Source organism: Schistocerca cancellata, chromosome 9 (assembly GCF_023864275.1).
Source record: "Schistocerca cancellata isolate TAMUIC-IGC-003103 chromosome 9, iqSchCanc2.1, whole genome shotgun sequence".
Classification (NCBI taxonomy): Eukaryota; Metazoa; Arthropoda; class Insecta; order Orthoptera; family Acrididae; genus Schistocerca; species Schistocerca cancellata.
In genome coordinates this window covers 167586254-167647201 of record NC_064634.1, presented here as the reverse complement: position 1 = coordinate 167647201, position 60948 = coordinate 167586254, and the positions used below count along the sequence as shown (strand labels likewise).

Sequence of the window (60948 nt, the reverse complement as noted above, 5' to 3'; positions counted from 1 at the left end):
ACCAATCTTTTATACACTTAACTAATCATGTCATCATGACGCTATAAGAAGTCTGAGCGATCTTCTGGAAGATCATGCGTCACCCAGCTTAAACACCGAGACACATTTTTCTGCAGTTGGAAAAGTGTAATTAAAGTCCATAACATCACCGCTTTCATCTTCAGCTCCAAAATTTTCAAAAGAAATCTAAGATGAGATGAGCTGATTATATTTTTTAAACTATTGAAACTGTCATCCAAATTTAAACCTCAAAAGTCTTCCATACGTAGATTCTCTTCCAGAAACACCACAATATGTTTCCATTCACCAGTTCTCTTCGAAAAACTGTCCGAAAACTGTCCAACACTAACTTTTGAAAGAGGAGGTGGAGATCCAGCAACTTTAGTGTTAACTTCATGAGGCTGCCACAGTAACACAATAATGTATTCGGAATTCGTTCCGACGAAGGAAATACAGAGCAGAACCAAAGACTCCAGATTTTTTTTCGCAATTTTGGGGGAAAAATATTTTTGGGGGAACTTTTGTGGAAACAAAAACCTTGGGTACATTTCTGGGGGAGAAAATTTCGGTGCCAGGGTAATAAGATAAGTATTTTTCATCTGCCTAGCCTTACCACTAACGCCATCGATGACATTTAGTTTAAACGAGACATACTTAAGTTTTATAGATTTCACTACATGTCACTCTCTTTTCAAAGCAATCGAGGCATCTTTCCTTTTATAGGAGACGTCAGGCTCCCCTCAGTGATATCCCTCTGTGACTTCAGTATGACCGTTTGGGTTGTCTATCTTCTAAGGAGACGCCATTTTGATTTCGTCGTCTTAGTTTTTTATGAGTTTTGTGTTATAACGTATGTCCTATGAATATATACTGTTTCAAATGTGGAGGATCTCCCGGAAACTCTTCATTATTGGTCTGATTTGTTATAATTCAGTGTAATTTAATGACAGATCGGCGTTGAAGAGGGTTCAGGAGGTGTAACTAATAAGCATAGGCATTGACTTTGTGTGTTCACGGCAGCGCAGTAGATAGAGTTGTCGAGTTGCGAAGTGACATACTCGTATAGGTTGCGCGCTAATGGCAAATCAATAAAACAATGGAAAAAGCATAGAGGAAGCAAATGTGACGCCCCTAGAGCAGGTTTATCTTGTTCATGGTATGTGTTTTTATTTACAAATTAAAAAAATTAGCTTATGTACTATAATTTTTTGATATGCACGACAATTTCATGGCCCTGAACATTTAATTCTACCTCTTCAACCTGCCAACACTGATAATAAAGAATAGCTTAAAGGAATAGATGGGTTTCAGATATTTGAGGAAAAGTCACCGAAATGATATCATTTGGGGAATTTTTTTTCTGCCATGGAGGAATTTCGAAAACACTATCTGGAAATGCTGAGCAGAACAACACAATAACTGAACATCATTCCGGCATTTCTCCCCCAGAAATGTCCCCAAGGTTTTTGTTTCCACGAAAGTTCCCCCAGATAATATTTTTCCCCCAAGATTGCGAAAAAAAAAATCTGGAGTCGTTGGTTCTGCTCTGTATTTCCTTTGTCGGAATGAATTCCGAATACATTATTGTGGTACTGTAGCAGCCTCATGAAGTTAACAGTCAAGTTGCAGGATCATCCTCTCTTTCAAAGATAGTGTTGGAAAGTTTTCGGACAGTTTTTCGAAGAAGACTGGTGAGTGGAAACATATTGTGGTGTTTCTGTTCCACAAATCCGTCCCCTTGGCTTCCATAGTGAGATCCTGTCATCCTTTGTGGCTGGTAAAGAGCTAATAACGTTGGAGAACTTCCTATGTGGGGGTTCACTTTGGATGTGTTTCTTACAAAATATTTAATATTGTAACTGAGCGTCGCTTGTCATATTACTCCTCCACTGGTTTTGTTAAAGTGACATCGATTTCTGGTCGTAGGTGATGCAACAAAACCAGCGAAGGGTGAAAAGGCAAGGCTAACAAACAAGTAACGCAGATTTTTTCTGTAAAATTATCCAACCTGAACTTATTATGAATATTTACACCGCTCTACCACTCGCACAAGTAGACAGGTTTGCACTGTTAACGACATGGAGTGAAAGAACGATACACTCACCAGAAACTGTGAATCTCTGAAGGCATTATCCCGTCTCTCTAAAGATCTTACATTATTTAGTTCAAAAGCTGTGATTCTGCGCATCTAATGTACAGTTAGTGGGACCAATGCGAATCGAGGATAATTTAAATATTATCACATTTTTATGTACAATCATTATTAGTATATGGGACTTTTTAGTAAATAACTGTTTCATTCGAGAAGCCATTTAACATCTGATGTTGTCGTGTTTACGTAATTATAACTGTATTTGACTAGCAACATACCTGTATTACTGAACGGCTCACCTAGCTGATGGTTCAAGTTTGCAATTGCAGGTTACCTATCTAACGGCTTCCTGGGCCAATAAAAATTCATTTTCAATATTTCATAAAACTGTTTACCCAATTAAAAAATTTAAACTTCTGTCACAATCTGCTCATTAAAGGTATAATCTTATGTTAAAGATTTAACACAGTAAGACAAGTACTACAGTAAGAAACTGCGTATATGGCGTGGGACAAAGTAGTTCACGACGCGCAAATTACCCAGACTATATTCATCCAGTATTAGAGAACGAGAACTCTTCGCAACTTCTGACAACTTTGCACATAATTTCAAACCTCTACGAAAGTGTTTTCGTTGGACGCCCCCACAAAATGATGGAAGGGGAGAAGTTTACCGCTGTTCATGCAGCAAAATTTCAGCATCAGTCAAGACGTTTTAATTTATTACTTCTTTACAACTAACTCTATTCGCAACACGTTTTGCAGACGGTATCCTTGTATACCACTTAGCGTGCCAGCAAATTTGTATAATTTTTTGATGCATAGTTCGGGAGATATGACGTCATAAATACTGGGATGCTTAAAAGACCAGCCAAGTACTCGGACCATACTCATCCAGTGTTTCATAATGAGAACATTTAGCGACTTCCAACAAATCTTAAACATAATTTCTAACCTTTTCTAAATGTTTTCTCTCTTACATGCTTAACGTCAAATATTTTACACATTAAAACTCATTTGTAAAGTAATCAGTAGTTTGAAGTTGTTTTATGCAGCCGCCCGTGGTGCCCGAGCGGTTCTAGGCGTGTCAGCCCGGAGCCGCGCGACTGCTACGGTCGCAGGTTCGAATCCTGCCTCGGGCATGGATGTGTGTGATGCCCTTAGGTTAGTTAGCTTTAAGTAGTTCTAAGTCCTAGGGGACTGATGACCTCAGACGTTAAGTCCCATAGTGCTCAGAGCCATTTGAACCATTTGTTTTATGCAAGGGAGTCCGATTCTTTCCAGAATCTGGTTAAAAAACAACTGTCCTAAGTTCACTAAGCAGGTAGAAATAGAAATGGCGTGTGACGAGGGCCTCCCGTCGGGTTGACCGCTCGCCTGGTGCAAGTCTTTCGATTTGACGCCACTTCGGCGACTTGCGCTTCGATGGGGATGAAATGATGATGATTAGGACCCAGTCCCTGAGCGGAGAAAATTCTCCGACCCAGCAGGGAATCGAACCCGGGCCCTTATGATTGACAGTCTGTCGCGCTGACCACTCAGCTACCGAGGGCGGACGCTAAGCAGGTTATAATGACACTGTAGTAAAGTGTTACTAAGCATCGTTCAAACAGAGCGCTTATGTGGCGTGTAGAGATGGTGCCAACGCGTCCTCATGTCAGGACGGAGGCGACCAGTGAAAGGAAGGTGTGGGATGGCAAATAGCGACGCCTTAACCAGTGGCTTCTATATGCCAGTAATACAAACTGCTTCGTAAGGACAATCCTTCCTTGAGTGTCTGCATTTGCTTGATCGTCATTAGGAGCAGCAGGTGCCCCCATTTGACGTCAACAGCCGGATAATCGCATGCTACAGAATTTTCTACGTAATACGGCCCTCAGTGGTACATGTCTATGCCGCTCCTGTATAATTTTCAGTACCACTCCCCACCTTCCATTAGATCGTCTTCTCGATCTTTTATTGTCTCTTAGAATCCAGTTAAGAATTTTCTTAATCCGTCCACGAGGATATGCTGAAAAGTAAGACATCAGAATTTTTATGCTAAGACTCTTAAAGCTTTTTAAATAAAACAAAATTTATTAACATTCCGTATCCTTGTTTTTAATGTCTACATATCTCTCCCAACGATAAATCGGTTTGCTGGTACCGTTAGCGTAGAATGTCTGTTGACGGAGCCACTACCTTCCCACCTGTGCTTGCGCCGCTTCATCACTCTCAAAAGTGAAGTCCTCTAAGGTGTTCCTTAAGTTCTGGGAACCTATGGAAATCGGATGGGGCCAAGTCGGGACTGTATGGAGGATGGTCGATGACAGTGAACCCAAGGCGTCGGGTTGCTGCAAATGACGCAGCGCTCGAGTGTGGTCTGCCATTATCGTGCTGAAGAAGAGGGTGCTCCATGTATGGAATCCGTGCTTTCAGTTTTCCTGGGGTTTCGCTTTACCTTGCAGAGTTTATGGTGGTGCCCTTACGCATGCGTCCAAAATGCACTTCACCTCGAACGTCCTAGAATACTGTGAGCATGGCTTTGCCTCCTGATGGTATGGTCTTGAACTTTTTTGGCGTCGGTGATCTTATTTAGCGAAACTTCATTGGTGCTCTCTTTTTTCGAGATTAAAATGGTGATTGAGATGAGAATAAAAAATTCGGTGACATTACTTTTCAGCACACACTCGTGCTATCCATTTACTCGGCTGATGTCCCGCGCACTTCCTTATCAGTTTCTTTGCAATCACAATGACGTCTTCCTTTACAGTTTGTCCCCTTATTCCTTTATTTGTTTTGCTGTCTCTCCCAGTGACTCCCAGATTTCAGCTCAGTTCATTGCTGACCTACCAGGCAGACAAGAAAAAACAGTAGTTTGCGGACATTTTAGTGTGGTCTTCTTAAAAGTTTCTGACAGAAAAAACGAACAGTAATCACCAACCGGCTGCTTCAATATGATTTCAGCAGTGACTTTTCCAACTCAGGTGCAGCAAGATTGAAGGACATTGATTGTTGCCATTTTTACAGGCAACAATCCATGAAGTTTCGAGACTGCAGCTGGGTGATATAGAATTTTTGCCACGATGTTTCGACTGACGAGCATTCGGCCATCTTCAGGCCAGTTTTTGGCACTGGAGATTGCTAGTTGGCGACGTTAAATTTATACCAAAGCATTGTCGCTGGGACGTATGAGCAAAATCAGCCGCTACATGATCTACTTCTGTCGAGTTTTGCGCCCTCTTCGAATATTGCTTCACCTACGGTGCATACATAATTGTGATACTACATACGCGCTCTCTGTCGGGATGCGGACTTGCGGAGTTAAATTTTGGGTATCAAAATAATAAATTAGCTGTCGCTAGACGCCTCATTAGCCGTAAAATGTTTCCTGAGTTCCATGCCAGAATGCCTCAGTAATTCTTCACAGCCTTCTTCGGAAAGGCACCAAGCACAATCTTCCTAGCCAGTCGCAGAAAGGCACTAAGTGCTCTTCCAATGAGAGATCTGGAAGTCAGTTCACTAGCTACCACTCACAAGTTAAAAGTTGTACCCACCAATGAGATTCGTATTATGGAAACGAGAATTGAGTATCGGTCTGATTTGTTCGTAGAAAAGAATGGCATTTGCTCGTTTGACGTTTCCTCTTTTCATATACTGTATGCAAGGTGTCTTTCCTAGGAGTTGTCAGGCGCATTTTCTCTGATGTTTCAGCAGATATTTGCAATTTAGTTTTTGCAAACAAATACTGCTGATCACGTCTTATATTCGATGCCCAGCGTGGAGAGAAAGCATCGGTTTGTTTCTAGTTACAAACAAAATGATTTTTAAACTGGAATTTTACGTGCCAATTCGACAGAGTGGTCCCTAATTAGTCTAGTGCGATACCTGTTTTATGGATGTGTGTTAACAGGGACGGTAAGACAGGAAGAACAGCCAGTATACCAGCAGCGACGGCACCGCCCTGGTCCACGCTGCTGGAGTTCTGATTACTCTTCGTATTTTACTGTACCTTGGCGGCCGTTCTACTATGGTTACTCTTTAAGCTATACGTCTAGCATCTAGAAGCATCAGCCTACGACAGGTCTGGGAGATGGTCTCCCAGGATTTGTGTTACCATGTATTAAGCTATCAGGCATAATCCAACTGGGAACTAATTACATGTGGGGTCCCACAATGTTCCATTTTAGGACCCTTACTTTTTCTTGTGCATATCAGTGACCTTTAATCAGTAACATTATCAGATGCCAAGTTCGTTTGGTCTGCCGATGATACAAACATTGCAATAAATAGCAAATCAAGTGTAGTCTTAGAAAGATCCCCTAATAAAATATTTGTGGACATTAATCACTGGTTCCTAGCCAATTATTTGTCACTAAACTTTGAAAAAACACACTACATGCAGTTCAGAACTTGTAAGGGATGTCCCACGAGTATATGCTTAACACACGGTGACAAGCAGATAGAATAAGTGGACAGTGTTAAATTCTTGGGATTACAGCTTGATAATAAATTCAACTGGGAGGAGCACACCACAGAACTGCTGAAGCGTCTTAACAAGTCTCTGTTTGCAATGGAAAAGCTGGCATACTATGCTTACTTTCATTACATAATGTCATTTGGGATTATTTTTTGGGGTAAATCATCAAGCCAAGCTAAAGTTTTCCGGGTAAAAAAACGTGCAGTAAGAGTTATATGTGGTGTGAACTCAAGAATATTCTGCAGAAGCCTGTTTAGGGAGCTAGGGATACTAACTACTGCTTCCCAATATATTTATTCCTTAATGAAATTTGTCATTAAAATATATACCACTTTATCAAACTAACAGCTCAGTTCATGGAATCAATACTAGAAATGAGAATAATCTTCACAAGGATTTAAAGTCACTTACTCTTGTACAAAAAGTTGTGCATAATTCAGGAACACACATTTTCAATAACTTGCCAGCAGCCATAAAAAGCTTAACAACCAATGAAATTCAGTTTAAGAGAAGCCTAAATGATTTATTGGTGGCCAACTCCTTCTACTCCATTGTTGAATTTCTCAGTAGGACCAACTGATTTGTATAGCTTCTGCACCATTTCAGTGCAGTAACGTGTTCATTGTAAATAAGTGTGTGTGTGTGTGTGTAAGTACAATCTAACTTCTGCACCATTTCAGTGCAGTAATGTGTTCATTACAAATAAGTATTTTAGTAGTACTATTACATGTTTATTACCTCATAAATAAAAAAAACCTTTTTTATTTTAAATTCAGTGCATTAGTGTTTGTAAAATGATTCTTTCATATAGTGTTCATTTAAAAATGACGATCATTCCACTTGGGACCTGTGGAAGGTACATGAGGTTATTTGTTTCAGTTGTAAATATTTGTTATGTATTTTTTTTTTTCTGACATGTTCCTCATCCTGGAGGACCTCCTCACTATGGATCAATTGGAATGAAAGTAAGTCTAATCTATGGCCTCCTCTAAACAGTGCCCTTACGTGATAGGCGAAAACGCGCCTGTAGCCAACATAACTGAGAAGGTGGGTGCTAACAGATCCTGTGACGCAGATTGATGTGGGGCTCGGCGGTTTGAACGCTAGGTTGCAGAACCTGTTTGGGCCCCAACTCTCCAAAGTATGTGGCGAACTGATGTCCCTGCGCGACCGCATGCTGCTAGTCATATTTGAACCTCATAGCTCCAAATTTTAAGATAGCCTACCACCTTGGGGAATTTTAATATTAATTAAACAGTGAAAAGGAAAAACATTCAGCCCCCTCCACTCAATAGTACGCGCGGCGGCATGATATCGATATGGTTTGTAGGTCGGAGAAAATTAGTGTCGAAATTCAAATTGAATGATTCAATTAATAAAATTTTTAACGAATGGCTGTGCACACCGCTATTTAATCATCACATTGGCGACGCTGGTTTAGTATGCGCTCTAGCTAAAGTGCCCTCTGCTGGCATTAGTTTCTTGTATGAATACCAGATGCAATCGGAGTGTTACCAGCACGTACCATGTACTCACATGTTTAACTTGACGACGATTTACATCAGAATATTTTAATCGTATGTATGGCTACTATACGGGACTATAAAAATTTTATAGTTTTATATTTTATGGACCTCTAGGACTTGTTAGATTTAGCGTTAACCAATTGTAGCTCTCGCTTACACAATACTTACTTTTGTAACAGATCCGAAGATCGCAGTAGCCGAAACCGGTAATAAAGTGTAAGAGATCTGTGTGATCAAGACGGACGTGTAAAAATTAAGTGCCAAAAAATGATTGCGGACTCATTTACAGACTTTACAATTAGTCACTTGATACGTCCGTGCTCGGTATGAATCTGCTCGTCATCTCGCCAGCAATGTGAATGTGGAAACGGATTTTCTGTATTAATTTTACGTCACTCTCTCTCCTTCTGGCTGCCACTGGGAACGAAAGTCTTTAAAGTGGCTTCGTTACGTGCTGGATCTGTCCAAGAAAAGTCTGTGGGTTGCATCGTGAACAGAAAGCATGAAAGGTACAATTTTTAAGTAGTTTGGTGACTTGATTACTTGCTTTTTAAGCATACACTGTCGCCTGTGGGGGGGTATTTTTTGCGAGAAGTATTTGTCATCATTCGTTATTCTTGTTCGAATGTCTTTAATTAGTATCATCTCTTAATATTAATCGTCCTTACAGATACTGTATATCGCACTGAATTTATCTTGAATTTATCCACTCTTATGATTTCCTTATTCTCAAGCCACTGAGAACTTCGGCATTCTAGTCTAGGCACAAAATTTCACGATTAAATAAGAAAACGCCTAGTCACAAGCATGGACGAAAAACTGGACTAAGAGCTGCCAACAGGCAGTCAATGAAAAGTAAACATCGGCATTACAATGACAGTGGCGACAGGCGGATAACAGAGTATTGTGAACAATAGTGGTTTAACAATGGCAGCACGTTCAAATGTTTCCGCTCAATACTGAATGTGCCGAACTGCGTCTACTGTTTTGATTCGGTTGCTCCCACAGACTGGTTTCACTGAAAAGAACGAAAGAATAGTATAAGGGGCGTTCAAATGAAACCCGGTCACTAGTGTAAAATAATGGTAATGATTTTATTAACTCAAAAATGTGGTTATACACAGTACACACACTCAAAAATATTCGCCAGAACTATTGGCACATTTATCCCATTGCGACACTAGCCGGTCGATTCAATCCTTGAAGAAGTTAGGCTCGTTTCACACTGGGACACTTGTGACGGTCACCGGTGACGGTCACTGATAGAGATACCTTCGTTTGAATTGGAGCATTCACACCGGGACACTGCACTGAGTCACCGAGTCACGGTGACCCAGCAGTCACTCACCCTCGCCACATGTGACGGACACCGACACTGTGTTCGCTGCGGTCACCGCCGGACATGCATTAGCTTGTATTGGAGTGTTCACACTGGGACACCGATCACAGACACAGCAGTGCAGAGTTGCCAACAGACAGGCAGCCGTTGCTGAGCCCAGTGGTTCTCCACACAGTGCAGCCATGAGTTTAGAGTTCATCAACACAGAAGATTTTATAAGTGAAGTGGAAAGTCGTCCCGTTAGTTGGGATATGAAAAGCGATGACTAAAGTAACAAAGTCATGAAAATGAAAGCGTGGCAAGAAATTATTACGAAGTTTGTGTCTGATTTCGATGAAAAGAGCATAGATGAAAGAAACAAAATTGGTAAGTTCTATATTCTTTTTTCACTTTAATACCGTATTTTTCGGACCACAAGAATAGCGAAATATATTTTCTACCCCTGTACGAGGCTAGGAGGTTAATAACCTACAAGGAGAATGCTAGTAGTTCATCAAATGAAGTTTTTGACATTCGAAAATACTGAAAAAACTTCTTCTCAGATTGTCTCAGATCGTCATAAAGGGTGTAATACAATCCTTTCTCCAGCCGATCACGTAGCAGTGGATGTATGTGTAATGAACGTTTTGTCTTCATTCTCCTCCTCCTCCTCCTCCTCCTCATTACAAGTACTAACAACAGTTCCTCCTCGCTCGAGTCCATTTCACCAACTAATCAGTTGGCAACAGCTGCAGTGTGGGACACCAGTGACCCAGGAGTGTTCGCCACAGTCACCGGTGACCGTCACCGGTGACCGTCACAAGTGTCCCAGTGTGAAACGAGCCTTAGTACGCTACTGTCGGATCCAGGCCTGGACTCAGTCACACACTTCGTCGTCCGTTGCGAATCGATGTCCGCGAATGCCCAGTAACCGATGAATCTCGTCCTCGGTGTCCAAAACTAAAGCACTCACTTCGGCAACAATTTTCGATGTAATGACACGATGAGCCTGTCCAGGACGAGCATCGCCTTCCAGTGACTCGCGCCCCTCAAGGAACCGTTTGCGCCATTCCACAACACTTGAACGACTCAGACTGCACTCACCGTACGCAGCCTTCATCCGTCGATACATTTCACGGCCTCCAACTCCCTCCACCGCCAAAAATCGAATCACTCCTCGTTGTTCCTGCATGTTCGGTAGTGGACGATAACTTGTGTGACCACCTTCTCTTCGGCGTGAAACCACACTGGCGCTGTGCAACATCAAACGGTGCACAAGCGTCAGTCTCTCTACGAATAGATGGCGCCACCATACCCGCAGTTGCGTTGTGCCACCTTACGTGTAAGGCAGAGGTAGATGCACTGACGAGGTTTCATTTGAATAAACCTCATAAAACCGGTACGTAAAGGTACAACCGACTGAATCGGTTGCTCCAATAGACTGGTCCACTCTAAGGAATGAACGAATAATTCAACCGATACATAGAACTACAGCCGAGTGATCGTTTTCGATCAAGCGACGGAATCGACTGTTTCCGTTTGTTTGTTCCCACCATTATTTGGGATGAGTCAGAACGTCGACTTCGCTCGAGACCGCAGCGTCCAAAATGACCACTAACTCTGGTTTCGGCTCTTGCGGAAGAATGGACTGTCTTTCTTTCAGAGACATTCAGAGACCTCACTGAAAGTGTCCCCCAGTAGAATTCAGGACTTTATAAAAGCGAATGGTGAACAAATTCCATATCAATGTCCAATAATACACTCCTGGAAATTGAAATAAGAACACCGTGAATTCATTGTCCCAGGAAGGGGAAACTTTATTGACACATTCCTGGGGTCAGATACATCACATGATCACACTGACAGAACCACAGCCACATAGACACAGGCAACAGAGCATGCACAATGTCGGCACTAGTACAGTGTATATCCACCTTTCGCAGCAATGCAGGCTGCTATTCTCCCATGGAGACGATCGTAGAGATGCTGGGTGTAGTCCTGTGGAACGGCTTGCCATGCCATTTCCACCTGGCGCCTCAGTTGGACCAGCGTTCGTGCTGGACGTGCAGACCGCGTGAGACGACACTTCATCCAGTCCCAAACATGCTCAATGGGGGGGCAGATCCGGAGATCTTGCTGGCCAGGGTAGTTGACTTACACCTTCTAGAGCACGTTGGGTGGCACGGGATACATGCGGACGTGCATTGTCCTGTTGGAACAGCAAGTTCCCTTGCCGGTCTAGGAATGGTAGAACGATGGGTTCGATGACGGTTTGGATGTACCGTGCACTATTCAGTGTCCCCTCGACGATCACCAGTGGTGTACGGCCAGTGTAGGAGATCGCTCCCCACACCATGATGCCGGGTGTTGGCCCTGTGTGCCTCGGTCGTATGCAGTCCTGATTGTGGCGCTCACCTGCACGGCGCCAAACACGCATACGACCATCATTGGCACCAAGGCAGAAGCGACTCTCATCGCTGAAGACGACACGTCTCCATTCGTCCCTCCATTCACGCCTGTCGCGACACCACTGGAGGCGGGCTGCACGATGTTGGGGCGTGAGCGGAAGACGGCCTAACGGTGTGCGGGACCGTAGCCCAGCTTCATGGAGACGGTTGCGAATGGTCCTCGCCGATACCCCAGGAGCAACAGTGTCCCTAATTTGCTGGGAAGTGGCGGTGCGGTCCCCTACGGCACTGCGTAGGATCCTACGGTCTTGGCGTGCATCCGTGCGTCGCTGCGGTCCGGTCCCAGGTCGACGGGCACGTGCACCTTCCGCCGACCACTGGCGACAACATCGATGTACTGTGGAGACCTCACGCCCCACGTGTTGAGCAATTCGGCGGTACGTCCACCCGGCCTCCCGCATGTCCACTATACGCCCTCGCTCAAAGTCCGTCACCTGCACATACGGTTCACGTCCACGCTGTCGCGGCATGCTACCAGTGTTAAAGACTGCGATGGAGCTCCGTATGGCACGGCAAACTGGCTGACACTGACGGCGGCGGTGCACAAATGCTGCGCAGCTAGCGCCATTCGACGGCCAACACCGCGGTTCCTGGTGTGTCCGCTGTGCCGTGCGTGTGATCATTGCTTGTACAGCGCTCTCGCAGTGTCCGGAGCAAGTATGGTGGGTCTGACACACCGGTGTCAATGGGTTCTTTTTTCCATTTCCAGGAGTGTAGTTGCCGCTAATATCCGCTAATAACAACTGTGTCAGTGATTAACACCTCTACCTATCTTTTATTGTTCCAGGTTGAGGAACCAAGCGTCGGAGATGTGTGTGGTGACTGGGAGCTGGATGGTGGACGCTCTGCTGGTGGTCCTGCCTCTAGCGTACTGGCACCGCAGGCGCAACTTTTTCTTCTGGGAGAAGCTGGGAGTGCCTTACTTGAAGCCCACGTCGTTCCTCGGCAACATGGGTGGGATGGCGATCGGAGAGCAACACGCCGGAGATCCCATATACGACTGCTACCTGGAGGCTGCTGATGCGCCCTTCATGGGCATGTTCGCATTCGGCAATCCGCTGCTCATGGTCAAGGACCCGGAACTGTTGTCTCGTGTGCTGGCGACGGATTTTCCAGCATTTAACAGCCGTAACTTCGCTGTCGGAAGTGACTCACTGTTGACAAAGTCTGTCTTGGGTGTAAATGGAGACAGGTGAGAGTAGTTATTATTGTTATTATTATTATTATTATTATTGTAAGCCCCGTGGATCATAATTGCGACAACTCAATATGATGTAGTACGTGTCAGTAGGTTCAGAAATAAGATACATTTTCTCTGTGAATACAAAAGCGCCTAGGTACTGAACATTTGCATGATGAATAAATGCGCGTCAGTTCTACAACTCCTTTATTTGGATAAAACCGCACAGACGACCCAGATTTCAGGATGTAAATTCCGTCTTCAGACGCTGCCAAAACCAAGGGAAACTACAAGGTGTACAACTTTGCTTCCGCCGTTTGCCGAGGTAGTGACACAGCAAGCCATTTCGAAACGTCTGAAGGCTACGGGCATGATTCAGAAAGAAGAAACTTGGGTCCCGTGTGAGCTGAAACCAAGAGACGTTGAACGGCGTTTGTGTGTTTGTGAACAGTTGCTTCAGAGGCAAAAACGGAAGGGACAAACGGCCGCAATACAGCGAGAGGCACGATAAAGTGATTTTGCAGCGCGACAACGCTCGACCCCACGTTGCAAAAGAGGTTAAAACGTACTTGGAAACGTTAAAATGGGAAGTCCTACCCCATTCTCCAGACATTGCTCCCCCTGACTATCACCTGTTCAGATCAATGGCGCATGGCCTGGCTGACCAACACTTCTGATCTCATGAAGAAGTCATAAATTGGATCGATTCGTGCATTGCTTCAAAAGATGAACAATTTTTTCGACGCGGGATTTGTACATTGCCCGAAAGATGGGAGCAAGTAGTGGCCAGCGACGGAAAATATACTTTGAATGATACATATGTAACCAATTTGTTTCATTAAAACCTCAAATGTTGGGGAAAAAACGGCGGAAGCAAAGTTGTACACCTTGTAATTAACATTAAAATTGTCCATAAAAATATGAACATCAGGTCATACTCTATTTGCGTAATCAGTCATGTAAAAAATCCAGCACATTTATGAAGTAGTACGTGAGATCCCTTGGAGGTAGGCCATAAAATGTTCTTTGGATCAAGTAGTACCAGTAAACGGTAGCTAACCGAAGAAACATGAATGTATCACTAAACAATAATTGCCAGCCTAATATGACCTACGCACCGACTGCGAACTATCAGATGTGTAGCATAAGAAAGTAAAAAGAAGGGCTTACCGTATAAGCGCGCCCAGCCCACCGCATGCCGTGGATGCCCAGCAAGACCTGTCCACGGATTGCCTCGTGAGCTGCAATGAGACGTCTCAGTACGCAACACGCCATAGAGTGGCCGTCGCCAGAACTAATCGGCAGGGACAATTGCAGAAATCATAACTAATAACATGGCCATACCCTCACGTTTACTCTCGAACGCTACCCACTAATAATAGCGCTAAAACCATATTACTGTATGAACGGATAGTCATTCATGTTACTTTCTCAGGGCCATGCCACATGTCTCGTGGTTCGCAGTTAGTTCGTAGGTTATGTTAGGCTGGCAATGAGTGTTTATTTGTTGATACATTCACGGTTTTTGGCTGAGGTTCCGTTTTACTGGTACTAGTTGACTCAAGCAAGTTTCCAAGCCTCACCTGCACGGAATCTCGAATGCTACTTCATAAATTTACTGGATTTCGTACTTGACTGGTATAATTTTCTCGCACACAATCAAAGTATGACCTGATATTCACATTTGTACGGACTCTTCTGATAGTTCCTCTTGTTTTTAATAGTGCCTGAAGGTAGGATTTACATCCTGAAACCCGAATTGTGTCTACGACTTTATCCGAATAAAGGAATCGCAAAGTACAGCTGGAGCGGATTTATTCAACACGAAAAATTTTAGCGAGAGTTTTGGATGTCCCTCTAAGTGTATACTTACATAACTGTCTTTTTTAAATCTTCGTCTACAACAAAATTAGATAAATATAATTTATACATATTACGTTCTCAGAAATGCATCTATGGAGTATAAGGAGTTCTCGAGCAGAAATAACTTCAATTTTTGCAAAAACTTTCATTATCCTCCAGCACCTTTTATTCACAAGGGAAGAGTCAAATACTCTTGTAACTGTGTACTTTGCTACTTCCCATGCAAGAGTAAAGTTCGGTTCCGAATAATGGAGGCTATTTTTGTTCTTACTGTTATATTCATGAATGCTAATATTGTTTTCAAATAAAGCCCGATAACCAGGAACTAAATTTTTCCTCAATGCTTGGCAGAACCCGACAACAATTTTAAATAGGAACACTTCCTGATATCCTGGAGAACATCTATTTGGTTACGTGCCGACTTTCGGCTTATTATGCCATCAGCAGTTGATCACCACGGACAGCAATGCATGCTCTGCAATGTACTTCCAAGCAGGTTGGAAGGCTGGTAAGCAGTTCTTGTTAAAAATGTCTCAAATGCCTCTGAGCACTATGTGACTTAACATCTGAGGTCATCAGTCCCCTAGAACTTAGAACTACATAAGCCTAACTAACCCAAGGACATCACACACATCCATGCCCGAGGCAGGATTCGAACCTGCGACCATAGCAGTCGTGCGGTTCCAGACTGAAGCGCCTAGAACCGCTCGGCGACACCGGCCGGCACAGTTCTTGTGGTAGGCCGTTCCATTCATCCACCAGCGCGATTGACAACTGCTGGATGGTCCTTGGTGCATGTGGACGTGCTGCAGTAGGTTTCTCCAACGCATCCCACACGTGCTCTGTGGTATTTAAGTGCGGGTGGGGGACCTGGGGGGGGGGGACGATCATGCGAGTTCCTTCGCCGAATATCCTCTCGTCCCAAGAGCTCCTTCACACGTGCTCTTCGATGCAGTTGCGTATTGCCATCCATAAAAATGATGTCAGGGCCGAGTGCATCCCCGATACGACGCACATGGGGTACAAATATGTTGTCACAAAAACGTTGGTCGGCGAGTGTACCGTGTTCAAAGATTTGCAGCATTATCCCCCCCCCCCCCCCCCCACAACGTTAACACCTGGACCACCAAAATTATCATGTACTGTCCGAGAAAGTCCGCAGCTAGTGATCTAGTGGCCAGTGTTGCTGCCTGTGGATCACGGGTTCCTGGGTTCGATTCCCGGCCGGGATGGGGATTTTCTCTGCCTGGGCACTGGGTGTTTGTGTAGTCCTCATCATGATGTCATCATCATCATCATCATCATCATTCGTGACAGTGGCTAGAATGGACTGCGAAAAAAATTGTACTGTGGAAAAATTAGGAATTTGTACAGGCGCTGATGACCGCGCAGTTGAGCGCCCCCCAAACCAAACATCATCATCATTATCCGAGAAGAGCATGTGACTCCAATCCTCACTGGTCCTGTCCCTGTGTTCGTGGCATCATCGTAGCCAGTGCCGCCAATGTGCGGGTATGAAAGTAACACAAAGTACTGTCGCTCCACTGTGCAGCGCGAGTTTTCAGCTTTGCAGTCCTGTTAAATGTGGGTGCAATTGCAGCTGTTGATTGACATGGGTCCCTTCTTGTCTGCTGCACACTGTAGCGGTCACCTGCTGCTGTAATTGACCGTGGTCGACCACATCATTTCAATCCTGGCAGCAGTGCCTTTGGTTCGGAATGCTACCGATACACGTGAAACAATGCTGTGAGCAATACCAAACTCCTTGGCTAACCTCTTCACAATTCGTCCTCCATCCAGTTTCCCGATGATTCCTGCCCGTACGAAGTCATACAAATGTTGTCGCCGCGCCATGTTGTAGCAAAGAACATCACCATAGTGCACGGTACTTGCTCGCTAACTGACAGACACACTGTCGCCTCCCGTTCCTTGAATTGCCTCGTATTGCAGGACCATTTTGGCGCTATAGTCAAGCTGACCTCACAGCATATGGAGTCAAACTTTCTGTGCAAGACAGGAAGACCTTCGGGATCAAGCTCCCGTGCCTTCACTCATTTCGACCGAGTAGTTTGTTTGTTATTTTACTTTGTCTGCTCTGAAGAGCAAAGGAAACTGGTACACCTGCCTAATATCGTGTAGAGCCTTCGCGAGCAGGCAGAAATGTCGCAACACTACGTGGCATGGACTCATGTCTGAAGTAGTGCTGGAGGAAAGTGACACCATGAATCCTGCAGGGCTGTCCATAATTCCGTAAGAGTACGAGGGGGTGGAGATCTCTTCTGAACAGCAAGTTGCAATGCAGCCCAGATATACGCAATAATGTTCATGTGTGGGGAGTTCGGTGGGCAGCGGAAGTCTTTAAACTCAGAAGAGTGTTTCTGGAGCCACTCTGTAGAATTCTGGTCGTGTATGGCGTTGCATTGTCGTGCTGGAATTGCCCAAGTCCGCCGGAATGCACAGTGAACATGAATGGGTGCAGTTGATTAGACTTGATGCTTGCGTACGTGTTATTTGTCAGAGTCGTATCTAGACGTATCAGGGGTCCCATATCACTACAACTGCACACGACCCACACCATTACAGAGCCTCTACCAGCTTGAACGGTCCCCCGCTGACGTGCAGGGTCCTTGGATCCAATTTGAAACAAGACTCGTCCGACCAGATAACATGTTTATAGTCATAAATAGTCCATGTTGCTGTTGACGGGCCCAGGCCAGGCTTAAGGGGCTCCGGAAAGGCTCAAAATCATGAAAAGTTCAATTTTTACTTCTTTGCGTTTTCTGAATCTGCAGACTATTACCTTTTGATAGATATATAATTTATTCAATTCCGAAGACTACAACTATTTTTAATTTTTTTTTGAAATGTGTTCTACATGGGCGTGACCCACTGTGGCGCTGTTAAACTGCTGTCAAATGGTGTTATTATTAACGTCCTTGTTCATCAGGTACATTTTAGTGATGTGAGATAAAGTATGTGTTGTGGCTAACCTGTGATGGTTCAATATATATCGCTGGTGTGATTGTCGATTGTTTCATGTTTATTTACTCTGTCGTTATCTCGAAAATATTCGTAATTAATTCTGTTTCTTGAGTCTCTGTTTTGTTGAAGTATAATAATGAGTAAAGGTAAAGTTATTAGAAATCCTCTGAAGGCTTTTAAGAAAAGGTGAAATGTTGGAAAGCCAAAGGTATGTGTTATTACTGTAAACAATAAAGACGATAACCAAGTGAGTGAACCTAACCTCTCAAGTACACCTGCCCATAGCAGTCAAAGTGGGAAAGAAAATACTTCACAGAAGAAGCTTGGTTCAATGAGTGAAAACTATGAATGTTTTATGGGCGAATCGGATGTGAATGAAATATTTGATATGTCGGTTCTCAAAGGAATTTTTTCAAACTGTGTAAGATGTATTCATTGTAGTGAAGTTGGTCTGGAACTCTCCATAATAAAGCACGTAGGACTTGCTAGTGAAATACAACTGAAATGTGATAAGTGTTCATACATGACCACCTTTTGGAACAGTGTTGCAGTAACTGCAACCGAAGAAAATGGTAGCAAAATCTACGAACACAACATTAGATTTGTTTATTCTTTGCGTTCAGTTGGTAAGGGTGCTACTGCAGGTGCAATTTTCTGTGGCATCATGAATATTCCAAATCCCCCAACCAAGTTTACGACCTATAATAAATGAATAGGGTCTAAAGTTGAAGATGTCTGTATAGAATCTATTAAGAACGCTGTGGAAGAGGCAGTAATGGAAAATAATGGCAACAGAGATTTGACTGGAGCGTTCGATGGTACCTGGCATAAACGGGGACACACATCTCTTCATGGTGTAGTATCTGCCACCAGTATGTATACAGGGAAAGTTTTAGATGTAGCAGTAATATCAAAGTATTGTAGATGTCCACAAAAATATAAAGGTACACATGAAAATAATTGCAAAGCTAACTATAGTGGCAGTAGTGGAGGAATGGAAGTGGCTGGTGTTGCCAGTATATTCCAGCGTTCTGAGGCGTGTGATAAAGTGCGATATGTTAATTACCTTGGTGACGGTGATTCTAAAAGTTTCAAACATGTTCAAGGACTGAAGCCCTATGGTGATGATGTTGTAGTGCAGAAATTTGAGTGTATTGGACACGTACAGAAGCGAATGGGAACAAGACTTCGCGACTGAAAGCTTCGTACAAAAAACAAAAACTCAGTGATGGTAAAGGGTTGGGTGGGAAGGGAAGGTTAACTGACAGTGTAATTGACAAAATACAGAACTATTATGGAATGGCTATTAGGGAAAATACACAAAGTGTCGACGAAATGAAGAAGGCTGTTTGGGCTCTTTTTTTTCATACTTCTTCAACCGATGAAAATCCCCAACATAGCTTGTGTCCCAAAGAAGAAGACAGTTGGTGTAAATATAACAAAGGATTGCTAACTGGTGAAGTGTACACTCATAAGCATAGTCTGCCTCATGCAATAATGGAGGTGATAAAACCTATTTTCAGAGACTTAGCAGCACCTGAACTGTTGAAAAAGTGTATTCACGGAAAAACTCAAAACCCCAATGAAAGTGTAAATAGTGTTATATGGTCGAGAATCCCCAAGACTGTATTTGTTGGAATAGAAACACTTCACTTTGGTGTGTATGATGCTGTTGCGACTTTCAGTGATGGCAACATTGTAAGGTGCAAGGTATTTAGAAATATGGGAATGAAGATAGGTTCTAACATGGTACGAGCGATGCTTGCTTTAGACAAAGAACGCCTTCGGGCTGCAGACAGGGCTGTAAAGAGTCTAGAAATACAAGCAAGAGTAAACAGGAGGAGGAACAAGAGGAAGCTGGAGGAGGAGTTTGCAGAGGATGAAGATAATCCATCCTATGGACCTGGAATGCACTAAAAAGTTAATCCAATCTTTGTCGCTCGATTCCCAAAACTTTTATTTTCTCATACTAATTACATGTTTTCTAAGGATCTTCCAAACATATTTGTTTCAAACTTTCAGTAAATGTTACACAGTACTTTCTGCATAATTTAACACAGCCTTTTTCCAAAAAACTGTATATTTTTTAATATATAAGTAAAAAATTGCAAAAAATATTGTGAATTTTCATTACAATTGAAAAAAATCATCTTTAATAACTGAACTAAAATTTTGTAAAATCCCTGTGCTAAGTTGTAGCCCATATTCCAATAAATAATCTGTAAAAAGTTCAACTTCCTACCTCAAATACTTTGTGAGCAAAGATGTAATTTATAAGCGTTATTTTAACATTGCAAGTATAGGGCGTTCCGGAGCCCCTTAAAGCTTTGTGTCGTGCAGTCATCAAAGGTACACGAGTGCGCCTTCGGCTCCGAAAGTCCCTATCGACGATGTTTCTTTGAATGGCTAGCATGGTGACACTTGTTGATGGCCCAGCATTGAAATATGCAGCAATTTGCGTAAGAACTGCACTTCTGTCACGTTGAACGATTCTCTCCAGTCGTCGTTGGTCCCGTTCTTGCAGGATCTTCTTCCGGCCGCAGCGATGTCGGAGATTTGATGATTTACCGGATTCCTCGTGAAATGACGGTACGGGAAAATCCCTACTTCATCGCTACCTCGGAGATGCTGTGTCCCATCGCTCGTGCGCCGACTATAAAAACACGTTCAAATTCACTTAGATCTTGTTAACTTTGTCATTGTAGCAGAAGTAACCGATCTAACTAGTGCGCCAAACGCTTGTTATCTTATTTAGGCGTGCCGACCGCAGCGCTGTTTTCTGCCGGTTTACATGTCTCTGTATTTGAATGTGCATTCCTATACCAGTTTCTTTGGCGCTTCAGTGTATCTCATCCTTAAGTGTTTGCAGAGCAGTGTATTATTAATATTCTTTACAAAATTCTTCATAACAAACTTCATAAGACAGTAAATGTGTTGTGGGTTTTTATTAGTACACCAATTTTTTAAACAATTTCTTAAATTATGTTCGAATATACATTATCCTTACAGCACTTTTCTGAGCAGTGAATACTTTGTGTCTTTGTACTGAATTGCCGCAGAAAATTACTCCATATGACCGAAGTATGCAAAGTAATCTAATCTTCTGGTATTTTAGTCAACAAATCATTAATTACACGTAGAGCAAATGTTTCTGAACCAAGCATTTGAGACGATCTATAATAGTATATGATTTTCAATTGAATCTTTGATCAGTCTGCGCACACAGCAATTTTGAATTATCAATTTTACATACTGGTATTTCCTGTCCTCTGTACAGTATTGTTATTGATGAAGGTATGAATCACACAGAAATGTAGTACATCTACATCTACATCTACATACATACTCCGCAATCCACCATACGGTGCGTCGCGGAGGGTACCTCGTACCACAACTAGCATCTTCTCTCTCTGTTCCACTCCCAAACATAACGAGGGAAAAATGACTGCCTATATGCCTCTGTACGAGCCCAAATCTCTCTTATCTTATCGTTGTGGTATTTACGCGAAATATATGTTGTCGGCAGTAAAATTGTATTGCAGTCAGCCTCAAATGCTGGTTCTCTAAATTTCCTCAGTAGCGATTCGCAAAAAGAACGCCTCCTTTTCTCCAGAGACTCCCACCCGAGTTCCTGAAGCATTTCCGTAACACTCGCGTGATGATCAAACCTACCAGTAACAAATCCCGCCTCTGAATTGCTTCTATGTCCTCCCTCAATCCGACCTGATAGGGATCCCAAACACTCGAGCAGTACTGAAGAATAGGTCGTATTAGTGTTTTATAAGCGGTCTCCTTTACAGATGAACCACATCTTCCCAAAATTCTACCAATGAACCGAAGACGACTAACCGCCTTCCCACAACTGCCATTACATGCTTGTCCCACTTCATATCGCTCTGCAATGTTACGCCCAAATATTTAATCGACGTGACTGTGTCAAGCGCTACACTACTAATGGAGTATTCAAACATTACGGGATTCTTTTTCCTATTCATCTGCATTAATTTACATTTATCTATATTTAGAGTTAGCTGCCATTCTTTACACCAATCACAAATCCTGTCCAAGTCATCTTGTATCCTCCTACAGTCACTCAACGACGACACATTCCCGTACACCACGGCATCATCAGCAAACAGCCGCACATTGCTATCAACCCTATCCAAAAGATCATTTATGTAGATAGGAAACAACAGCGGACCTACCACACTTGCCTGGGGCACTCCAGATGATACCCTCACCTCCGATGAACACTCACCTTCGACGACAACTACCTGTGTTTTTATAAGTTAACTGACAGACCATTCTCGGGGTAAGGCCCCGAGTTCGAGTCTCGGTCCGGCACACAGTTTTAATCTGCCAGGAAGTTTGACAGACCATTAAATGAGAAGCAATCATAATACTTTTAAATACTTCATGTATTGTTCGTTCTGTTGTTACAGTTCTGTTGAGTTTCAGTATTATGTTTGAAACATCGTCAAAGAACGCTAACTACTTCTGCTTTATGAATGTGAGTGGTAGGACATTTATGTATAGCAAGAACGGAAGTGGTGCCTGAACTGAACCCTGTTGAACCTCATTAGTAATTTTTTCTCATTAAGAAGAAGATTCATATTGGGAGCCGTTGTGTCCTATCAATTAACTCCGTAGTGAACCACTTTCTCATTATGCCTCAAACGCCATAAACTACAAGCTTCTCCATAATAACTAACTTGTGATTTGCACACTCAGACGCCTTAAACACATCACAAAACATCTCCGTGGGTGGGATCTTGTTACACTACTTAAAAATAAAAGTGAGGCTTCTGAATCGATTCAAAGTGTGTCCTGGACCAAGAGTCAGACAGTCGTTTGATCAGGATCCATCACAGCAATACAATCTAGCCTCTAGGAGGTGCTAGTTCGTTAATGTATACGCAGTACCATTTGTAGAGCCAGGAAAGCAGGAAGGAGGTATTCGCCGATGGAATCCGTGAGTGGGATCATGAGTAATAAGTGAGTAGCGCACAAGGTGGGGGCGTCTTCCCCGATCGGCAACAGAGTTTGTTCTAGTCTCGGTCCAGCAAACAGTTTTAATGATTCACAACAGAATATGATTCGCAGCAGAAACAAGACTCATTTCAAAATAATTCTGTACAATGTGGCTCGGTGGCTTACTGGGGAAGCGTCACACTGCAGAACAAATGTCCGGGATTCGATCCTCAGCTGGTCTGGCAATTTCCCCTGGAACTTACCGCTTCAGTCACCTCTGGCATATATTTGTGTTTAAGGTCAGTAGTGATATGCCTGTCTACCTGCTTAAAAGTTCTGGAATACTGTTTACCATCTGCATGAACGACTTCTTGAAGTCATTGTCAATAACAGTCTCTCAAAATGATACCCTTCTGCTTATTACACTAAAATAATTCGATATTAAATTAATTGTTCCGTTGAAACTGAAAGTTTTTAGCTTCATGCTAGGTCTTGTCTATGACAGGTGACGTAGTACACATATGCACACATCAACACTTACACCAAAACTGGTACAGATAAGAATCACCATGACATTTTTATGTAAGTGCTAGATGGATGAACTGTTTCTCTGGTTCTGATCAAACTGCTGTTTGTCAATATATGTAGCATGCCTTTTACTGAATAGAACTCTGACTGTATGAACTAACATGAATTGTTGACATTTAATGAGCAATACATACACAAAATGTTAACTGGAATAAGGCTTGCAACATGAACTGTCGATTAAAAAGTTTTGTCTAAATGTACGAACACTTTCTTGAATAAATTTGCGAGTATATAGTTTATTATGAATTATTCAAATTGCTGAGTCACTTTCGTGTAACATTAAAATTGAAAGAGAATGGTAACATGAAAAGTCTATTAAGAAATTCCTAGAGCAGAGTACGGTATTGTATCAGTCAAAATTTGTCCCAGCAGGAATCGTCAATATTCAGGACTACGACATGAACGATCATTCAAAGAAAAGAAGTATAGTAAAATACATACCTTAAAAGGTATGAGCAATCCTCCCTCTTCTATGCTGTGAAACAGAGCTCTTCTATTGCAAGCACTTTGCTTTCCTTATTTTGGGAAAAGGTAATATGGATCTAAACAAGAAAAAATTATCTAGTAAACACGGGCCCTAAAATGCGTAACTTAATAGCTATGAGCACGTCTCCAGCATGAGAGATGTGTTTTACGGTAGCAAAGATGAACAACTGCTCATAGCTCTTACGGTATGCACTTTACAGCCCATATTTGCTGGACGTATGTTTCTCATTTGGTTAACATTACGCCTCTCTAAATATGGAGGGTAAGGGGCTTGCAGTAGAAGTGATTTGTTTCACAGTATCGAAGTTGAAGAAGTGCTCATGGCTCAATGTATGCACTTTGGAGCCCACGCATAATAGACATTTTTGCCTTCAAACTCAGTCCACATTTAGTGGACATCTGTTTCTCGTTTTTGTGGATATTACACCTCTCAAAATATGAGGAGTAGTGGGCTTGTAGTAGCAGGGAATCGGTTCATAGTATCGAAGTTCAGAAATTACTCATAAACATCAATATCAGACGACGGTAATAACAAATTATGTCAGCTTTTGGTGTTAGTCGCTGATGTATTCATTACTAACGAGGTTTTGTTCTACAGTAATTTACCCGAAAAGCAATTTGACTTTGCTGCCTATTTTAACCACGTGACAACAAAATTTAACTGCAAGAGAAATGTAGGGTTCATTGAAAATAAAATATATTTACACAAATTATTGTTCTTTTGGATAACTGTCTACAGTCTTCAGTGTCTTTTACTTTTGTCTAACTTTAGTTAATGTTCACAGTGAATGTCTGTTGCGACATAAATACGTATTTACTGAGATGTAGCGAACAATGTCCGTCGTCCAAAGATATATCATTTGCTTACTTATTTGAGGTGTTCCGCGGTAGCTGACAATTGCTGGAGCTATAGCACGTCATATGCTATCAATGAAGCATGGAGATTATAAGATGCCAGCTATCTATCTTGTAAATTAATGAATTTAAAAAATTGTATACAATCCCATTGCCTCTCTTGGTCTCTGGAGCATCATGTTGCTAATTATATGGGATTGGGGTACCATCATGTTGCTGTAGAATCTACTGATGAAACTTTTAACAACTTTTCAGAAATTATATGGGATTGGGGTACGCTGGAACTGAGATATGAACAGTTTTATATAGTACGACGGACGCCTACGTAACGACGTATTTGAATAAGTCTCCGATCATTAATATTTCAATTTCGAATAAGATGTGTGCTTTGGTTCTCACAATACCTTATTTAACAATGCAGTCCAAATTCTCTAAATGCTAAAAATCAGTAACAGTAGCTTTTAATAATGCAATCTGTACTACTACTGTAATTTATAGTCTTTTCTCAATCAAAATAAAGCTGATAATTGTTCGCTACATAGTCATACTTGGGTTTTGGAGTGATGACCGGTTGTCTGTTCTTTTAGGTAGATCCACCACCAAATTTTAGTCTTGAATCTTCTTTCTAGCCATCTTCTTTCTTGTAGTTCGCCTCTTGCGTCTTTCTCTTCTTCGTTTACAACCTCAAAATCTGCGTCTCTTCTTAAAATTTAGTATTTTGTGGCAATGATAGCTTGCTGGAAACTTCTGCGTTCTGCTTGTCTCTGCGTACTCAAACTACTTCATCCGGCCCACTACTATAATTATGTCCTGTATATGAAAGCCTTCGACCTTCACCACAAAGAAATTACCTCCATTTCCGCAAAATTACCACTATTTTCAGTAATTAAATGACATGTCTCATCCATCTGTCATCACAGAACTGCGTCCCAGAGTAGAGTGACTCCATTCACTTGTCACTTTCTCCTTAGTAAAATTTTGCATGGATAAAACTTTTCCTACTGCACCGAAGTATTTTCTTTCCCACGTGAATTACATACAGTCAGAGCTACATAACACCTTACAAGATACTTATAGAAAGCATTAAATTTCGTTTACACTTGGATACAAAACAAAAAATTCAAGTACGTACTACACAAGTAAAATGTCAGTTTGCGCCACACTATCCCATGCTGCAGCTGCTAATTCAAGTACACAAGAAAGTGAAATAGGAGAAAATGGTCGCTATAACTTTTTACCCCAGGAGTCGTTTCTTTGTGCCGTTCTGACTGCAGGAGACTCAATAGACGCCAAAGGTAAGGTCCTAGACCTGAGTCTTCATAGTCTGTAGAATGAAGGCTTTCACGACCGGGTGACATGGCTGTTGATATACTTTCCGGGATGTGAGGTCGTGGTCCAAGAACTTTTCTGCTCCTTACGTTTCGTCCAGGACTGCGCTGGACTTCCTCAGAGGCGCTGCTCCGCTGAGTCTTGCCGACTGACTGGTCGGGTGTCTCAGAGCGACTTATATATTGTGAGAAAGAGGGTCGTGGTTCAGGTGACACGTGATGAGCAGTGATAATCCATAGCAAAGATAAGGTTGATTATCGATTACCACCTTGTCAAAGACAAAAATTGTTAGCAATTTTGTAGAGCAACTGTCCATATGTAAGTTTCATAGCCTCCTCTTTCCTATTAAGGTACGTAGTCTGCTGAGGCCATCATTGGTGATGCAGTCGGGCCGTGCAATGCTCATGATTTTCACAAAGCAATACTTAAAGAGTACTGTGTAGTGATGCACACTCAGTGAATGCAATGCTCCTTGCTTTGACAAAATAATACCTGAAGTCGTATTGGTATAAGACGAGGGACTGCCATGTTCATTGCTTTGACAAAATAATAAGTTATCTTTGTAGTGGGCCACTGCGCTGAAGGACATGGCTGACACAGTGCAGTGAACCAAATGAGAATACAATCACTTATACTCAGTTTTAAAGGGCCGCCTAACCAGGACATGTTGTAGGACAAGTTGGAGGATCTTGAAATCTAAGACAAGACTAAAATTAATAGTTATTTATTGCTAAAATGATTGGCATGAATCACAATGAAATTAACAGAGATAAAATTTATGTGTAGTTCAGATTAGATTACAAAATTATGCTAACCCAGCGAAAATACCAAAAACTGTGGAAGACTGTATGCAGCTAGTGCGCAATATCTGCTCATTTGGGCGGCTCACGTAATCGAGGACAATGCTACAACAACAAGCCACACGTATAATCAAAATAGCAACACTGGTTGGGTGACAAAAGCAAACATGTAAAGAGTTGCGCAGAATATGGATCAGACTGTGAACTGTAATTGTGTCACTTACATTCGTTTATACAGCTTTTGTGAGCCGACTAGCAATGAAAGGCAGCTGGAGTTAACGGTCTTCCCTCGACAGCCCTGAGCAGAGTGCCCTCTCTACGAAAGCCGAGAGCAGAGTCTTGAGAATCCAAGTTTATGGGCCTCAGCTCTCTGAAAATTCTGCATGGAGAGGATGCTGTCGTCAATGTGACGGGCGAGAATTGTTCCTACATCCATGAAAAAGCAGGAGAAAGCATACGAAGTTTTCACTCGCCTCGGGTAGTGTCTTCATGGTTCAAATGGCTCTGAGCACTATGGGACTTAACAGCTGAGGTCATCAGTCCCCTAGAAATTAGAACTACTTAAACTTAACCTAAGGACATCACACACTTCCATGCCCGAGGCAGGATTCGAACCTGCGACCGTAGCGGTCGCGCGGTTCCAGACTGAAGCACCTAGAACCGCTCGGCCACTCCGGCCGGCCAGTGTCTTCATGACTGGTCAGTCTCATGTAGCAAGAACTCCGTGCAGGGCAACGCAAAATTATATGGCTGAACCAAATTTCTAGAGCGAAAGGAGCTGACCCTCCCATGCTGGTTAGACGCCACAGTGGCGTCTGCTGTTTGAAACTGCGCACAGAAGAAGCAATGTCGCACGCTGTTATTCACAGGGGGCCTGTGGGTGGCCGTGGTGTACACGTACCCCAGGATGTGCAGGAGCCAGCCCTGCTTTCAGTAACCGCAGATCAGGTCGTTGCCCGACCTCTGCAAACTGCCCATTCTCCCCGCAGCAGGTCCGTTCGTGCTAATGAGATTCAGCGACGGTCTTCCTGTCATTGAGAAGAAGTTACAGAGACGCTTCTGGTGGCATATCGCCCACTGAGCAGGAGCAGAGCTGCCTTCTCAGGCACACAACTCCAGAATATTCGTCAGCTATCTGCTGCAGAATGTAACAATATTGCATAGTGACATGTGACAATAACGTAACATTGTGACAGCGACGTCATAACCATGGACCTAGGAAAAGAAGGGAGGTGGCTTTACGTCACAACTTGAAGCTGGTGTCCGCCATCTCCACTAGCCCAAAACATTAGGTTCACCGCGTTCATACCCCCATAGTTCCGCCGTGACACATCTCCGTGACGTCACTCTGACTGTGTCGTAGTACTAGGGCAAATATGCATTCAAGAACATAAAAACTTTCGAATAATGTAGGTTGATTCTTACAAAGAAGAAGACAGCAACCAGCCACTGTTAATATTGCTATTTATTTAAGTAAATAGCGCCGTAACCGGTTTCGAACTGGCAAGTTCATCATCAGACGGCTGTTCACATGATATGCATGATACACTTTACATAATCGTCAGTTTTCGATTTTTATGCTTCCACTGTGGCGAAATATTCTTGGTGTGTTGGTACCCCAAAATCGCGCGGAATTTTCGATGTAAGGACCATAACTACTTAACCTCACATATTTATTTAATCAGTATTTCATCGTTCAGAGGTTATTTATGTTCACATAGGGCGCTTCTAACACTGTTTTCTACCTTATGGCACCAACACACCAAGAATATTTCGCCACAGCGGAAGAATAAAAATCGAAAACTGACGATTATATAAAGTGTATCTTGCAAATCTTGTGAACAGCCGTCCGATGATGAACTTGCCAGTTCGAAACCGGTTACGGCGCCATTTACTTAAATAAATAGCAATATTAATAGTGGCTGGTTGCTGTCTTCTCCTGTGTAAGAATCAACCTACATTAATTGTACACAGCCACGGTCTCACTACGTCAGTTTCAGACAAAATAGCAAAACCTTCGAAACTGCCTTCCTGAAACTATGTTTTTCACGTAAGCTCTATAATTTTTAATATATAAAACAGTTATTGCTCCATGGACATAACTTAATGCGTAAACACTCTGCATGTCATCATTGTCGTATCTTTTGTCTCTTCTGTGTAAATAATATCTCTGTAAGTCGTACGTAATATTATCTTTGTTTGCCCTGATCAGTTGTCAGTTGAAGGTGGCTTAAAAATATGCCAGAAGCCGATTTGTAGCCAAATACATATAAATTGTGCAGAACATAAGAAAATGTTTCCTGTTTAATATTAACTATTTTCTTGGAAGTGGGAGAAGTCTGCTGATTACTAATTAGACTGAATGATAGATCTCATTTTGCCTAATACAATTCTACAAGAGGCTACCAAAATGTTTCCGTTTGAGAGCGTTGGCCGGCCTGCGTGACCGAGGGTTCTAGGCGCTACAGTCTGGAGCCGCGCAACCGCTGCGGTCGCAGTTTCGAATCCTGCCTCGGGCGTGGATGTGTGTGATGTCCTTAGGTTAGTTAGGTTTAAGTAGTTCTAATTTCTAGGGGACTGATGACCTCAGAAGTTAAGTCCCATAGTGCTCAGAGCCATTTGAACCATTTGATAGCGTTGCTGCAGCGTATATACAGAGTAGCGCGACTCCAATGCGGGTGATAAGCAACGACATGTAGGCCAGGAATTAGTGTGACATTCGTATACTTTCGACTGCTTGTGGTAAACATGGAAACGTCAACTACGGCGACGTTATTAAAAAATGCGTCCAAACAGGACCAACGTGCTGTTACACTTTTCTTGGCTGCCGAAGGACAAACACCTGCAGACATCCATCGGAGAATGAAGAACGCATATCGGACAGTATGTCTGTCGAAAACCACCGATGTGGGATGGTGCGGCACGTACATGATAACGCAAGTCCCACATTGCAAGTGTTGTAACGCAGAATTTACGCGAACTCATGTGGGAGACACTCGAGCACCCGTCCTAGAGTCCCGATCCCTCCCCATGCGATTATCGCGCCGTCGGTCCCTTCAAAATGGTTCAAATGGCCGTAAGAACTATGGGACTTAACATCTGAGGTCATCAGTCCCCTAGAACCTAGAAACACTTAAACCTAACTAACCTAAGGACATCACACACATTCATGCCCGAGGCAGAATTCGAACCTGCGACCGTAGCAGCAGCGCGCTTCCGGACTGAAGCGCCTAGAACCGATCGGCCACAGTGGCCGGCTCTTAGGTCCCTCAAAAAAGGACTTGATGGGTCGGCGATTCCTGTCGGACGAGGACGGGCAGCAGGCAGTTATGGACTCATTCACGCAGCAGGACATGGTGGTTTATGAAATGGGTGTTTCCAACCTGGTGCGTCGGTGGGCTGACTGCCTCCTCTATGCCCACGGCGATTTGTCTGACTGACATGCCGATTCTGAACTGTAAGGTCTTCAAAGGATAGCTGTTTCATCGCCCCCTTATAATATTCTGCCATTACAGTGGCTTGGAGACCGGGTCGAAGACAAGCATTGATTTTTATATAGCACATAGTTTCACTTTCGGCTGCAGCGACTCCAAAGGGAATGACAAATACATTACATGGGATGTCCTTGACCTTTCACATGAGATAATCATCCGATTCCGTGGGTGGATCGGCAGTTCGTATATCGTTACTGAAGATTCAGTACACTGATTATTGAATACAACCATTAACTCGCTTTCTAGATCTAGACTTTGAATTAAAAGTCTGTTCGATCGTTTTTTTTATTTTAACTTATGTCACTGTCAGTCGTAACGTCTACTCTATAGTGGCTTTCAGGCACTATGTTGTACGAGGCAGTGATCTGCCTAGTGTACATCAGGCTACGACACAGAAGTGGCGAGTAAGGATTCATATTCTGCGACGCATAGTTTACTGAACTGTGGTAGCAACAGTAGCTGAAGTTGCAACTGCAGCAGGTACAAAAGCATCATGTTCAGAGCCAGTTCGATATACCACGGAAACAGAAGAGGGAGAAGTATGCAGCAGAGCGGGAGAAAGTATCACCTGCTGCATCGACACTATTGCTATCTTTGCCAGCGTTGTCACTAATGAAAACCTGGAGTACAATTCTCCAGCGGGTTCGGCTGATTTGCAACGCTAGTAACATTTCTGATACTCGTGTTCACTCTACTTTGCTCTTGTCTTCTAGTAGTCACATTTACGAGCTCGTTCACAAATTAAGACCACTCTTAGAACCCAGTAGCTTGTAGTTAGACTTCTTGTGTCTTTTCTTGTCCTTTCATTTCTAAAAACAAACGTATTTAATGACTGGAAGTGAACAGGTTGGCTGACCTACAGGATCTTATTCAACAGTGCAGTTTTCTCTGCCCAGAATGGGATACTTTTATGCTGAATCTTTAGTTCCGGATGCACTTGTACGTCTAACTCCCGATGATGAAGTTCAGGATGGCGCTCTTACAAAGATTCGTCATAGTTTTAAGCGAGGTTCATCACACACATCTGTAATTGCATCAGCGGCACAGTGTGGATTCGACGTTCACCCGTCTGCTGCACAACGTTTTCGACGTCGACTTAGGTGTGGCAGAAGAGGTTCCTAGAGAACGTTGTTTCCTAAAGTCAGCTGATAACAGAACAGTATCATCCATGTGTAGATTTCACGGCAATATCTCACGGTGGTTCAAATAAGCCAATTGACAATGTAGTTAAAAATTTCCTGTTAACGCTGGCTGAAGCAAAATACGGTGTCGCGTAAATATACACTCCTGGAAATGGAAAAAAGAACACATTGACACCGGTGTGTCAGACCCACCATACTTGCTCCGGACACTGCGAGAGGGCTGTACAAGCAATGATCACACGCACGGCACAGCGGACACACCAGGAACCGCGGTGTTGGCCGTCGAATGGCGCTAGCTGCGCAGCATTTGTGCACCGCCGCCGTCAGTGTCAGCCAGTTTGCCGTGGCATACGGAGCTCCATCGCAGTCTTTAACACTGGTAGCATGCCGCGACAGCGCGGACGTGAACCGTATGTGCAGTTGACGGACTTTGAGCGAGGGCGTATAGTGGGCATGCGGGAGGCCGGGTGGACGTATCGCCGAATTGCTCAACACGTGGGGCGTGAGGTCTCCACAGTACATCGATGTTGTCGCCAGTGGTCGGTGGAAGGTGCACGTGCCCGTCGACCTGGGACCGGACCGCAGCGACGCACGGATGCACGCCAAGACCGTAGGATCCTACGCAGTGCCGTAGGGGACCGCACCGCCACTTCCCAGCAAATTAGGGACACTGTTGCTCCTGGGGTATCGGCGAGGACCATTCGCAACCGTCTCCATGAAGCTGGGCTACGGTCCCGCACACCGTTAGGCCGTCTTCCGCTCACGCCCCAACATCGTGCAGCCCGCCTCCAGTGGTGTCGCGACAGGCGTGAATGGAGGGACGAATGGAGACGTGTCGTCTTCAGCGATGAGAGTCGCTTCTGCGTTGGTGCCAATGATGGTCGTATGCGCGTTTGGCGCCGTGCAGGTGAGCGCCACAATCAGGACTGCATACGACCGAGGCACACAGGGCCAATACCCGGCATCATGGTGTGGGGAGCGATCTCCTACACTGGCCGTACACCACTGGTGATCGTCGAGGGGACACTGAATAGTGCACGGTACATCCAAACCGTCATCGAACCCATCGTTCTACCATTCCTAGACCGGCAAGGGAACTTGCTGTTCCAACAGGACAATGCACGTCCGCATGTATCCCGTGCCACCCAACGTGCTCTAGAAGGTGTAAGTCAACTACCCTGGCCAGCAAGATCTCCGGATCTGTCCCCCATTGAGCATGTTTGGGACTGGATGAAGCGTCGTCTCACGCGGTCTGCACGTCCAGCACGAACGCTGGTCCAACTGAGGCGCCAGGTGGAAATGGCATGGCAAGCCGTTCCACAGGACTACATCCAGCATCTCTACGATCGTCTCCATGGGAGAATAGCAGCCTGCATTGCTGCGAAAGGTGGATATACACTGTACTAGTGCCGACATTGTGCATGCTCTGTTGCCTGTGTCTATGTGCCTGTGGTTCTGTCAGTGTGATCATGTGATGTATCTGACCCCAGGAATGTGTCAATAAAGTTTCCCCTTCCTGGGACAATGAATTCACGGTGTTCTTATTTCAATTTCCAGGAGTGTAGATAAGACCCACTCTAATACAATAAATAAATAACATGAATGATTTACTCATGGGGAAGAGCCATACAAATTGAACAAGTCAATAACGCTTCCATCCACCTCTGACCCTTATACAAGCAGTTATTCGGCTTGGCATAGGTTAAAAGACTTATTGGATGTCCTCCGGAGGGATATCGCGCCAATTTCTGTCCAGCTGGCGCGTTAGATAGTCCAAATAACGAGCTAGTAGGAGATTCTGCCCATAATGTTCCAAACGTTCTCAGCTGAGGAGACGATCTCGCTGGTCAAAGGGATCCTGCTATGAAATGAAATGTCACCAGACTACCACTCTTGGTTATCAAGCCATATTTCGGGTGACAGTCCGGGGCGTCTCCAGACATGTCTTCGATGGTCATCGGGACTCCGTTCGAAGCGGGACTCTTCACTGAAGACAATTGTATTCCAGCCAATGAGATTCCAGGCCGAAGACGTGTCTAGGCACGTCCCGGACAGGGGTTGAATACTAACCTGGCTGTCGCCAGCCTTACGGTCCGACAACCAGGAGTGATGGTTAGGGGTGGCAATTAATTTCGTAGCATGATCTCTTGGTTGTCATCCGCGTCACCCTTACAGCACAGTGGAACGTCGATGATGTTCTATGTCGCGTTTTGTTGCCTTTCATGGCAAGCCTTCATGGGCTTATATTCAGCAAGACAATGACCGCCGGACACGATGAGAGTTTCTACTGCTTGTCTTCATCCTTACCAAACCGTGCCTTGGCCAGCAAGTTCGCCGAATTTCGCCTCAATTGAGAAAGTTCGGAGCATTATGGGCAGTGCCTTCTAGCCAGCTCGAGATTTTGACTATACAACGGCCCGATATTCCTCAAGAGGACATACAGCTGGCTGTATAAGGGCCAGACCTAGACCAACGCGTTATTGACTTCCAAAATTTGTGAAGCTCTTTTTATTGAATAAATCACCCAATTTTTCTGAATTTTCAATCATTTGTTTGTCTGTTCATGTATGTCACAGCCAGCGATCTCCGTCACATCCGGGAGCGTCGTCTTTCTTGTTTTTTTGTTTTTTTTGTTTGTTTTGGTCTTAGAGTATACTTCCAGATAATTCTGATGAGAATTCAGTTTTTACTGCTGGGATATTCATTGTCGAAGGTAGCAGCCACTAAGCTTCGAAAATTTTCTCCGGTGTTCGCACTGTGCATTTTTGATAAACGGTTGTGAATCTAACAATTTTTGTTGTGTTAGGATAACCTAGGAAACGTGTTCCCGTACTTACATTTCCAACGACTAAAACAGTAGAAACTTTATGTTATTCAAAACAAAGGCGACAAAAAGCAACAGTACTGCACGAATTACACTGGCAGAAGCACACACAATACTGGTAAAAACATTGCGTCCTGTGCTCCCATTCAGTTAAGGCTGATATCATCACTGGCCAACACACAAATCACGCACGCACGTGAGTTGCCGTATACCAAACCAAACTTATGTGTGCTTGTAGAGATTTATTAACTTTTCTTGAAGTTATTCTTCAGTTTGATAACAAAGACTGAGACTAATTTTTACACGGATCACATTATTACATTTTCTTCTTACCACACGAAATCTCTGGATCCATTGCAACACTAGACTTACGATGTGCGTTTTGCCTTCACTATTCCTCAGGGACGTATTCAGTTAGTGGAATAAAACCCACTGTTCAATGCGTCTCAAGCCGGCCGTAGTGGCCGAGCGGTTCTAGGCGCTGCAGTCTGGAACCACGCGACCGCTACGGTCGCAGGTTCGAATCCTGCCTCGGACATGGATGTGTGTGATGTCCTTAGGTTAGTTAGGTTTAAGTGGTTCTAAGTTCTAGGGGACTGATTACCTCGGATGTTAAGTCCCATAGTGCTCAGAGTCATTTGAACCATTTTTTCAATGCGTCACCTACGAGAGTAAAATACTCCCCATTCCCTCTTATCCTTTAACTAAAGAAACTATATATTGCCATGTGTAACAGCATACAATAGGTACTTCAGCTACATGACCAGTACCTCAACAGATAACTTTTGAATTCACCATGAAAAGTAGTCTGTGGTATCGAGGCTCTTGTCTCCCGTCTATTACTGGGACAAAAACAGACACTTATAGCTGTGGCACCGGACTTTTACTCTTGAGCAACGATGCCGCGTGTTCGTATAAACCGTTCTACAGCGAGTGGAAACTTCTGGAGTCGTCCCTTTACAGGCGGAGTTGGCCTCCACTTCCAAGTCCTGGCTGCAGACGTCCACTTGTCACGTTTGTGAGCTGTAAACACGACAGCGATAGCGCTTTCGCCGTGGCCTAGTTTTACTGCCCAGTCCTATGTGTCACCGTCGCGATTCTCTTCAGGAACACACAAAAGACCTTGTTCTTAGTTACAAGTACAAAGTTGTAATCCTCTATCTGAGAAAAGCTAAACAAGCACCATTTAGGATCTTCTCAAACTGCAGTTTGGACTTCATCCATCAGCTCTTCCAGAAGGATCTAATTGTTTGACAGATTGTAACAATTTACCGAGAGCAAACACATGGAGACACGTTTGTCAGTCAGCCGGCCGGGGTGACCGAGCGGTTCCAGGCGCTACAGTCTGCGACCGCTACGGTCGCAGGGTCGAATCCTGCCTCGGGCATGGATGTGGGTGATGTCCTTAGGTTAGTTGGGTTTAAGTAGTTCTAAGTTCCAGGGGACTTATGACCTCAGAAGTTGAGTCCCATAGTGCTCAGAGCCATTTGAACCATTTGAACGTTGCCAGTCAGAACTGCCACCAAAGAACTAATACATGTCTGCGGTTATTATTCTTTCTTACGATTGATAAGTTATTTTACAATCAGACTTTCCTTAATAAATCGGTAGAGCTGCATATGAGATGCTGTAACCGCAGAACATTTAAGAACGCAACCAAGTGCCACAGGAACATTATTCTTAATCCATAATACGCTTATATTGCCAAAACTTGTTTTTTTAAGAAAAAATTGAATCTTTAAATGAAAAACAAGCATCGAGGATAATGCAGCAGCGTCAGCAATAAATTGGGTCATAATAAAAAAATTAACAGTTTCAAAAAACTAATCTGCACTAACAAATTTTTGCGCAGTGCGTTTCACAGTACAGATCCTTGAGCGTGTATATTATTTTTAAGACTACTTATCTATGATACACTTAAGTCAATTTTACTTCCTCCTCCTTACAGAACGAAAAGCCTCACACTCATGAAATGTAAAAAACATCTGTACCTACCCAAGTACATGACGACTCGATATAAACTGAATTGCAAGTACAAATAGTACATTTGAGTATTATACAACAGTGTCTCTGAAGCTAGTTTGCAGAAAATGCAACGTTATCTGCCTCTGGCGACTACTTTTGGGTGCACAACAGAGCTACCTCTTACATGTGGTCCAACCCGAATTCTTGCTTTTAGCAAGTCAGCGCTCTTAGCGATTGGGCTACCCGGGCACAACTCAAGACCCATCCTCATAGATCAAGATATTGGCTGAATAAAACAGTAAACACTAGCTAGGGAGTCATGCCAGTCCGCCCCTGGTAGCTGAGTGTTCAGCGCTACGGAATGTCATACCTAACGGCCCGGGTTCGATTCCCGGCTGCGTCGGAGATTTTCTTCGCTCATGGACTGGGTGTTGTGTTGTCCTTGTCATCATCGTTCCATCCCCATCGACACGCAGGTCGCCAAAGTGGCATCAACTCGAAAGACTTGCACCAAGCGAAGGGTTTACCCGGCGGGAGGCCCTAGCCACACGGCATTTCCATTTACGGGGTCATGGCTGGATATCTCAGTCGGTAAAACAATTTCATATGGAAGATAGCGTTATAGCTTCGGTCCAACAATCTTTTAATCATTCCGAAAGTGTGATCCATACAACCTACCTTTCATTTGCAGAAACTTCTGTGGTTTTTACGTTGTAGGCTGACGTTGGGTACATACTTATGTAGATGTGGATGAACCGTTTTGGATTGGTGGCAGCCACTCATGCACACTTGTTTATGTATCGTAGATATGCGAGAGACTTGGAATTATAATCTGAGCTATCGAAATATATGCCTAGAAGAATAATGGTGCGTTTTGGAACTACATTAGGAGTCTTATGTCTGGAGGTTCCTTCATGTTGCACTTCTTCAGCGGAGACGCAAATGACTATACTTACTTACTTTTCTGTATTACATTTACTTTGGGTAAATCAATGGCCGCGTGCTTATAAAGTACAGCACATCTCAGTAATGTCCTTATTCTCAAGCAAGCAAATCTTTCTGACTGATTTATTCTTTAGAGGCGTTCGGTTTTTCTGACCATATAGACATCTCCCGTTTGCATATTTATCTGATGTGCGTAGTGAAACTAGCAACCTATTCCAAAAGTGCCATTAGTGATTTGTGGACCATGATCAAGTGGAAATAAAAGAACGAGCATATGCCTGAATTCTGATATGAAAGACACAATAAACATTACAAATTCTTCCAGTTATACGATTAAAGTTAAATTTTAAGTAAAACATTATGAAAGTCATCTGGTATTGACAAACACAAATTATCAATGAAAAGAAGACTACAACTAATAGCAACTCAATTTTAAAGCTCTATTGTAAGATAGTTACGATGTTTTTTCTCGTTGTTTATTCGCCTATGGAGAGCATATTGCGCTTAAATCGGAGTAAAAAACTGAAATTAATGCTTGTACGCAACGTATTAGCAGAAGTCACCTGTCTAGACTGTTAAGGAGAATGTTCGTCTATTGTAGCGATACTAACTACTGCTTCCCAACATATTTATTCTTTAATGAAATTTGTCATTAAAAATATATCACGTTTTCAAACCAACAGCTCAGTTCATGGAATCAGTACTAGAAATAAGAATAATCTTCACAAGGATTTAAAGTCACTTAGTCTTGTACAAAAAGGTGTGCATTATTCAGGAACATACATTTTCAGTAACTTGCCAGCAGCCATAAAAAGCTTAACAACCGATGAAATTCAGTTTAAGATAAGCCTAAAGGATTTATTGATGGCCAACTCCTTCTACTCCATTTATGAATTTCTCAGTAGAACCAACTGATATAAAGCTTCTGCACAATTTCAGTGCAGTAATGTGTTCATTGTAAATAAGAGTGTGAGTGTGTGTGTGTGTGTGTGTGTGTGTGTGTGTGTGTGTGTGTGTGTGTGTGTAAGTGCAATCTATCTACTGCACCATTTCTGTGAAGTAATATGTTCATTGTAAATAAGTATTATAGTAGTTGTATTACACGTTTATTACCTTATAAATAAATAAAAACATTTTTATTTTAAATTCAGTGCATTAGTATTTCTAAAGTGATTCTTTCATATAATGTTCATTAAAAAATGACGATCATTCCACATGGGACCTGTGGAATGGTACATTAGCTTATTTGTTTGAGTTGTAAATATTTGTCATGTATTGTTGTTTTTCTGACATGTTCTACATTCTGGAGGACCTCCTCACTACGGATCAATTGGAATGAAAGTAAATCTAATCTAATCTAATCTGTATAATTCTTCGCCGGCCGCTGTGGCCGAGCGGCTCTAGGAGATTCAGTCCGGAACTGCGCTGCTGCTACGGTCGCAGGTTCGAATCCTGCCTCGGGCATGGATGTGTGTGATGTCCTTAGGTTAGTTAGGTTTAAGTAGTTCTAAGTCTAGGGGACTGATGACCTCAGATGTTAAGTTCCATAGTGCGTAGAGCCATTTGAACCATTTGTATAATTCTTCCTTTGTCTGTTGTCACGATACGACCAAAAATTTATAGAAATATTGTTGTCAGTGTAATGAATAGATGCTGAGGAAGTGCTTTATTTTACGAAGCTCGTGATTAACAACCACATTTATTTCGCAGATGGGAAACGCTGAGGACGAAGCTGGCGCCAGTATTCACTCCCGGCAAGATAAAGGCGATGTTCCCACTGATGGAGGACGTTGGACAGGACTTGGTGCAGCACCTCGCTGCCGAAGTTGAGAAAGGTACCGGTGCTTGTTTTTCTAGCAGCAAGACGTGAAGCAAAATTAAGATGAAACGACAGACACATTAAATCTTTGAGACTTACTATGATGCTACGGGCTACCTCACTGCATGTTTAATTACGGGGTGGCAGAGTTCCATCCTGAAGCTATTTATGGTATGACATGGTGTTTATAAAGAACGTGTGTTATCTGTCATTATTTAAAAGCGAAACAGCCAGTGAATACTCAAATGACAATGTGCTCCTCTCGGACTGAGATGAAGTATCCAGACGTCTGGTGTCTCTGACTTCCGTGTCCTTTACACGTGTGAAAATATTAGCTTTTGACGGCAAAAATTAAAAGTTTACCTGCAGTTACAATATCAGCTATTCTGAAGGTAGTAAATATCACTAAGAGTTAAAAATAGTTTTTCATTATCACGCAGTATTATCACATACACTGAAGAGCCAAAGAAACTGGTACACCTGCATAATGTCGTGTAGGGCCTCAGCGATCACGCGAAGTGCCGCAACACGAGGTGGCATGGACTCGACTAATGTCTGAAGTAGTGCTGGAGGGAACTGATTACATGAATTCTGCAGGGCTGTCCATAAATCTGTAAAAGTACGTGGGGGTGGAGATCTCTTCTGACAGCACGTTGCAAGGCATCCTAATAACTCAATAATATTCATGTCTGCTTAGTTTGGTGTCCAGCGGAAGAGCAGAATTGTTTAAACTCAGAAGAGTGCTCCTGGAGCCACTCTAGAGAAATTCTGGCCGTGTGGGGTGTCGCATTGTCTTGCTGGAATTGCCCAAGTTCGTCGGAATGCACAATGGACATGAATGGATGCAGGTGATCAGACAAGATGCTTACGTATGCGTCACCTGTCAGAGTCGTATCTAGACGTATCGGAGGTCCCAAATCACTCCAACTGCACACGCTCCACACTATTACAAAGCCTCCATCAGCTTGAGCAGTTCCCTGCTGACATGCAAGGTCCATGGATGCAGGAGGTTGTCTCAGTACCCGTACACGTCCATCCGCTCGATACAATTTGAAACGAGACTCGACCGCCCAGGTAAAATGTTTCCAGTCATCTACACTCCACTGTCGATGTTGACGACCCCAGGAGAGGCGTAAACCTATGTGTCGTGCAGTCATCAAGTGAACACGAATGGGCCTTCGGCTCCGAAAGCCCATATCGATGATTTTTCGTTGAATGATTCGCATACTGACACTTGTTGATTGCCCAGCACTGAAATATGCAGAAATTTGCGTAAGGATTGCACTTCTGTCACGTTGAAGGATTCTCTCAAGTTGTCGTTGGTCCCGATCTTGCAGGATCTTGTTCCGGCCACTGCGAAATCGGATATTCATGTTTTACCGGATTCCTGATATTCACGGTACACTCGTGAAATGGTGGCACGGGAAAATCCCTACTACATCCCTACTTCCGAGATGCTGTGTCCCACCGCTCGTGGGCCGACTATGACACCACGTTCAGATTCACTTAAATCTTGTTAACCTGCCATTATAGCAGCAGTAACCGGTCTAACAACTGCGCCAGACACTTTTTGTCTTATATTGGTTTATCCGACCGAAGTGTCGTATTCTACCTGTTTACATATCTTTGTATTTGAACACACATGCCTATACCAGTTTCTTTGGCGCTTCAGTGAAAGAACAAATTATAAAAGATATATATTCTTGTGATCCCTTGAACCATTTATTGTCTCCACATTATAAGAACAAAAAAACATGTTGTCCAAAAAGTTACTCTTATTAAATCTCATGCCTCTAGAACGTTAGCGAAATGACGTAAGCAAAGTGAAATAACGAAATTTGAAAAATAGTTAAACTGAAACGCTTCAGTGTAAGAACAAATTATAAAAGATATATATTCTTGTGATCCCTTGAACCATTTATTGTCTCCACATTATAAGAACAAAAAAACATGTTGTCCAAAAAGTTACTCTTATTAAATCTCATGCCTCTAGAACGTTAGCGAAATGACGTAAGCAAAGTGAAATAACGAAATTTGAAAAATAGTTAAACTGAAACGCTTCAGTGTAAGAACAAATTATAAAATATATATATTCTTGTAATCCCTAGAACCATTTATTGTTTCCACATTATAAGAACAAAAAACCGCATTGTCCAAAAAGTTACTCTTATTAAATCTCATACCTCTAGAACGTTAGCGAAATGATGTAAGCAAAATGAAATAACGAAGTTTGACAGGTAGTTAAACTGAACTGTTGTGACGTGGTAAATGTTACGTTTATCGAATACAAGGCACAAGAACAGTACACACACAGCAAAAATCCATTGTTCAGACCCAAGTCCAGATGAAGTTGTCGGTAAACACAACGCGAAGGTCCTGTCAGCTCAATAATCCGTAGGGAGTTATTGGGATAAGCAAGAATCGTCATCCGTGAAGCGGCCAGAGTGTAGGCACATAGCATCTAGCGACCAGAACCATCGAGTCTGCTTGTACCTATCTGTGCGGGCCCATGTGTGCTGCCCTGTGGCCCTCCGCAGAGCCAAGGTGTGTGTCCACTAGAACTGGGTCGTTCACGCATTGAAGGTACCCAAAGGGACGCTTCACTAAACTGACAGAGGAGAGGCCATTCCCCAATCCCTTCAGGTCGACCTCGTTCCCCCTCGGTCTCGTTCCGTCGGTCTTGTTCTATCCCGGGTGGTCACAAGTTCCTAGTTCCAGCTCCAGCGTTTTTTCGTTCAGTTATACCTTGACCACTCACATTAACGTGACCACCTGTCAAATGCCTGAATAACTCCCATTTGCAACGTGGACGTGCAGGAAGAGTGTCATGAGGTTCTAGAAATACCGACAGGGATGTAGAGCCGTGCCAACTTGAATGCCCCGACCAGCTGTGCTAAGTTTTGCCGGTTCCATGATGCGAAGAGCCCGATCGAGTTGGTGCCACAGATTCTCAGTTGGGTTTACATCCTGGGAGTATGGTGGGCTGGGGAGTGCGGTAAACTCATCCTGGTGCTCTTTGAAACACGTAGTTTACTGTGGACTGTGTAACACGTTGCATTGTCATGCTGGTGGATGCCGTCGTGGCAAGGAGAAACAAAGTGCACATATGGGGTTCCCAAGTATAGATGCATTCTTGTATCGATCCGTTGTGCCTTCTAGAATGACGAGGGGATAACAGTAACACATTTCACAGATCACAACGCTCCCTCCTCTGGCCAGGACCCTTCCGACGATTATTGTAGGGCCGTTCACACCATAGGCCGTCTGTCTGACAGAGCATAAAACCTCATGTATCTAAAGATGCCTCCTGTGGCCACTCATTGGACGCCCAGTTGCGCTACTGGGGTGCAGATTCCAACCTTCGTCGACAATGAACAGCAGTCAGCATGGGTGCATGGACCAGGCGCCTGCTGCGGACGCCGATAAGCAGCCACGTCTGCTGAAGAGTCGTTGAGGAGACACTATTAGTAGTTCCGTGGTTCATCTGAGCAATCAACTGCTCAACAGGTGCACGTCTATCAGCCCGCGTGTATCTCCGGAGCAAGTCAAATACCTCGGTGTCTGGCTGGACCGGAAATTACTTGGGGGAGGGGGAGGGGGCACATATAACACATGACCAACCGAGCAAGCGCGAGGCTCAAACAGCTCTACCCTATGCTCAACAGGCGTAGCACACTGAACAGAAGGGTGTCGAGGTCCATGTACATGACACTTATTCGACCCCTGAGGACGTACGCAGCTCCTGTCTGGGGATACGCTGCACCCACACGCCTGCGCACTCTGCAGCTCATACAAAACAAAGTACTCAAAATCATAAGCAATGCTCCACGATATACACGCATCGTGGACCTTCACCGGGAATACCGACTTGAGACTCTCGCGGAGGTAATCCACAAACTCACCACAAGACTATACAGAAACTCCAGACATTCGCAGAACCCGTTTATTCTGAATCTGGGGAACTACGACCACAACCATAGATGGAAACATAAAAGATCAAAAGACATACTTGTAAGGACCTAACATCTATGGCCAAGTACACGCAAACACAACGGTACAGGTGAGCCCCTGTTAATCAGACGCCATTACTGGATATCCAGCTGGAACACACTTGACGAATAACTGGCACGACGCAGGGAAGCCGTACCGTACACTGCATGCAGACAAGCTCCACCTCCCCCCCCCCGCCCCCCCCCCCACACACACAGTGAGATGATCTATGGCCGATCTCCCACTACTATATAACGATCTTGACTGTTCCAGGAATGCAGCAGCTACAGCAAACTGGGATACATGGCCATCGCTTGCCACGGTAATGATGCATGATACCCATACTAACAAACCCAACCTTGCATGAACTATCGCAGCTAGTAAGCCACTACTGCTCTTACTACCCATCCCACTGTCGCAGAGGTTTCTTTCCCACGGCACGAGCCTTGGCACTTTTTCCCCTCATTCGCGTTTCGTCCACTATCTATCACCTGACGAACCGTGTTAATGCGTAGTCTTACCCAGACGCACGGATAACATCACAGCCCAGCATCCTGTGATCCACCTGTTAGATAACTAACATGTTGACGGAGGTGACAGTAGAACTTTTGGTCTGGTCAACACGTTGGTGCGAGCGTGGAGGGGCCCCGTCTCTATCCGGAGCCGTCGTTCACCCCTGTCATCTATGGTCCACGGTGCACCATAGTTGCCTCAGCACCTGATTTGAATAGCGTAATTTTGTCATACACACAAGGCACACTTTTACCGAGCGAGGTCGCACAGCGCAGTGGTTATCACGCTGGACTCTCATTCGGGAGGACGACAGATCAAACATACAACCAGCCATCTTAATTTAGGTTGTCCGTGATTTCCCTCGATAGCTTCAGGCACATGCCGTGATGGTTCCTTTGAAAGGGCACAGCCGATGACCTTTCCCATCCTTCCCTAATCAGAGCGCCTGCTCCGTCTCTAATGGCCTCCTCATCGACAAGACGTTAAACACTAATCTCCTCCTCCTCGCCGGCCGGTGTGGCCGTGCGGTTCTAGGCGCTTCAGTCTGGAACCGCGTGACCGCTACGGTCGTAGGTTCGAATCCTGCCTCGGGCATGGATGTGTGTGATGTCCTTAGGTTAGTTAGGTTTAAGTAGTTCTAAGTTCTAGGGGACTAATGACCATAGATGTTAAGTCCCATAGTGCTCAGAACCATTTGAACCATTTTTCCTCCTCCTCCTCCTGCCTCTCCCTCACGGTACACATTAACCACGGCGGCACACTAACTGTTTACAAACTAGTTCGTTTCGGATGTGCTTCCACTCTTGGCCCGAAAGTCAATGATCATGCCATTTTGGTCGTCAGATAAACCGCTCCGTTTTCACATAACCAAAACGACTGCACTGCTTTTCGCGTCCCCCGACACGATTTATATATCCGCCACTGCTAGCATTTTTTTGCAACTTGCTGTCTGTGGGTGGTTATTGGTTCGTTAAGGTCGAACTTAGACGGTGGTCGCATTAATGTGACTGAACCGTGAAGTTGCCCATTGTCATTACGTTATCCCAAAGTTGTTTAGTTTCAGACCTTTGTCGACATCTAGACTTATAATTCTTCGCGTATCCGTTCAGCATACACGGACGGTAATTTATAAGTCAGTTATAACTGTATATTAAAATTAAAACAAAAATCCCGATTCACTGGAAGTCACTTTAGGATATGATAGTCCGTGTATTTGAACAGAAAGAGCCCAGAATTTCAACTCTAGCTTACACAAATTGTATTTAACAACAGGAGTGCTTAAGTTTGTGTATGCATATTCTACAACTTGTTAAAAATAAAATTTTAAAATGAAATTAAATGAATTATCAAAACAGTTCCCGGTACCATTTTTAATTTCTAGTTTCTGCGGCACAGCTGATAATCCCTTGAACGGATTTAAAGGGCAGTAGGACTACCGGAAGTGAATTTTAATCTCAGCTTCATCGTTAAGATCACTAACTCTTTTATATCAAAATTTGAAACCAGAGAAGGTGATGATGTTGGACGCTAGGGCCTGAAGCGAAGTCGTCACTCTGTCGCCTCATGGATTCTGCTTCATGACAGACTGTATTGTCATGCTGATACAGTCATCGTCTCCGAACTGTACCTCTTCTGTACGCAGTACATAATGCCGTAAAATGTGTTCGTACCCTTCGAGATTTAGGGTTTCCTCAACCGCAATGAGGGAACCACACTCTAACCACGAAAAACACCCTCCATGCCTTATGGTTCAAATGGCTCTGAGCACTATGGGACTCAACTTTTAAGGTCATCAGTCCCCTAGAACTTAGAACTACTTAAACCTAACTAACCTAAGGAGGCAGGATTCGAACCTGCGACCGTAGCGGCCGCGCGGTTTCCATGCCTTAATAGTACCTTGTTCGTATTTCACTGTTGGCACGGCATATGATAGTTGGTAACGTTTTCCAGGCATTCACCTTCCACCTTATTGCCCCAGGGTATAGCGTGATTCATCATTCCAAATCACTCGTTTCCAGTCACCCATTGTTCAGTGCTGTCGCTCTTTATACCACCTCAAATGTCAGTTAGCACTGGCTACAGAAATGTGTGGCTTATGAGGAGCTGCTCGGACATTGCACCACGTTCTTTTAAGTCCCTACGCGCAATCATAGTGCTAGCTGCTAGCGGGATTGTTGGTAACACTTTGAAACTTTGTAGCCGCCCTCCGTCGATCTGCTGTAATCGATTTCTCTGACGTAAGACATTTCGTTATATCTACACATCAGATGGAGCAGCCACAAACATCTTCACTCTAACGGCGACTAAATTTCGCGTGTCATAATAATAATGTTGAATTTTTGCACAATCACCCTTCATTTTTTGCTGCGTTACCGAAGACAAGATAGTCAGCTGACGAATGTGGCATTAGAGACGGAGCACACCGTCGAATTGAGAGTGATCAGGGAACGTTCTGCTGCTTTCAAGCAAGTCTACAGGCTGTTGCTTCTAAGGTACCATGAAACACGAAATTTGACATTGTTGTGTTGCCATTACAGTAAACGACTACTGAGCGATAAGTACATTAAGAACGTAGGTACCGTTGTTGATGAAAAGTGTGAATAAATACCGTGAACTTTAGTAGATGTCTGCCTAGCATTACGACAAAAGACATTCTCACGAGTGACGCGGAAGATGTTTCCTTTCAAAAAAATGATGATTTTATATCATGGTTGATTTGAAAATAATGTACAGAATTAGCGTACTTATGGCAACACAGTCTATGTTTGCCAATCATGTGATGCTGATAACTTGTAATGTTCGTGTTATCTATCGCCTGAAAGATTTTTTAACTACTTCATAGACGTCCCATACGAGATCTACATATGTTAAATTCAATGATCAATCAACAACCCGTCAAAAATTGTCTTAGTTGACCTCCCAAAGTTCAGGTAATTAACAGCTTACGTTATGGTCATCGAAGATCTAGTTCCTTTGCTGTATAACCACAAACCTAGATTGTAATATTACTTGGACTTTAAATTATTACATGGACTTTAAAGCTTCGAAGAACGATACTGTTCTATCCATTATTAAATTATTTCCGTCTGTTAACGAGAAATGCTAGTGTGGGCTTTTGACACTTCTTTTGGCTCTCTTTCTGGCATTAAAGTTAATCTTGAATTATGTGGAGTTATTTTGTTGCCTCAATTATTTTATCGATATGATGTGGAACAAGTCAGATTAAAGGATATATATACACACATGAATAGTGCTAGTATTAATATTACTGAAGTTTTTAGTTCTACACTTGCAACTACATTTAGAGGTACAATTTTTTTTTTTTACCATTTCTGAAACAGTAGCTCGTCCATGGAGTAGGAGTTGCCCAACAGAAATGATTTTAAGCTAGATTTAAAACTTGATCTGCTACCTGCCAGACACTTTATGTTGTTGGGCAAATGATCAAAGATTTTTGTTTGCTGAATAATGTACTCCTTTTTGAACAACTGACAGCTTCAATAACGGATAGGAAAGATCATTATTCCCTCTAGTGTTGTACTTATGAACATCACTGTTCTTCGTGAATTGAGACGTATTATTTGTAACGAATTTCATTAGCAAATATATGTACTATGATGGTGCAGTTAAAATACCTAACTCCTTGAAAAGGAGCCTACATGACGGCCTTGGGTGAACACCACTAATTATTCTCACTGCTCTCTTTTGTGCAATCAATACTTTATGTCTAACTGGTGAGTTACCCCAGAAAACTATTCCATAAGACATTATTGAATGGAAATATGCAACGTACGTTAGGAGGCTGATATGTTTATTACCAACACTAGCGATTCTACGAAGAGCGAAATAAGCTGAACTTAGTTGTATGAGAAGCTCAGTAATATGCTTCTTCCAGTTCAAGTTGTCATCAATGTGAACACCCAAAAATTTGGAGAAATCTACCCTGTTAACTGACCCCTGTTCATATGCTACATCAATTGTTGGTATGACTCTATTCAGTGTACAGACTGGATATACTGAGTTTTTTTCAAAATTAGAGGAGAGTCTATTTTCTGAGAACTACTTAATAATTCTTTGGAAGACATCCTTAACAATATCTTCAGCTGCTTTTTCTGGAATGGGATTTATAATAACACTCATGTCATCTGCAAAAAGTGCTAGCTCCGCTTGCTGAACGTTAAGTGGGAGGTCATTCACATGAATAAGGAACAGCAGAGGACCTAAAATTGAACCCTGTGGGACTCCCTTTGTGATAACTCCCCATTCACTAGAATTCACCACCCTACCAATATTATTTGCGCTATTCAGCAAAACTTTTTGCTTTCTGTCCATTAAGTATGATTAAGTAAGTGCTCAAGACATTCACCACATCGTTGCAGGTGAGGCCATTGACATCTGGCAGGTGATGGCTCGGTACACGACCCACGTGCTGTGTACGATAGTGCTGGGGGCGGACGCCTGCTCCATGTCGGAGGCCAAATCACCGATGAGAGAACACGTCATGAGCCTCACACGCAAAGATGTGCTGGCTCAGCTGTCCCTCGCCATCAGTCTCCTGGCTCCACAACTCTTCAAGCTGTTTCCCTTGACGTTCACATCCGAGAGGGAAGAGACCCTCCTCTACTTCTCCACCGTCCAGGTACGAAAGCCTGCGATAGCCGATAAAGCTGAAATGTTTTGTGAGTAATGAACACAGATATAAATTTGACTGGAATACACTCTCCAGAATTCTGCAGTTATCAGATATAAAGTGTACGCACCAAATGGTTGACTACGCCTTACACTGCGTTCACAATGGCTCCTACAACGGTCGTCAGATTTCGTCGCCAGAAGTCGCCCGATAAGATCAGACGACAGCTTGGTTACTGTGTGACCGATCTCATTCGTCAGTTTTTGACGGGATCGAGCAGGTTAGGTTAAGCTAGAATCTAGTCTGTGTATGAAGTAGATTAGATTTTAACGTCTACGGGTGGGATGGATACCAGGACGCCTCTGCGCTTGGAGACGAGTGCTACAATGTCCCGTTTGCTATTAAAAATATGCCGAATGAGTTATATCTGCCTCGAAAAGAACGTTTCGAATACCGAACACTCTGTCTTCAGTTATTGGAATTACCGGACATGTTTTACTAAACACCCATGTATTACGAAAATATGTAGGTTCACTAAGGATCTGTCCAAAACACATTATTCAAAGTATGGCTTATTTTGTAACTAGATGTTTCTATTATATGATGAATTATAAAATTTGTTTGTGAGTAAGCAAACATTATTTAATGAATGAAAAATAGATTTTTGGTTTCATAGCAGCTCACTTTATTCTAAAAACGATTTATTTTAATGCAGCACTGGCAATAAGTATATTCAGATAGTGAGATTCTAGTACAGGAAACTTCACTACTCTTTGCAGACTTGTCCAGTGGGTTTTAGAAAGGACGTAACAAGCCTTCTGGTTGCTCTATTATTTCGAATTCATTGTAGCTCTTTATAAATAAAATCAACTATATTAGAGTGTCTTTTTGGGTACTTGCCCAAAGCATAGCTCCAGAATTCGATATCGAATAAATAAAAAAATTCGTAGTATTTGGCGTGCAAGAGTGAAAATATCAGCTTTTAAATTAGTATTTAGAGGATGGTAAATAACATCCAACATATCACACAAAAACTTTGAAATTGTGCTTTTTAGAACACAGTATAGTCCTAATCATTGGAAGGACGTAATCGCCAGGGGTAAAATGTCAAACTGTCACTTTTAGTTTTACATGACCCATAATTGCATCTTTAATGTGAGTATAGGATTTTTTAACACAGCTCAAATCACACCTCTAGGCAAGAACCAAAAACCTGTTTTGCTGAATTTATTTGAACTTGTGCAAACATATGTCTGTTAACATTCAGTGACTGTCATTCAGCACACGTGCGAAAGACAAACACTGGTCTGGACTAAGGTGCTCTGAACACCTAAAGCACTGTATAGCGGAAAAGCATTCCTGCGCCATATTCGTAAATCACGTCATGGAACACAATAACCAGCCTACTGGCATAAAGCAGTAACAATAATCTGTAGAGAGCTAATGTCCACCTACACAACCCCAAAAGATCCACTACAGTAACTTTAATCGTAAGATACACTATTCTTTTCACTTGAAAAAATTATTTTTCGAACTTATAATCGACACATAAAATTTCTGACAAAGATTTTGCCTACTTGTGGTTTCCAATAAACCTGCGATCTCAGTCCATAGATTCCGAGCTATATCCCGATTACGATATTTTTCATTCTCAAGATGCCACAAATTCCTCCTTTGACTAACTTACCAGTTTCCCACAGCCCATGTTTCGTGTCGTGTCCTCAATTATGACAAAAAAAAACTGATTTGAATTTCACCGCGTGTCGTCCGAAATCTGTACAGTCGGGCGATGAGATCGGCTGCATTGTGACCGCGCACGTAGTGGCGTATTGACTTGCAAAGATCGGCTGTGTTCGGACGACGCCGGTCGCCGGGAGAATCCACGAATATCGGTGCCGCTGTGACCGCGGCCTTACACAGAAACCAGAGTGCAGGTCGAAGGACATGAAGTGAAGGCAGTAACTGTTGGATGTAAGGTCCGCCAGTTATGCAAAAAACCGTTTTTTCCAAGTTCCCAAACATGTTTCAGCACCTCTGTGTCATCATCAGTGGGTTTCTGTTTTATTTAATCTGTAATATGAACATTTTTACTAAATAATTACAAAATTACGGGAATATTTAGTTCAATCAACAATTTGCTTCTTTTAGTTAATACCTTTACAGTCAGTTTGCATGGTTTCTCAGGACCACTTGTGTATTATTTATTACAGGTAGCTTGTCTTCTGCAACCAAACGATGTTGATGAGAAATTTTGTTGGGAGTTAACCTATCATTTTATGTTTTAAATGTAATTTAGTTTGTCGCGGTATTTCGTACCTATATTTATTTACTTACTTTTTTGTGTGGCAGGCACATTTTTTTCATCGGTCTGATGAGGTGTTGTGAAGCACACGTAAATATAACACATATTTTCAGAAATATGGTCGTAAAAGCACTTTGCACTTCAACAAAACACACTGTAATTGTGGTTGTTTTGTGTCCCAGCCCAGTCACGACCTTACATGCAACAATTTTAACTGCAAACACAGTAAGCACAAGGAGCTGCAAATCCAAATGAATGAAACATGCACACATCAAAAAAGTTTTGCAACACACCGGTTCCCAGAACTGCTGAAGATAGACGTTGACTGTGGGTATTACATCACAGACACAGTCCGTTTGACTCTGCAGAGATGTCACTAAACCCGCCCAAAGATGTGAACAACCATGTATGAGCAGCGCCTATTAGACGAAGGGAGTCCGACAGCCGATCAGTTCCAGTCACCAGGAAGGAGGTACACGGCTCGTGTTGTCTGTAGTTCAACCACGCCTAGACGGTCAATACCGCGGTTCGATCGCGTCCGCATTGTTACTTTGTGCCAGGAAGGGTTCTCCACAAGGAAAGTGCCCAGGCGTCTCGGAGTGAGCCAAAGCGATTGTTGTTCGGACATGGAGGACATACAGAGAGACAGGAACCGTCGATGACATGCCCCACTCCAGGCCGCCCAAGGGCTGCTACTGCAGTGGATGACCGCTACCTACGCATTATGGCTCGGAGGAAACCTGACAGCAACCCCATGTTGGGGAGGCATTATGTGGGGCCGACGTACGCCGCTGGTGGTCATGGAAGGCGGTGTAACGGCTGTACGATACGTGAATGCCGATAGTGCAACCACATTGGCAGCATATTGGCGAGGCATTCGTCTTAATGGACTACAATTCGAGCCCCCATCGTGCACATCTTGTGAATGACTTCCTTCAGGATAACGACATCGCTCGACTAGAGTGGCCAGCATGTTCTTCAGACATGAACCCTATCGAACATGCCTGGGATAGATTGAAATGGCAAAGCGGTTCTAGGCGCTTCAGTCCGGAACCTCAGTGCTGCTACGGTCGCAGGTTAGAATCCTGCGTCGTGCATGGAGTGTGTGATGTGCATAGGTTAGGTAGGTTTAAGTAGTTCTAAGTCTAGGGGACTGATGACCTCAGATGTTAAGTCCCATAGTGCTCAGAGACAAAGATTGAAAAGGGCTGCTTATGGACGACGTGACCCACCAACCACTCTGAGGGATCTACGCCGAATCGCCGTTGAGGTGTGGAACAATCTGGATCAACAGTGCCTTGATGAACTTGTGGATAGTATGCCACGTCGAATATAGGCATACTTCAATGCAAGAGGACGTGCTATTGGGTATTAGAGGTATCGGTGTGTACAGCAATCTGGACCACCATCTCGGAAGGTCTCGCTGCATGGTGGTACAACACGCAATGTGTGGTTTTCATGAGCATAAAAAGGCTGAAAATGATGTTTATCAGCATGTAAAATAAATTTAGATATTAGGAAGTCTTTTCTGAAAGTACACTGTCTGACTAAAAGGTGAAGCACCCAGAGGATACGTCGGATGTTGATGTATTTTCGTGCATTTACACTCCATCGGTGAGTATGTAAATGATTAGCGTTGCAGTTCTCTGTGACGGGTAGAATGCCCACCAGAGAGCATTAGTGTTACTCACGCTTACGTTTTTGCCAGGCTTGGTAGGGTATATAGGGGGCGTGAACAGCGTTATATGTTGAGCGATCACTTTGAAGAGCACTGAGATGCCAAGCACTCGTCTGAGACAGCGTTATCAGCATCTGACAGAGTTTTAAAGGGTTCTCGTTATAGATCTCCATTTGGCCAACTGGTCGAATCATCTAATATGCAGATCTGTGGGGCATTCGGAAATGACGGTAACACTCTGTTAGCTGCAGTCCGGTTTTTGTGCAAGGTGTAGATAGCATTTCGCTACCTGCGTGCTATCGTTAATAATTCAAATATTTCAAAGAGTGTACACCAGTCAACATTTTCAAAAGTTTTTTTCTGAATAAAAGCTGCTATAAATGTGTGTTCTCATTTCCTCAACCTACCTTGTAGGTCGTAGCGTAAGAATTGGTCCGCTTATTCCGATATTTCTTCCGAACCAAATTCATCTTTGCCTTGGTCGACTTCCACTAGTCGTCCCATCTTCCTTGAAATATTTCGTGTTAGCATTTTGCAATCATTTTTTAATCGTTCCGTTTTCTACACATGTTTCGCGTTACTGTTTTGTAATCATAATTTATTAACTTGATGGTTCCGTAATGCTCACACCTATCAGTAACTGCGTTCTTCAGAATTTGGATTATTACAGTCTTCTTGAAATATCACGTTATTCGTCTGTCTCTTATACCCTACATTCGAGGTGGAATATTTACGTTCCAGTGTGTGAAGCTTAAAGTTAGGAGGTAATGTCGTCTGCTCCAGAAGACATTTACGTCTCTCAGTGCTGTGTCATGCTCTACGTGCAGTATTACATCACCTATCATACCTTCATCTATTTCCTTTCCCCTACACCTTCCTGCTTTCCCATTTTGCGCTTCCTTGGTTCAAATGCCTCTGAACACTATGGGACTTAACGTCTGAGGTCATCAGTACCCTGTAACTTAGAACTACTTAAACCTAACTAACCTAAGGACACCACGCACATTTATGCCCGAGGCAGGATTGGAACCTGCGACCGTAGCGGCCGCATGGTTCCAGACTGAAGGGCCTAGAACCGCACGGCCACATGGCCGGCTTGCGCTTCCCGTCATTCTCATTTTCAGATGTCTGTCTTCGGTTTTGATAATTCATTTGTTACGTGCTTGTACTTTCCCCTTTCATCAATTAAATTTTATATCTCTTGTGTTATTCAAGTAGCCCTACTAGGCAATTTCTTTGTTCCACTATCGTATGCCATGAGAGCGAGATGACTGAGAACGCCGGCCGGTGTGGCCTTGCGGTTCTAGGCGCTTCAGTCTGGAACCGCGTGACCGCTACGGTCGCAGGTTCGAATCCTGCCTCGGGCATGGATGCGTATGATGTCCTTAGGTTAGCTAGGTTTAAATAGTTCTAAGTTCTAGGGGACTGATGACCACAGATGTTAAGTCCCATAGTGCTCAGAGCCATTTGAACCATTTGATTTGACTGAGAACAGGGTGCGTACACAGACATAGAGGTAATTTTTCTCTCGCTCAGTACGCCAAAGGAATTTCCCTCACTGCTTTATACTAGTGCCTTTTTCAAATGATGTGTTCGTATGTCTTCTTTTTAAAAAAATGTTTTTTTTTCACGTATTTAACTTTTGTGGTGACTTTTATACCTGAAGTGCTCCTTCAGACTGCGCGATGTAAAATGACACTTACTTCTTGCAGATGATGAACGAGCGGAGGCAGAAAGAAATAGTCCGTGCAGACATGGTGGACACACTGATGCAGCTGCGGACATCAGCAAATAAGCAACAGTCCAAAAGCAGTGCGGACAGGAAGTCGTCAGCCGGTACAAATCATATGGGTATGAACCTACACTGTCACCATTCCTCATTTCTAGACGTGCTCTCACCTTCACATAAGAACCACACTACTGCATTTCTATGCTCCTACCTCACTCAGTCATTCATTAATCGTGTACGATAGATCCCATCAGAAAACAGGACTTTCTGGTATCTGGGAGGTACCAATGCAATAAAAGTAAAAGAAAAAATAAAGAGCTCTGTATTGACAGTTAGTTGTCAGCTACTTCACAGGGTATTACTTTACATCTCATAGTCGTATTTCATGGACCCCACGGAGGGTGGTCCCTGGGATGCGGAGAGAAGTCAAGGATATATAGTATATTTAATTAAATTAAAGTGCAATATTGTAAACATAGTATACGGTACTGTATTGCAGTGCAAATTCTAATTGTAAATTAACATTGAACGCTAAATGTAAGACACCTGCGAAGATACTCTGCAATGAAACAGAAGGCGATGTCCAACAAAAAGTTCAGTCTTAAACTCCACTGAATTATCTACATGACATTTATGTACTCTGGTAGGTTACTGAATAGTTGTGTATCCATGTTTCTGACTCCTTTCTGAACTAATGTTAAGTCCTTGAAGTCATTGTAGAGTTTTATTTTGGTCCTAGTATTACATTCATATTTTTCACTATTTTTTTGTGAAAAGAGACGTATTGGTAGGGACAAAGGTCATTAAAAATATTTATATTGTGAAGTAGTTATTTCAAGAAGTGTCTACAGGATGTTCTTGAATGAACATCAGATATAATTCTTATAATAAGCTTCTATTTTCTGTAAATACTATTCTTGTCACTTGAATTACCGCGGAAAATGATCCGATAACTTGTTAATGGATAGAAATATGCAGAATAAACTAGTTTCTTCATTTTTAAGACACCTCTAACAGTAACCCTGCAAAGCATTTCATAAATTTCACGTAGTGGGTCTTTTAATTGAGTTTGTGATATTTATGTAGTCCCAAAACCTAACTTTTTTACTTCTTGAATTTAATTGTTTGAGAAACTTGTATACCTTGTTGACATGTTCGAAAGAACAGAGACCACTCATAAATAACTAAATAGGGCTGGACGGTCATTAAGATCAATTCAGTGCGGATGCACTCTTTTCTCCTGAACTCTTGCGGGAATGCTGTGACAGCCGGCCGCTGTGGTGGAGCGGTTCTTGGCGCTTCAGTCCGCTAACATACTTCACATACGACCAGAATCTCTTTGGATTTTCTGCCAGGTTTCGAGACAAAGTTTCGTGGTGGAAACTGTTATAAGCATCTCGCATTGAAGTCCGCGCTAAATTTCGAGCTTCTGTAAAATATCGCCAATCTTTGAGATTTTGCGTCTGTTTAAATTTTGCATGTTTGTTTCGTTGTTTCTGTGTACCAAGGAGGTTCAGCTCCGTTGTTTGTTGTTAATTTATTCAGCATAAATCTCTCAATTGCTGCCGATACTATTTCTTTCAATTCAAGCTACATCTGGTCTAAACTTACATTATTAATTTGGAATGAGTGGAGATTGTCTCTCAGGAAGGCGTCAAGTGAATTTTTATCTGCTTTTTTGAATGACTCAACAGTCTAACGCTGTTCATGTCCGTGGTAGTAATACTAACCACGAAAAACATTCATGCACTCTGATTGCCGTTCTGCGTGACGCGCAGAATTACAATTCTAATCTTTTTTATGGATAAAATCCTCCAGATCGCTAAATAATATGTCATTATTTATTACGTCATTTCTGCCATCATCAGATACAGAAAACGCCCAGCCTGCGAAACGCGTTTCAGTGCCAGTTGATTGACACTGAGCCGTTCTTCGCAAGCTCAAAGTTTACGATATCTGATGATGGGAGATGCTGAAACATACTAATAAATAAAGACTTTTTTTAGTGATCTAGACGGTTTCTTTCATAAAATATTCATGGTGATCGCGGATTCATACCGTAAATTTGTTTCCTTTATTGATAAGCTATTTTAATCATTTACATACACGCCGTTGGTCTGTGCATGTACAAAGGTACATTTACATCCTGACATATCTTCTGGGTGCTTCACTTCTTTTTTCAGGCGTTTATTTCCAGAACATTGAACTACTCTTCAAAAACTCTTTGGTATCATATCGGTTTTACGATAAGCAAACAGTTGTAGCTTTAATGAAATCTGGCATGTACTTCACCCAGAGACGAAAAGTAAACAACACTTTATCGTACTGTTAACGATTATTATCTAGAGGAAATTTTGCTCGAAGGAGGATGGAAAATTTAATGACACGCATCAGCATCCTATGTTGTATGATTACATGTACTATCACTGCGTCGGATGCTTCTGGAACGTGAAATTATGGGACGTTAAAGAAACTTAAAAGACGCCTAAGGCAAGTATTACCGCGGAGAGGTAAACCAGAAGAAATTAGGACCTGTAATGTATGAGACGAAAGAAAAACAAGAAAGATTGTGTCCTGCAGTAGCTATTGTTGATCTTTCATCCCACTCGGTAGTTCATATTTTGTGAGTGAAGCAGAGGGATAACTTTGATCTCCGTCGTCTCTTGAAGAAATCCATATGTTCCATAGCATTTTCTTTTTCGGGGTGTGGAGAGGGGGGAAGTGGTATAATTATGAAGACAAGTGTCCGCCTTCATTATCGCATGGGATATACTACCGTGACAATAACATTTTTCCCAGATCCCTTGGGACCGCAAGGAATTAGTGAAAAATGGTAAACTGCTATGAGGAATTCCTGTACAGAAAAAAGGGAATGTGCAACAAGTAAACCTTTCAACCGAAATTTTTGGTTTAGTACTCACACTTATTAATTTTGTTGGTAGCCTACTGAAACTGCAAGTTCGTAGAATCGTTGTCCTAGTATATAGCTTTGCTGTTTAGTTACACTGAGTATATGGTGCAGTTTCTTTTTAATGATTGTTATTGAACACCCTCCCATTAGTCAAAGGATTACACGGATAGCGGAATTATAATTCCGAGGTCTACTGAACAATGGCATGCACGAAGTTTGTGGAAGTGTCTGGCCTGAACACATTGCTTCCGAATGTAGAAAATACGACACCAAAGAGGTTTTACAATGTCAGCAGCACAGCAAAAAAGTTTCCTCGATTCACTCTCACTGATCGTGAAGCTCATTCTTAGAGTGCATAACAGTTTTCACTCGGTTTCTGCACAAATATCCGAATGTTATAGTTCCAAGGAGGTTTCACGTGTGACTTCGGTGTTAGGAATTAAAATGTTCATCTTGAATGATTATTTGATCATCGTATGATAGTAAAATTTAGCTTTCATAAACGAGCAAAGTGTTTTATTGCAATTAAACGACAATCTGTGCTAACGAACTAATATTGTCCGCCACTAAACGTGATACATTATTTACACTACGAAGGAGTTCAGTACGTAAAGCAGCACATTTTTTTCTGACAGCAGGTTGGTTTTATTCAGGATTACAGTACACCATATTATTCCCCACTCTTTTGGCTACAAAATCCTATTTTTTTCAACGTAATCTCCGTTCAATGCGACGGCCTTACGCCACCTCGCTGGGAGGCCCTATATGCCCTCATGGTACCACTCGACTTGTCGACGTCGGATCCTACATCTTGCTGCATCAGTAACCTCCCCATAATCAACGTGCTGTATCCCGCGGAGTGGATCCTTGACTGGGAACAGATGGAAGTGGGAATGTGCGAGATCCGTGCTTTAGGGTGGATGAGGAAGAACAGTCCAATGAAGTTTTGTTAGCTCTTCCCAGGTGTGCAGACCTGTGTGAGGCCTTGCGTTGTCATGGAGAAGGAAATAGTTTGACTTTGGGCGACGAACACACTGAAGTCGTTTCTTCAGTTTCCTGAAAGTATGTGCGGCCGGCGGGCAAGAGGGAGATCGGATGTTGTTGCGATGATGACAGACGCCTCGCCGATCGGCTCACCGTGCTTTTGTTCACTGGCAGGTCTCCATAGACGTTATGCAAGCGCCTAAGAATATCTGCGGTGCTCTGATTTTCCGGCAAAAGGAACGCATCCCATTAGAGGCGCCGTTTTGAAGGCTGTGTATAGAGTCGCCACCTATCGGAACTTTAAGACACTACAGGAGCTAAAGCGGGAATTTGCCACGATGTCCCATAAAAAGTTCCGCTTGTTCTCACAGGAACTGAGCCGAGTAAAAATGTGTTGCATTACTTATTGAACGTCCTAGTTCATTTCACTTCCTTTTGACCTAAGCGAATCAAAAAATCAAGAAAAACAGTCGCTCAAAAATATACCCTGTGGCTTCTCCCATTACATAGCACCCCTCTCAGAATTTTGTCAGGCAATCATCGTAGTTCGCACCAGTCGCTCCTTCCGGCTCCTTGATTTTTCCCTTATCATCTGTGCCTGTCCTGTCCACCTCTTCCCTACCCACACCTACCTTGGACTCACCATTGACCGTCACCTCACCTGGATTCCTAATCTCCACTCAGTGCAATCCAAAGTCCACAACTGCCTCTGTCTCCTTAAACTCCTCTCTAGCTGGACATGGGGCTTGAAACCCTTTACCACCCTCCATACCTACCCTACAAGTCCTTACTCCGTCCCATCCTCTGTAATGCCAGTCCCACCTGGATATCCCCCCCCCCCCATTCTATAATTCTCTCCAGATCCTCGAGAGCCATGCACTCTGCCTCGCCTTCCGTATACGCCTCCTGTCCCCCACGCAGAACCTCTATGACCTGATGCCTTTCCCCCATCTGCTCCTCTTCCCCAGACATATCCAAGTCCTCTACACCTCCCACCGATTTGATCTTCCAACCCCTGGTTGCTCCTCTTCTCTCCAACCTTCGCCCACTGCTGCGCCTTGACCGTTGTGTCCCACCTACCCTCCACTTCTACACTCTTCATCTCCTTTCCCATGGTGGCTTCCGTCAACTCCCCCCCCCCTCCCGCCCAGATGATGTCCTCTCTCCCTCCATTTATCTCTCCTCTCAACTGTGATCCTCACCTCCCCCTCCCTCCCTCTGTCCTTTTTCCACGCTACCTCTCCCCCCCCCCTTCCATCATGTTTCCTACTCTCTGCCTACTCTCTCTTTGACTCCATTCTCTCCCCCAGTCCTTTTACTTTCCCCTCCACTGCCTTCCCCACTCCTTCTCGCAACCGCCCTGTCCCTCCTTTTCTGTGTTCTCTCCCTCCATTGTCTTCCCCCTATTTTGCTTTTTCTCTCCTCCCCTCTTTTTTTTCTCCCATCATCTATCCAGGTCCTCCCCCCCCCCCATATGCATTTGTACTCTATAGTGAAGTGTTTCTGTGAGTGTTCAGTGTTGTGCATCCCCCTTTATAAGTGTTGTGAACGGAAACCAGACTGTCGTCATGTTTAATAACTGTGTCTGTATGATTACTATGTGTTTTAATCAGCATCGCCCACCCTTTGTTTTTTATATTTCCTTCGCAACTTTTCACTTTGTTTGTTTTAAGCAGTCACCATTTTATCACCTGTTTTTATTGTTACATCTCCTCATTATGTTTTTTAACTTTATCTGTAGGCTGCAGAGCGGCGTATTACGCTGCTGTCAGCCCGCCCGCCCCTCCCACCTTCCCCATTCTAAAAGTGGTCAGTGACAATACCATTCGCGCGCGCCGTAGACTGGCATTACTCCATGAAATGCTGTATGCTGTGGACGTTGACGTTTCCGTGCTCCAGGAGGTGCATGTTGCAACCTTTTATGCTCCCCATGGCCTTAAGACACATATCTCCCATACTTCCACTACTGGTTGTGGAGTAGTGATCCTCCTACATGACGATATTCTCGCTGATACAGCTGCTGCTAGACGTATGGTTTTCACGTTTAGTGCCGTCAGGATTCTCAATGTGTATGCAGAGTCTGGTTCTGGTCGCTGCCATGAACGTTCTACTTTCTTCTCCGAGGCAGTCACCCAGTCATTGGTGGTGACTTCAGCACCACCTAGGCGCCCATAGACGAACTCCCGCATCACTCTTCATGAGGGTGGCTAGCGGCAATTGTCCAGCACTTCAATATTTTGGATTTTTGGGAGCATGTTCATGTGATCGGGTGCATTTCACTTCGAGTTGCCTCGATCGTTTTTATATTTCCTGCGATACTGTTGGGGGATGCAGGCTGTTGAAGTCTGGCCTGTTGCATTCTCTGACCACGGCGCGGATACTGTGTCAGTCTCTGCCGTCAAAGAGTGTTGCGCGGCCTGGGGCCATGGAAACTGAACACCATCCATCTTACTTCAATAGACTGCTCGCACCTCATCGATACCACATAGACAGCTTGTCGTCGAAGCCGTAACGCATACCAATCTGCTCTGTCATGATGGGCCCGGTGTGCAAAGCCTGCCCTCTGCAAGGCGTTGATGTTTTATGAAAGGGAGGTCATGGCATGGCGGCGACAAACCCAGTATTCTGCTTCACCGTTCTTCGGGAATGTGTTATGATGCCATATTCGCCAGAGCATCAGGTGATGGTGAATCATGCCAAGCCACAGCTCACTCTCCTCTCTTGATTTCACCTTGAAGGAGCTGTGGTCAGGGTGTACACACATGATGGGTTAGTCCATGAGGGCCGCCTATGTACCAAATGTTAGTGGAATGGCGTCACCGTCAGAGGACTTTGATTAATGTTCTGTACTCTGCACAACTTCACCACCCTGCCAACATTACTGTGGTCCGCCAACACTCCTTTGGCTCGGTACGTTTGGATGCAACAATGGTTCTGCTTGCCGACATCATGAAGGATGAAGTCTATGATGCTATGCAGGCAGGTTTACGAACGAGTAACGTGGTCCTGATGGTCACCGACTAGAGTTCTATTGGACGTTTCGTCCTCCACTGACTCGGATGTGAATGGAAATTTGTCGGGACCTTACACGTCGCATATCGTGCAG

At 43.4% G+C, this 60948-nt stretch overlaps 1 protein-coding gene across 1 annotated transcript; it reads left to right on the top strand.

Annotated features, from left to right (window-relative positions):
- Positions 1-12655: 12655 nt before the first annotated feature.
- Positions 12656-39156, top strand: LOC126101262 (cytochrome P450 6k1-like). The gene is made up of 2 exons (XM_049911949.1): positions 12656-13054; positions 38997-39156. Exons 1-2 carry the CDS (start codon positions 12672-12674, stop codon positions 39154-39156), a joined length of 543 nt encoding a protein of 180 aa, XP_049767906.1. The 5' UTR covers positions 12656-12671.
- Positions 39157-60948: the final 21792 nt, after the last annotated feature.

Bases quoted from the DNA above. Each gene is read 5' to 3' on its own strand.
- LOC126101262 (XM_049911949.1), top strand. From the start codon at position 12,672: ATGTGTGTGGTGACTGGGAGCTGGATGGTGGACGCTCTGCTGGTGGTC. The intron at 13,055-38,996 runs GTGAGAGTAGTT...TTTATTTCGCAG, and splicing joins TTGGGTGTAAATGGAGACAG to ATGGGAAACGCTGAGGACGA.